This window comes from Pongo pygmaeus, chromosome 19 (genome assembly GCF_028885625.2).
Source record: "Pongo pygmaeus isolate AG05252 chromosome 19, NHGRI_mPonPyg2-v2.0_pri, whole genome shotgun sequence".
NCBI classification, from domain to species: Eukaryota; Metazoa; Chordata; class Mammalia; order Primates; family Hominidae; genus Pongo; species Pongo pygmaeus.
The window spans coordinates 4882239-4943186 of record NC_072392.2 but is presented as its reverse complement, the minus strand read 5'-3'; the positions used below and the strand labels follow the sequence as shown (position 1 = coordinate 4943186).

At 48.5% G+C, this 60948-nt stretch overlaps 2 protein-coding genes, 1 long non-coding RNA gene and 1 pseudogene across 12 annotated transcripts; 2 read left to right on the top strand and 2 right to left on the bottom strand.

Moving 5' to 3' along the window:
* The first annotated feature begins 472 nt into the window (after positions 1-472).
* Positions 473-1472, top strand: LOC134738702 (uncharacterized; annotated as a pseudogene).
* A 9362-nt stretch (positions 1473-10834) lies between these two features.
* On the bottom strand, positions 10835-26765 carry LOC129018142 (uncharacterized). 2 transcript variants are annotated; one of them, XR_008495195.2, is made up of 4 exons: positions 26583-26765; positions 14596-14823; positions 12170-12962; positions 10835-10901 (listed from the first exon to the last, which is right to left on the bottom strand). It is a non-coding gene; the product is annotated as an uncharacterized LOC129018142 (long non-coding RNA). The 2 variants fall into 2 exon arrangements; XR_008495196.2 differs by having other exon boundaries at positions 10848-10901; positions 12758-12962.
* Positions 12365-18529, top strand: ZNF232 (zinc finger protein 232). Of its 8 annotated transcripts, none has more exons than XM_054459446.2 (5): positions 12365-12488; positions 13082-13203; positions 14517-14891; positions 15233-15359; positions 17732-18529. In XM_054459446.2, exons 3-5 carry the CDS (start codon positions 14541-14543, stop codon positions 18439-18441), a joined length of 1188 nt encoding a protein of 395 aa, XP_054315421.1. In that variant the 5' UTR covers positions 12365-12488; positions 13082-13203; positions 14517-14540; the 3' UTR covers positions 18442-18529. The 8 variants fall into 8 exon arrangements, with proteins under 8 accessions (XP_054315421.1, XP_054315419.1, XP_063511860.1 ...); XM_054459444.2 differs by having other exon boundaries at positions 14417-14891; XM_063655790.1 differs by having other exon boundaries at positions 13082-13320.
* A 786-nt stretch (positions 26766-27551) lies between the features above and the next one.
* Positions 27552-46605, bottom strand: ZFP3 (ZFP3 zinc finger protein). 2 transcript variants are annotated; one of them, XM_054459436.2, is made up of 2 exons: positions 45923-46605; positions 27552-32430 (listed from the first exon to the last, which is right to left on the bottom strand). In XM_054459436.2, exon 2 carries the CDS (start codon positions 32420-32422, stop codon positions 30914-30916), a length of 1509 nt encoding a protein of 502 aa, XP_054315411.1. In that variant the 5' UTR covers positions 32423-32430; positions 45923-46605; the 3' UTR covers positions 27552-30913. The 2 variants fall into 2 exon arrangements, with proteins under 2 accessions (XP_054315411.1, XP_054315412.1); XM_054459437.2 differs by having other exon boundaries at positions 45893-46154.
* Between the last annotated feature and the right edge of the window lie 14343 nt (positions 46606-60948).

Genomic DNA, 60948 nt, shown 5'->3' with positions numbered 1-60948 from the left:
CCTGTCCTGGTTCTCAGCCACCCTGCCCCAGTGGGTGCTTCAGCCCACTCACTGACCAAGTGAGGGACTGACTCGAGGTTACAGAGTGCTATGTTAACGTGACCTGAGAATATGTGTGCACAGACTGTGCCTGCAGTGTCCTCGTACAGTTGAGTATGTCCATGTCCTGCCCATGTGTAGGCAGCCTGTCCACACATGCCTAGGAGTGTGACTCTGTGTCCTGGTAGATGGGGAAGGAGAGAGGGAGTTGTGCCCAGGGTCCCCTGATTACTTCTATGGGTGCATGTTTGTGCGTCTTGTTAGAGGTCCATGGGGGTATGGAAGATTCTGCCCTGGGTGCCCTTGATCACGTGTGTGTGTGCGCGCGCGCGTGCGTGCATTAGGGGGTGTACTGTGTTACAGCATCCTCAACCAACTCTGTATGTGTGCATATGTTTGTGTGTGTGTCTGTCCTACAGGTGTGAGCGAGTTGATGCTTCCACTGCGTGTCTGCACACGTGTGCGTGCACTTGCATTGTCCTTGCACACCTGCGTGTGTCCCGTGAGAGCGAACGGAGCCCAGCATGTGCTGGCACCTGCAGGAACGTGTGAGTGTGCGTTCTGCGGGTCCCTGTCCTGCTGGCTCCCCGCTTGTCCCCCGGGAGTGCACGCACAAGGTCCCAGGCCGGCGTACCCGCCCGGTGTGAATGCGAGTGAGTGTGGCCCCAAGCAGCTCTCTCCGCTCTGCACTACCTGGGAAGCCCGCACACTCACCCTGCGTGGTTGCTGCCGGCTGACGCGGGCTGGGCCGGCCCCCTGCCTGCCCGCTCCTGGCACTCACTCGCGCTGGCCTTCGCGGAGGCCCCGCCGCGCCACGCCGGGCCTGCTGAGCCGCCCCCGAGCCAGGGTCGCTCGGGGCCAGGCCGTGCCCGGGCGGGGAAGCGCTGCCTGTACCACCCCCCGGCGGTGCGGGGAAAAGGCGACCATTTGCATCCAGGAGCATGTGGCCATCGACGTGTGCCCCGGCCCCATCCGCCCCATCCAGCAGATCTGTGGCTACTTCCCCCACTTCCCGCGGGACCTGCCCCATGACGCCCCCGTGCGCCCAGCCACTGCCAGTGCCGGCCGCCACCGCCCCTCTGAAGGCGCCCGCGATGACGACAAGGATGGGGACCATCTCTTCGGAGCCTAAGGATCCAGCCCAGGTCCCAGCCCTGCGCAGCCGCCCGCCAAGCCGCCAGAGGACCAGCCGGACGCAGAAGGCTACGAGTGGACGATTGCAGTAAGTTTCCAACTCGCCGACTTCGCGCCCCTCCACTGGCTCCGGCTTGGCGGTCCCCGGCTTCGGGGGGCCCTCTGTCCCTCCCCCTCGCGTCATCGCGTTCTCCCTTAGCATAACCCCCACCCCGCCGCGGGGCCGCAGACCTCTCAGCGCTCCGTGCGCTCTCCGCGCCCTACCCACCGGCCTCGACCCCTCCCGCTACCGGACCAGAGAGGTGGGAAGTTTGGGGGCACCCGCTGCGGGTGTCCCATTTCCGGGGCTGGGCTCCAGGGAGCCCTTTGGGAGCTCAGGCGCAGGCAGCTGCTTTTGTTCCCGGGAAGGGCGGAGCTGTGTCCCGGGGAGACACGCGTTACAGCCGGCGGGTCGGGGCTGGGTTGGGCTGGGGAGGGGGCCCAGGGCTGGGGCCGTTTCGGCCTCCCGCGTGGCGCGCGGGCCGAGGAACTAGGAGGACCGCCGGGCCGCTTGTCCTTTGGAAAAACCTTGGCGGAAAAACCTTTTCGGGGAGCAAAAAGCTGCAACGTGTGACTAAGCATGGAGACTCCAGGACACTCTCAGCTGAAGGCCTGATCACCCTTCCCACCTGCAAACCCGACCACCACCCACCTTGCTCTCCACCCTGTGGCTGATGGTATCACCACTCACACAGTCATCGGAACCAGAAACCCAGGGCCATCAATGCCCACTCCTTCACGTGTTCACCCGACACTTACTGAGTCCTGACTGTGAGCCACGCCTACCCTGAAATCCAGGCATCCAGTCCTGCTGTTTTGAGCTATAACCTCTCTTCTGCGTGCACCACCTTCCTTCCCCTGGCACCCCCCACCCACCCTGCACCCCGCAGGACTTCTCTGGCCAGACTCCCTGCTCCAGCCCCCTGACGCAGCTCTCTGGCCCCACCCTGACCCCTCTGATCCATTTCTCCCTCTGCAGCCAGAGTGAATGTTCTAAAATATCTTGATGTTCATTCCCTTCTTCAGCTCCAAATCCCTCCATGGCTCCCCATTGCCTACGTGATCTAGTCCAGATGCTTTAACTTGGCATTCAAGGCTCCTCCCTCAGACTCCAGCCTGCATCGTCAGTTTCACCTCCTGCAAACCCCCACAGGTTCCCACATTCACACCTCCTGAACTTTCACTGGTCACACACCAACTTCTTCCTGGGTGAAGGGGGCCCCCAGCCTGCCCCAACAGGTACCTGGGTGCACACACACTGGGCGTCCTCAACCTCCAGCAAGCAGCAGTAGGTGGCGATCTCCTGCTCCAGCCGCGTCTTCATGTCCAGAAGGACCTGGTGCTCCTCGTCGCAGCAGAGCTCGCACAGCTGCTGCTCCATGCTTCTGATGAGCCCCTGCAGCTGGGCCAGCTGGGTCCTGTAACACACCTCCAAGCAGGGGTCTATAAGGCTGGGCTCACCCTGGGGTGACAGGTACAGGGTGGGGAGGGGACAGAGGCCCTACCTTGCTGAGCTGGGACAGCTCAGGTTCTGCACAGAGATGTAGAGCTCCATATCTCTATCCCACCGCTCTACAGGGCCTCTGTGTTGGTGGCCACCTTGCAGTACAGCCCCTCTCTCTGGAAGGCAGAGTGGGCCACAGGGGTTTAAGGAGACTTTCAGAAGTGGGGCACAGGAAAGGGGCTGCTCCTGAACCCTTACCTCCCAGAACCATCCCCTAGCCCCTCCCCGGCCTCTATGGGGCCCCAAAGGCACCTGCACACAAAGACCCTCTGCACCCACGTTGGACCTTGGAGGAATGCAGCCTGCTCTGCGGTCGTTTGCATTTCTTACTCCTACCGAGCTGCGGCACCTCAAAGACAGGCACTGGGTGTTATTCTTTTGCACCTGTTGCTGTCCCTAGGACACTGGAGACACTCAGCCTGTGCTTGCCAAGGGTATGCGTATGTACTCAAATACACACATCCTGTAAACAGCTGTGGTGGAAATCCAAGACCAGACTTGTAGAGACCTGGATCTATTCTGCAGGCCACAGTGAAGGGCTGTGTGAGCTTGACTCCTCTCTGAGCCTCACATTTTACGTCGAAAACATGAGGGGCTGGTCCAACTGGTTTCCAAAAGTCCTTCCAATTGGGACAGCCTGTGGATCTGCCAGTGTTCCAGCTGCACCGGCACGCAGCACATGTGCCCACACGTGTGCACACCTGCTTACATACGGCCACCCACCACGCTGAAGAACCAGCCCTCGGCATCCTTGTAGCTCTTCTCCACCAATTTCTTGTCCTGGTCACACATCTCATTCAGGATGCAGCTCAGGTTCACTCCAGGAACAGTGTCCATCTTCACACTGACATCCTCGTCCACCTGACCTCAAAGGGCGTTCATTTCCTGGGCAGACAGGACAGCAGGAGCTCACCCAAGGCCATCCTGGGGAAAGACCCTGGGGCCTGCCTTCTTTCCCTTGAAGAGACAGGTACAAATGACAGACAGACAGACAGACACAGATAGGCTAACAGCTCCTCACCCTGAAGGTGGAGGTGGATGTTGTCATTACTCAAACATACAGGGCTATGAATATCAGCAACCTCCCCCAACACACACTGTGACTCGGGACTGGACTTCACCCATCCCCAACAAGTGCTAAGCCCCGAGAGATGACAACCCCCCCAGCACAGTGGAGGATGACCACGGGTGACCTCACTCACTGCCCTGACCTTGCCCCCACCACTGCCTTGCCCCCACCACCAACCCCACAGCAGAGGCATGCAGAAAGCAACCCTACGCTGGTGTCACCGCGCCAGGCCCCCGTTAGCAAATGTTAAACTGCTGGAGGAAAGCAATTGTATAACCAGCCTCAAAGCCAGGTGGAAACACCTTCCGGGTGTCCTGCTTCTTGGGGAGTAGGCTCCCCCAGCTTAGAGCAGCACAGAACTCGGCTGAGAAGGAAGCCAAAGGAGAGGGCATGTAAGGCCTCCTGACTGCCCCAGCAGGACCTTGGATCTCTATCCTTGGGTTGAGCCTTGGAGTCCCTGGGACCTAGAACCTTCTGGAAAGGAGAGGCAGGAGAGGGGGCAGAGAGGTGGGGTGGATACGAGTCCGACAGACCTGAAGGAGGGTCCCTGTGCAGCTGTAGATAAATCCCTTAACCTCTCTGAGCTTCAGTTTCTTCACGGGTCAAAAGGAAGAAAGATTATCTTTCTCCCAGCTGTTTATCAGCTGAGATAATAGCTGTAAGTCACTTATAGTGCTGGGCAGAAGTTCCTTGTTTTAATGACTATCACTATTATAATTAATTATATAATTAGCATTGTGTGTTCTTACACTGAGTTACTCATTAGTTAGTTAACCGCAGTGAGCTGAGCCTCAAGGGACAAATGAAGTCTATTTGGGAAGAGGGGCTCCTCCAGGCCTCACCCAGGGTCCTCTGAGGGTCAGGGCTAGGCATCCATAAAAGATGGGAACTGGACTGAAAGCATGGCCCAGCCCAGAGGGGTTCTGGGCCCCAGCCTCGCTTGCTTCCAGGTGAATTTCTGCTGCATTCCCTGAGCTGACCTCACCTCTGCTGCATTCCCTGAGCTGACCTCACTTTAGTGGGGGCTGAAGGAGGACAAAAGAGTTAATCTTCAGATAATCAGATAATTCATGAAATAAAAGCCCACCTATTCAAAGCTTTTATAAGTAGCAGTCTACTTTGGAACTTTGAGAAAAGAGCCTAAATGATCAAAGTTTGCCTTCATAAGATTTTAAACAGCTAAAGAACCAAACTCCAAGAGGACCAAAACTGAGAAAAAGTCAGAGTCTGATAATCTCTTTGAGGAAGAGGGGTGATCGGAATGTGGCTTAGGAGAGGTTTCTTCATATAAATACTTGATAGTGATAGAGGCAGGACAGGAAGTTGAGAAATTCTAAGCAGGTGTGGCAGGCCCCCAGTGAAACCCCACCTTTGAGCCGAAAAGCCTGAAACCCACAGCCCAAAGTGAGAACTTCTATTCCTGTTTGCTTACTCCCTCCCGATTGGTTCTTTCTGAATAATGCCTTCTTACCAATGGAATGTTGCCTTTTCCAAAACTACCTATGGCTGCCCCACCCTCATCCTGTGCCTATAAAGACCCCAGACTCAGTCGGTAGATGAGAGAGATGGCCAGACTTTCAGGAACAAATGGCCAGACTTTGGGGAGAAGATGACCTGCCCTTTCTATCCCCTCTCTAGCTCCCCTCTCCGCTGAGAGACATTATGATCACTCTGTAAAATTCTCCACCTTCACCATCCTTCAAGTGTTCTACACAACCTCATTCTTCTTGGATGCCAGACAAGAGCTTGGGACCCACCAAGTTTGGCTACCCAAAAGGCTGTCACACCCACCCTTTGCCCTCACCAGTGGCAGGTAGCCACCTCACGCAATGGGGCTAGGGGCCAGCTGAGCTGTTAACACATAGCCATCCTCAAACAGTGGTGCTAAGAGAGCACTGTAACACTCGCTCTGGGGCTTTGAGATCACAGGCAGCCCCACCTGGGCACCACCGCAGACCCCAAATGGAGCTTGCTCCTGCAGCTGCCCAGAGCAGCCAGCTAGATCCTGCAGTTGTTTGCTCATGCCTGGTCTGGTCACAGGCCCTGCATAGAGCTTGCTCATGCCAGTGCCTGTAGTGGCCAGCCGGATCCTGCACTCGCTCACTCACCTGCACACTCCTGCAAGAGGTTGAGCACAGTGGGCCGAGTAAACAGGGCGCCCCTGTCTTGAGTCCCATGAAGGAATCAAGGAAAAAAATCCTGTATCAATAGGAAATAAGACTGTCACTACCATCCCTGAGGGAGGGAGCACATGACTATGGTAGAATAAGTGAATGCTAGCCAATAATCTGCCAATATAGTCCACTTGTCTTGATTTTTTTTTTTTTTTTTTTTTTTTGAGACGGAGTCCCACTCTGTTGCCCAGGCTAGAGTGCAGTGGCATGATCTCGGCCCACTGCGATCTCCACCTCTCAGGTTCAAGTGATTCTTCTGCCTCAGCCTCCTGAGGAGCTGGGAGGAGCTGGGATTACAGGTGCATGCCAGTACACCCGGCTAACACCATGTTAGCCAGCCTGGTCTTAAACTCCTAGTGATCTGCCTGCCTTGGCCTCCCAAAGTCCTGAGATTACAGGTGTGAGCCACCCCACCCGGCCTCACTTATCTTGATTTTTAATGACCTTAGAGTGAGGCCACCATCATCTCTTGCTTGTACTATTACCACAGCCTCCTAATATGCCTCCCTGATTCCAACCCTTCTCTACAGGGCAGTTGGAATGTTCTTCCTTCAGAACAAATCTGATAGTGCCACCACCTCTCTAAATTTCCACAGTGATTTCCCACTAACTTCAGCCTGAAGTCCAAAGTCCTTATTGTGACATATATATTCTGATGCGACCCCATTTATTCACTTGTGCTGTAAATATTTATTGAGCTTTTTTTTTTTTTTTTGAGATGGAGTCTCGCTCTGTTGCCCAGGCTGGAGTGCAGTGGTGCAATCTCAGCTCACTGCAACCTTTGCCTCCCGGGTTCAAGTGATTCTCCTGCCTCAGCCTCCTGAGTAGCTGGGATTACAGGCGTGTGCCACCCCACCCGGCTAATTTTTGTATTTTTTGTAGAGGGGGGGTTTCACCAGGTTGGTCAGGCTGGTCTCGAACTCCTGACCTCATGATCCACCCGCCTCAGCCTCCCAAAGTGCTGGGATTAGAGGCGTGAGCCACCTCGCCCAGCCTTATCGAGCTTTTAATATGTGTTAAGCAGTGGGTGCTACAAAGCAGGGTGAGCATAAATGGACAAGTCTCTGGCCTGATGGAGCTTATAATTGTAGAAGAGAAACTAATTAGAATCATTAATAAAGTTGCAACCATAGTAAGGGCCAAAAAGGAGAGGCATATGATATACAATGGGGAGTCTGACCTAGCTGGGGAAGGCTTTCTGCAAAGTACTTACCTTTCCTTCCTATTATTTACCCATGAACCCTCTGCAGTTCCCCAAGAATGTAGGCACCGCCCTCTTGCCCTGTGGCCTTTCCACGAGCTGTTCCCTCTGTGAAGACGGCTCCCTCCGTACCCAGCTCCGTTATTTTTTACTACTTGCTATGTGTTGGGTACCGTGATAAGCACTTAACATCAATTTTCTCTTGTATTTACCTTAGTGAGTGCAACTGTTAACCCTGTTTTATAAATAAGAAACTACGCTCTAGAAAGGCAAATTTGCCCAAAGACTCACAACTAGTAAGCGAAGAAACGAATTCAAATTCCGGTCGGCCCGACTCGAAAGCGGTCTTGGCGGTACAGTCTTGGGTCTCCCAATTCCTTCCTGTTCAGGCCTCACGTATCTGCCCGCCTTCCTGACAGACCCCTGGTGAGGGTCTAGTGCCTCCACGGGCCACGGCCATCGTAAGGCAGCAACTGTAACTTGTCGCCCGCCCCACTAGGCTGAGCTCTTCCCGGCCAGGCACTGGCCTTTTTCCCTTTGGTCGGCTCAGTCACTCCAGGTACATGCCCCTCAGACACCACACGCGACGGCGGCTCACATGGGCCAGAAGTGTTTCCCCTCGCCCCCAACGGCTTGTCTAGGAAAACACGAGGACTCGGTTCCACTCGATAGTGCGGCGCCCAAGCTCCGGGAAGCCGGGAGGGGTGAGGCGGGCGGCCCGGGGCGGGGCCGGGAGGGGTGAGGCGGGCGGCCCGGGGCGGGGCCGGGAGGGGTGAGGCGGGCGGCCCGGGGCGGGGCCGGGAGGGGTGAGGCGGGCGGCCCGGGGCGGGGCCGGGAGGGGTGAGGCGGGCGGCCCGGGGCGGGGCCGGGAGGGGTGAGGCGGGCGGCCCGGGAGGGGTGAGGCGGGCGGCCCGGGGCGGGGCCGGGAGGGGTGAGGCGGGCGGCCCGGGGCGGGGCCGGGAGGGGTGAGGCGGGCGGCCCGGGGCGGGGCCCGGAGTGGCGGCGAGCAGAGAGCCCGCAGGCGGGAAGTCCTCCTAATGAGCATCTGGAGCGCTGCCCGCGGCCCCTCTTGACTGCTATTTGGGGCGGGGGCAGCATGGCGCGGCCGCCAAGGTACCGCCGAGTGAGGGGAAGTGCCTTGCGCCCCCTTGCGCCGTCCAGCCCTACAGCTTTGAGGCCCTTTCGGCGCACGCACCCCGCCCCGATCCCCCAGCGCTGCACCAGCCTTGACGGCCGGGAGGCTCTCCCTAGCCTGGCGCCTCGAGGGCCGCCTCAGTGGCCAAAGGCGGCGCGGGGTGCGCTGGGGCTGTGTCCCCGGGAGGCCGGACCGCCAGTCCGCGCATGAGGCCATCTGCGAGTCACGAGTGCAGGAGAGTGAAGGAGGCCGGGGCTTGCTGAGTAAGGACCTCCTTCAGTGACTGGAAGGTTATTCATGGGGCCTTCTGACACTCTAAAAACGAAATTTCTCCGGGGTTTGATGAGTATCAGGGTGGTGGCTTCTTGAGTTTTGAGCAGGCATCACAAATAAATCCCTCTGGAATATAGAAGTGCCTCTGTTCCGTTTTGGGATTTGTGTGTGTGTGTTTTTGGAGACGGAGTCTTGCTCTGTTGCCCAAGCCGGAGTGCAGTGGCGCCATCTCGGCTCACTGTAACCGCGCCTCCCGGGTTAAAGCTATTGTCCTGCCTCAGCCTGCCGAGTAGCTGGGATTACAGGTGCCCACCACCACGCCAGGCTAATTTTGTATTTTTAGTAGACAGAGGGTTTTACCATGTTGGCCAGGCTGGTCTTGAACTCCTGACCTCAGGTGATCCACCGGCCTCGGCCTCGCAAAGTGCTGGAATTACAGGCATGACCCACCACATCCGGCCCTCTGTTCCTTGTTTTGAAATAACCCAATTAAAAGTCAGAGGTTCACTGGCCACATCTCCTTCCACCCACCCCCCGCCCCACCCCCCAAAAGATGCCTCTAGCAAATAAGATGAGACGTCCTGATGCCTTCCTGGCTCGTTCCAGAATTTTTAGCTTTGACTTTTGACATGGGGTCCTTCTATCTAAAGTCCCCGCCCCCACATCAGCCCCGTTTTCCTCTGTCTTAGCTTGGGCTGCCATAACAAAATACCATAGACTGGATGCCAGACAACAGAAATTTATTTTCTCACAGTTTTGGAGGCTGCAAGTCTGTGACCAGGGCCCAGCATGGTCAGGTTCTGATGAGAGCTCCCTGGCTGCCTTCTCACAGGGTCCTCACATGGCAGAGAGAGACAGACCCAAAGCCCTCTGGTGTCTTGTTTGTTTGTTATTTTTTGAGATGGAGTCTCACACTGCTGCCAGGCTGGAGTGCAGTGGCCTGATCTCGGCTCACTGCAACCTCCACCTCCCAGGTTCAAGTAATTCTCCTACCCCAGCCTCCCGATTAGCTGGGATTATAGGCACCCACCACCACACCCGGCTAATTTTTGTATTTTTAGTAGACAGAGGGTTTTACCATGCTGGCCAGGCTGGTCTCGAACTCCTGAGCTCAGGTGATCCACCCGCCTTGGTTTCCCAAAGTGCTGGGATTACAGGTGTGAGCCACTGCACCTGGCCAGAACTCAGTCCTTACAGAACATCAGAGAATCCATACAAGGTGAGAGGCCTTATAAATGCATTGGGTGTGGGAAAGATTTGAAGGGGAGCTCACAACTTATTCAGCATCAAAGAATTCACAATGGAAAGAAACTTTATGAATGCAATGAATGTTCAAAGACTTGTAATCAGAGCTCACACCTTATTCAACATCATAGAATTCATAGTGGAGAAAAGCCCTATAAATGTGACAAGCATGGGAAAGCCTTCAGATGGAGCTCAGACCTTGTGAGGCATCTGGAAATTCATATTGGAGATAAAGTTTTGGAATGTAGTGAGCGTGGAAGAATTTTCAGTCAGAGCTCAGGTCTAATGCAGCACCAAAGAAACCATACAGAATCATAACCCTAGGAAGGCAGTAATGATAAAAATGTCAGTATGTACATCTAGGAAGAGAGAAGGAGAGTTTGTTTTTGTCATAACTACTTGGAAAATTCTAAGCTTCCTAAGCGCAATTTTCATCTGATTCAGTGTATAGTACTTAGTCTCAGGTCATGTGCAGATATGTCCTTCCCAAATGCTTACCACAAGATAAATCAGAAATCTTGACTGGAATAAGCTTCTAGTTCCTTTGCTTTATCATCAGAGGTTCCACACCACAGGAAAATCTTGTAAATGGTGGAAGCTGCATAAAGCACCATCATCGTCACAAAATGGTGTCCTTGTGTGTCCTGTTTAGCAGCACTGAGAATCTAATAGCTTTCCCCTTGTCTTTTTTTCCTTATTATGAATTGTGCCAGGGGAACAGTAAAATAGGTATGATATCCTGAACTCTAGGGTGGATGTCTTTCTGGGACAGAATCTAATCCAAAAGTCTGCAAATCGACTTGAGGTTTCCACATTAGTATAAATGTCAATATGTAGTTTAGGGAATTTGCCTTATTCCTCCATTCCTAGCAAAATTAGATACAGAAGCAGCTAATTAAATCAGGAAAAGGAAATTGACAGTCATAGGACCCATTGTCTTCTTTCATGTAAAAGTAGAAGTTGTGATTCAATCTATTCTGTAGGATTTAAAAGTATAATGGCATATTGAAGTTTGACATACTGAAATACAGGCTCTGTCAATTTCATCTCTGTAACCTTTATTGTTTCTGAGTCTTGAGTTTTCTCATCTGTAAAATCAAGATAATGACATTAATACAATCCCTTGTGGAGCAACTGTGAAGACTAAATGAGACAATTTCATTAAGTTCCTAGCATAGTTCTAGACACGTACTAGACATTCAACAAATGATAACTAGTTTTATCCATAGCTCCTATGTGCAGTAATTATCAATGGCACTTTGAAGGAAAAAAGATAATATATCCCCCAGCCATGGGGGTGTTAATGCACATTTTCAAGGATATTATATCTTGGAGAAACAAATTTAATAATCTGAGAATCTGAGAACTGTTACTATGGTACTACACAGTTGAACAACAATTTTTCTTGGAGAGACTAGGATTAAGCTATTGTATAAAAGTATTGAGAGACTGGATCAATCAATATCCTGCAAATTTGATAGTGAGATAAATTTATTTTTAATTACTTTTTTTTTTTTTGAGACGGAGTCTCGCTCTGTCGCCCAGGCTGGAGTGCAGTGGCACGATCTCAGCTCACTGCAACCTCTGCCTCCCCGGTTCAAACGATTCTGCTGCCTCCTGAGTAGTGGGGACTATAGGCTCCTGCCACCACGCCTGGCTAACCTTTTTGTATTTTTAATAGAGACAGTTTCACCATGTTGGCCACCATGTCTCAAAAAAAATAAAAAATAATCGGCCGCGCGCCTGTAATCCCAGCACTTTGGGAGGCCGAGACGGGCAGATCACGAGGTCAGGACATCCAGACCATCCTGGCTAATATGGTGAAAAGCCGTCTCTACTACAAAAAAAAAAAAAAATTAGCCGGGCGTGGTGGCGGGTGCCTGTAGTCCCAGCTACACAGGAGGCTGAGGCAGGAGAATGGTGTGAACCCGGGAGGCGGGGCTTGCAGCGAGCCGAGATCGCGCCACTGCACTCCAGCCTGGGCAACAGAGCAAGACTCCGTCTCAAAAAAATAAATAAATAAACAAACAACAACAACAACAAAAAAACCAACCCCTATTTCCCCCATCGCAATAAAATTAACCTTAGAATTCTTTTTTCTCCTTCCCTCCCCCTACGCCCCAGGAATTGTATAGGCTAGTAGTTGGGGAATATTTTTTCGTGGAAGGGACCGTCTTCCTTAGCTGTGACCCTGTCATCAGGTCTGGGAAGAGGTAATTGGAAAATAGAACTCATGGAGAAGTGTTACCCAGGCCATGGACAAGGCCAGAATTTCCCTGACATCTGTCCGCCAGCACCGCCCTTCAGGTACAATTCCACAAGATACCCGCCAAACTTGGTGAAGTCACCCGCTTACAAGGGCTCACTCTCCACCTGCGTAAGGACTGCAATTCCCAGGGGCCTCCAGGGCACCCGGCCGCTCCAGTCTAGTCCTGCAGGCGGCGCGCTCTTTCCCGCTCCGCTCAAGTCCAGGAACAGGTTCCCGGGCTCCCAACCTCTCGGCAGCGCCCGCGCGCCTGGGCCAAAGTCCGCGAGCGGAAGCCGGCGGCGAGGAGGATTCTGGGAGATGGAGGCCGAGGCTGCTACCTGCGCAGGCGCAAATCTGCAGCTCGGGTGAGGGCTGTAAGTGGCCCGGTTTGTGGCAGCGCCGCGATGGAACCTCCTGGTCCTGTGAGGTTAGTATTGGCGGCGGCTTCCCCGAGGTCCACCTCGCGGCTTGGCTTTTGCCCGTCCCGCAGGCAGCGGCGGCTCTGCAGTGAGCAGGCGGGGCAGGCAGCTCCGCGGGTGTGTGTGGAGAGGGGTTTGGGTTGCCCACGGTGCCCGCGCTGCGCTACCTGCGTTGCGTCGCGTCGCGTCACGTGCCCTGGAGGGGGGTCTTGATGTTCCTCTTCTCTTTTCTCGAGACCCCTGGGTAGGAAGTGAAGGGTGGGAAGGGGAGTTGTACCTGGCCTGGACGACAGCCCCCTCCCTGGGCTCCCGGGCGGGCACCTGCCGGAGGCCGGGGTAGAGAAGTTTTGCTGGGGCCAGCGCCGCCGGGCATCACCCTGGGAGACATGAGCTCCGCGTTTTTCTTCGCGCCTCCTTTGTCTTAGGCCAGCGGTCCCCCTTTGTGCTCCTTTCGTGGCCTCTGATGCGTCCCACCTCCTTCCCTGTGTGAAAGGAAAATAAAATCTCAGGACCCCAAACTTACTATGCCAAAGGGAAAAGTTAAGCTTGGAAACAGAGTCACGGATTAAAACTGCTTTTCCTTTTGTTCCTAAACCGATAGCTGCAAGATAGAAAGCAACATATGCCCCCAGGTGGCCTCCCTCACCCTGGCAGTGGAAATGAACAGCCCAGCTTCACCGGACAAGACTAGAAATCGTTCCTCCACCCACCCAGAGACAAAGCGTATTTGACTTCTTCCTCTACTCTATGTCTACCTTATCTTGTGTAAAATGCAGATTTACTGAGGACGACACAAATTCATAATTGACTTCCTCTTTTCACGTGCAACATGTGGATTCAGTGAGCTCTAATCAAATCCTCACAAGAATGTGGCCACTTATCTCACTACATACCCTCCCTCTTCCCTCCTCCTTCCCCTCCTGCCAGCTTTCTCCCCATTAAATTGAAGCCCTCAAAACCCTCTTTGGTAAAAGTGCGGGCCACGGATCCTACTGTAGCTTGTGTGTCTTTTTCCTGGGTGCATCCTCAACCTTAGCAAAATAACCCCTAAATTGGTTAAGACCTATCTCAGATGCTTTTTTGGTTTACACCTGTTAGATTTCCTTGACGCAGGCCACTGTACCCGAGACTTGTTCATAGCTGCCCCTTAATAGGGCTTTGGCATTTGAATGAGATCCAGCTCCTTAGAGGGGACTTATATTTTTCTTTTGCTGTAGCTACTACTTCAGAAATTTTTGAAAGCAGGGAGGAGCCATCTCAGAGGAGGCTGCCTCCCCAACACATTCCACCTTGCACTGAAAGCTGCTCGGCTCTGGGCTCTGCATCTGGAAACTTGGGTTTTGCTTCAAACTTATTTCTTCCAATAGTCATTTCTTCCCATAGGCCCCCAGAACTTTTTTTCTTGATATATTTTTCCTGTTAATGGCATTTATTTAGTTGTATGACAGAAAACCACTTTACATCCCCGTCTCTACCACAATGCAAGTTTCTCAAAAACACTGACTTAGTGCAGCAGAATTCTGGGGAGGGGTGGAAGAAAAAGCGGGACTACAGGGCATAGGACAGGGTTTGGCTCTTTGTAGTGCTGAGTATATGTATTGTTTAATGAATGAAAAAACAAGAGGAGGCCGGGCACAGTGGCTCATGCCTGTAATCCTACCACTTTGGGAGGCCGAGGCGGGTGGGTCAGCTGAGGTCAGGAGTTCAAGACCAGCCTGGCCAATATGGCAAAACTCCGTCCCTACTAAAAATACAAAAAAATTAGCTGGGTGTCCCAGCTACTTGGGAGGCTGAGGTGGGAGAATCGCTAGAACCCTGGAGGTAGAGGGTGCAGTGAGCTGAGATCATGCCACTGCACTCCAGCCTGAGTAACAGAGAAAGACTCTGTCTTAAAAAAAAAAAAAAAAAAGAGGAATGATTTCTTCTTATGTTACAGGGGGCCCTTGCAAGATTCCAGCTGGTATGAGCCTTCTGCAGGGCTAGTGCAGACTAGAATGGCTGTATCACTAACAGCAGCTGAAACTCTGGCCCTTCAGGGTACACAGGGACAAGAGAAGGTTATGACGATGGAACCAAAGGAAGAGGAACAGTCTTGTGAGTATGAGACCAGGCTACCTGGGAACCACTCTACCAGCCAAGAGATCTTCCGCCAACGCTTCAGGCATCTCCGCTACCAGGAGACTCCTGGTCCCCGGGAGGCCTTGAGCCAACTACGAGTACTCTGCTGTGAGTGGCTGAGGCCAGAGAAACACACGAAGGAGCAGATCCTGGAGTTCCTGGTGCTGGAACAATTCTTGACCATCCTGCCTGAGGAGCTCCAATCCTGGGTGCGGGGACATCACCCTAAGAGTGGAGAGGAGGCTGTGACTATGCTGGAGGATTTAGAGAAAGGACTTGAACCAGAGCCGCAGGTGGGAAGGGGGATTTGGTCTGTTATGGGAGCCAGATCAATGACCTTCAGGCTGGACAGAGGGGCAGCAGTAGGGGGAGTTGCCAAGTTCAAACCTCTCTTGGGCCAAGTAGAGCAGTTAGTACGTGTTTCTGTGTCTGTCTTTTCTGCCCTCGAGCCCTGAATGAGAAAGAGACTCTAGCTCCTCTTCTTCCCTTGTGCTGACTCCGAGGAGGCTCTCTAAAGTCTCCTTGGAAGCTTTGGTCCAAGGAGGGTCACATCTGCAAGTGTCCAGGCAGGGGACAGAAACCACACTAGTAATTTGAAGACAATTTAAACTGAGTGGTGCCTGATCACCTCCAGGTCCCAGGCCCTGCATGTGGACCTGCACAGGAAGAGCTATGGGAGAAGAAGGAATCTCTGGGAGCAGCCCAGGAAGCACTGAGCATCCAGCTCCAGCCTAAGGAGACCCAGCCTTTCCCAAAGAGTGGTGAGGAGCAGGATTCTGTGGGGAGGGAGAGGAGAAAGAGGGACTATAAAGGGCACAGTACCTAGTACCTATAAAGGGTAAATAGTAGGTGCTTAAATGTTTGGTATCATCACAGCCTTACTATTCTTATCTCTTAGGTGAGAGACTTTGCCTGTTTCATCACTCGTAAAATTAGGAGTAAGAATAAACTACCTCATAAGATAGCTCTGAGGATTAAGCTGAACTTGGGTCATATCTGGATATAAAGCCTGGCCAGCATCTCTTAACTTTAGAGAGCCCTGAATCGGGATCAGGAAATAGTTCATTCACTTATGCCTTATCATCTCCACTGCACTTAACTCCTAGTCTATAATAACTCTGCCCTGAGCTAGACGTCAGCCTTGAGATCCTTCTTTTTTAAAAAAACTTCCTGAGGCCTCACAAAACACTTTTTAAGCCATAAAGGACTCCTATGTGAGATACAGCCTGTCATCACCTTTACCACCTCTTCCTCATGTAAACAGCCCTATTTGAAACTCTCTTATGTGTGCCCTCACCTTCTACCCTTCAGATTCACTACAGAAACTTCCTTCTTGGCCTGCATACATACCCGCAAACAACCTCTCCTCTCTCCCAGCGGCAAACGCTAGACTTAGAGCCTCAGGGGTGTGAACTCTCCTTGTTGACCTCTGTAGCATCGTGACCGTATTGTGAATATGCTGCTAACCAAGAAGAGTCTACTTGATATTTGCTTTTACACCATAACTGCCCCCCCATCACTGTCACCAAACCAAGGCATTTGAAAAATCAAATTCTTGTTAGTTACAAAATGGGAAAAAATAGAAATGGAGATTAGACTCTGTCCCAAAAGTATGTTTCTACTTCTTAGCTCTTCTTTCTTCCTTGCCTTTTTTCCAGACTTTTTCTTGTCTCCTTTACTTCTGTTTAGTAAGCCTCTATTCATTTATCAATTTTATTACTTTACTTTCAAAAAGAAGCTAGCTATTGTGTGACTTTTTTTATATATATAGCAAGCATATTTCAGATTTTTTTAACCAAAGCATTTAACCTGAAAAAATGAATTTTTAAAAAATCAAATGATCTTGGCTGGGCACGGTGGCTCACGCCTATAATCCCAGCACTTTGGGAGGCTGAGGCAGGCAGATCACTTGGGGTCAGGAGTTCGAGACCAGCCTGGCCAACATGGTGAAACCCCCGTCTCTACTAAAAATTCAAAAATTAGCCGGGTGTGGCGGTACGCGCCTGTAATCCCAGCTACTGGGGAGGCTGAGGCACGAGAATCACTTGAACCAGGGAAGCAGAGGTTGCAGTGAGCCAAGATCATGCCACTATACTCCAGCCTGGGCGACAGAGCAAGACTCTGTCAAAAAAAAAAAAAAAAGTCAAATGACCTTGAGTTATCTTCAAGCAATTGGTTTCTGTTCTCCTTAGGCTATAGGGAGCATTACAACAGATAAAACATAAAATGTGCTATGGACATTTAAAAACAAAAAGGCAACACACTCTTTTTTTTTTTCTTTTTGAGATGGAGTCTCGCTCTGTCACCCAGGCTGGAGTGCAGTGGCCTGATCTCGGCTCACTGCAAGCTCCGCTTCCCAGGTTCACGCCATTCTCCTGCCTCAGCCTGCTGAGTAGCTGGGACTACAGGCGCCCGCCACCACGCCCGGCTAATTTTCTGTATGTTTAGTAGAGACGGGGTTTCACCGTGTTGGCCAGGATGGTCTTGATCTCCTGACCTCGTGATCCGCCTGCCCTGGCCTCCCAAAGTGCTGGGGTTACAGGCTTGAGTCACCGCGCCCGGCAACACACTCTTTTTCCCTTTTTAAGGAAGAGAAAGGCAGAGAGCACCAAGCAGATAGGAGGCAGGGAGCTGGAAGTCCTCCTTTTGATAAAGGAGGCAGTTAGTTGAGGATCCTCTAAAGAGGCTATAGATTGATGCAGCTGGGAAATGGATGGGAAGAGGTGAAGGTTGCAGAGCTGGGAAGGGCACAGTTTTTTTGCCTTTAGAAACCTCCCTTTTCCTTAACCCTAATGATTCTTTCTTGTTTTTCCCTTTCTTCACAACGTCATTCCCTGATTCCTTGAAAATATGAAAAATCCTAAAAAGACCATGCATTGTAATTGCTTTCATTTTTTCAATAAAACTTCTTTAGTGTTTCATTATGGAGAAATTAGGGGAAAAAAAGCAGATAAATGGGAGAAATTAAAAAGAAGAAACCCTCTCCTCTGTATAGTCCCATCACCAAGAGATAACCGTTGGTAATATCCAAGTAAATATTCTTCGAATCTTTGTCATATATATAGTAGTTTTTAAGCATTTGTTTTCATTCCAGAAATGTACCTTTTAATCTGTCATTTCTTCATACATCCAGAACAGGTATATTTACATTTTCTGTCAGTTGTTACAGAAGATGGCCCAGAGCCCAAGGACAAAGGATCATTGCCACAACCACACATTACTGAAGTGGAATCACAGGTGTTCTCAGAAAAACTTGCTACTGACACCTCTACATTTGAAGCTACCTCTGAGGGTACCTTAGAACTGCAGCAGAGAAATCCCAAAGCGGAGAGACTGAGGTGGTCCCCTGCCCAGGGGAAAAGTTTCAGGCAGATGGTTGTCACCCATAAGGAAATTCCCACAGGGAAGAAAGACCATGAATGTAGTGAATGTGGTAAAACCTTCATTTATAACTCACATCTTGTTGTCCACCAGAGAGTTCATTCTGGAGAGAAACCCTATAAGTGTAGTGACTGTGGGAAAACTTTCAAACAGAGCTCAAACCTCGGTCAGCATCAGAGAATTCATACAGGAGAGAAACCCTTCGAATGTAATGAATGTGGGAAGGCCTTCAGATGGGGTGCTCATCTTGTTCAGCATCAGAGGATTCACTCAGGAGAGAAGCCCTATGAGTGTAATGAGTGTGGGAAGGCCTTTAGTCAAAGCTCATATCTAAGTCAGCATCGGAGAATTCACAGTGGAGAGAAACCTTTTATATGTAAAGAATGTGGGAAAGCTTATGGATGGTGCTCAGAGCTCATTAGACATCGGAGAGTTCATGCCAGAAAAGAGCCTTCCCATTGAATTGAAGGGGAGAACGTCTCCAGACAGAATTCTACATTGGTCTAATCTACTTGAGGACTGGATCCCATAAAAGTTATAAGTTCCTTAAGATTTTTCCTGTGTCTTTCTTGATTTAGGAAAAACCGTTTACTTAGTTCTGCCTGTAGATCATCCCTCCATGTCCTTTGATTAAGATACTGATATTAATTAGGGTGCTTTGGGCTGCAAGTTGTTTGGCTTCTCCTTTCTAGCATGATACACCTAGTTTGCCCACCAATAATGTCTACTTCATTCGAATTTTGTTGTTGTTTGAGACGGAGTCTTGCTCTGTCGCCAGGCTAGAGTGCAGTGGCACGATCTCAGTTCACTGCAACCTCCACCTCCCGGGTTCAAGCAATCCTCCTGCCTCAGCCACCGAAGTAGCTGGGACTACAGGCATGCGCCACCATGCCCAGCTGATTTTTTATATTTTTAGTAGAGACGGGGTTTCACCATGTTGGTCAGGCTGTTCTCGATCTCTTGACCTCGTGATCTGCCCACCTCTGCCTCCCAAAGTGCTGGGATTACAGGCCTGAGCCACCATGCCCGGCTACTTCATTAGAATTTTTGTTTTTTTTTTTTTGAGACGGAGTCTAGCTCTGTCGCCCAGGCTGGAGTGCAGTGGTGTGATCTTGGCTCACTGCAAGCTCCGCCTCCTGGGTTTACACCATTCTCCTGCCTCAGCCTCCTCAGTAGCTGGGACTACAGGCACGTGCCACCACGCGTGGCTAATTTTTTTGTATTTTTAGTAGAGACGGGTTTCACCGTGTTAGCCAGGATGGTCTTGACCTCCTGACCTCATGATCCACCTGCCTTGGCCTCCCAAAGTGCTGGCATTACAGGCGTGAGCCACCACACCCAACCTTCATTAGAATTTTTAACCTGGCACTGAGCAGCTGCTCGGGAAGTGTTAGTTATATTTGTATTTATTGTGAATGGGTCTTCGGTCTGGCTCCCTTTTTTTTTTTTTTTTTGGTAGAGATGGAGTCTCACTATGTTGCCCAGGCTGGTGCCAAACTCCTGGCCTCAAGCAGTCCTCCTGCCTTGGCCTTCCAAAGTATGGGGATTACAGTTATGAGCTGCAGTCCCTGACCAGTTCTGGCCCTTTCTCAGACCGATACTAGTCTGCTGGCTCAGACAGGGTCACATCTGCAAGTGTCCAGGCAGGGAACAAAAACCACACTAGTAATTTGAAGAAAATTTAAAGAAGTATTAACTAGTAAAAAGGGATTATCTGCTAAAGGGAGTAAAGAGATCTCTAAAGAATATAGGGGCTGGGCACAGTGGCTCACGCCTGTAATCCGAACATGTTGAGAGGCCGAGGCAGGTGAACCACTTGAGGTCAGGAGTTTGAGACCAGCCTGGCCAAAATGGTGAAACCCCATCTCTACTAAAAATACAAAAAAAAAAAAAAATTATCCGGGCATGGTGGTGCGCGCCTATAATCCCAGCTATTCAGGTGGCTGAGGTAGGAGAATTGCCTGAACCCGGGAGGTGGAGGTGGCAGTGAGCCGAGATCGTGCCGCTGCACTCCAGCCTGGGAGACAGAGTGAGGCTCCCTCTCAAACAAGAATATAGGAATAGGCCAGGCATGATGGCTCACTCCTGTAATCCCAGCACTTTGAGAGGCCAAGATGGGCAAATGGCTTGAACCTAGGAGTTGAAGACCAGCCTGAGCAACATGGTGAAACCCCATCTCTACAAAAAGATACAAAAAATTAGCCAGGTACGGTGGTGTGTGCCTATAGTCCCGGCTACTTGGGAGGCTGAGGTCGTCCAGCCTAGGCAACATAGCAAAATCCTATCTAAAAATAAAAAAAAAAAGACACATTTTTTAGTGTACCTGTTGTATAGACTGCAAGGGACAAATGCATTCGATGAGGTTGGAGAGATGAAGTTTAGCAGATATCAAGGCCTTTTAAGCCACCTAAGGGATGTGGATTTAAGAGCAGTGGGGAGCCATTACTAGGGAGTGACACTGTCAGTTACTCAGTTGTGTACTTCAGAAAGATCACTTCATCTGCAGTGTGGAAAACTGAAAACGGACTCTTATTAGGAGACTTGTGGTAACCTCCAAGTAATATGGCTACCAAAACTGAGGGAGTGGCCATGGGGATGTAGAAGAGGAGACAGATTTGAAAAGTATGAAAGGGGTAAGATCAGTAGGACTTTTGGGGGTAGATCTGACTGCCAGGCAGAAACTAGACCACCCTCCCTCTAGACTCTAGCTCAGTTTATGCTTCAAGCCAAACAGTGCAAATGGCTCTAAGTTTTCCTACCAAGAGCCTTGGGCTCTGTCCAGGAGCCCCATTCTACAGGCCTTTCTCAGGCACCTGCCTCTGCACACACCCGAGAGGACCCTGAGGCCAGAGGTGGCAGAGTGGCTGCCCTACAGACAGTGTGGCCGTAAGCCCTGGGGGCGAGGGAGGAGAGCTGCAAACCAGGGAGCACAAGGAAACGGGAAGCTTTGGGCTTAGGGTTAAGGAAGTCAGTTTCCACTTCTTCCAGGCACCCGAAAATTACTGAAGCGGTGTTTCAACTGTACTACTAACCTTCAGAAGCAGGCTTTATATTGCAATGTTAAGGATGAAGAAAAAGACTAAAATAGATGAAATAATTTGTCCAAGGACACATAATTGATAAGTGCCAGAGCCAAGATCTGAACCTAAATATGATTTCAAAGCCTGTGCACATGGTAGTCTTTACTCAGAGCTGCAAGGAAGAGAAGTGGGGCTTTTGCATTTCTAACTTGAATTGTGGGGCAGAGAAAGCCAAACTCACTGTCCCAATCAGCACTGCTTCCCAGACATGAGTGCTTGGTCCCACTGATGAGACTATCTCTACTGCCCAGGAACCAATGCAAAATTCAATTAAATTTAAAATTAAATGTAATTGAATGGGCATGGTGGCTCATGCCTGTAATCCCAGCACTTTGGGAAGCCGAGGCGGGGGGATCACCTGAGCTCAGGAGTTTGAGACCAGCCTGGCCAACATGGTGAAACCCCATCTCTATTAAAATTACAAAAAATTAGCTGGGTATGGTGGCGGGTGCCTGTAATCCCAGCTCCTCGGGAGGCTGAGGCAGGAGAATCGCTTGAACCCAGGAGGTGGAGGTTGCAGTGAGCCGAGATCATGCCACTGCACTCTAGCCTGGACAACAAGAGCGAAACTGCATCTCAAAAAAAAAAAAGATTAAATGTAATTAATTCTTGTTAATTCTGCAAATTAATGCTGTCACCTTAATTGCTTACTGGAACAATGAGAAACGAAGGTCTTTATCTAAAACATGAAAGCCTTGAAACAGTTCCATCAGCCACAGAATTGGCATACACATAAACCTTATAGCAAATGAGCACATCTGGCTGGGCGCAGTTGCTCACGCCTGTAATCCTAGCATGTTGGGGGGCTGAGGTAGGCAGATCACTTGAGCTCAGGAGTTCCAGATCAGCCTGGGAAACATGGCAAAACCTCATCTCTACAAAAAATACAAAAATTAGCCAGGCATGGTGGCACACACCTGTAATCCCAGCTACTTGGGGGGCTGACACAAAAGGATTGCTTGAACCTGGGAGGTGGAGGCTGCAGTGAGCCGAGATTGCGCCACTGCACTCTAGCCTGGGTGACAAAGTGAGACCCTGTTAAAAAAAAAAAAAAAAATAGAAGCAAATTTCTTTTTTCTGCTTCCAACCATGAAACCATGATGGAGTAACAGGGACTGAATTTACCATTCCACATTAAAAAGCCAGATAAAATATATGAAACAATAATTTTCAGAACTGGGCAACAGGCAATGTGAAAGAGCCCTGAGGGAAGGGAAACAAATGGGAGGAGTCCTAGCATTGGCCCAGCTTTCTTTTCTTTTTTTTTTTTTTTTTTTTTTTGAGACAGGGTGTCATGCTGATAGTTCACTGCGGCCTCGACCTCCTAGACTTCCAAGTAGCTGGGACTACAGGTGCACAGCACCACACCTGGCTGATATTTGTATTTTTTGTAGGGACAGGGTTTTGCCATGTTCCCCAGGCTGGTCTGGAACTCCTGGGCTCAAGTAATCCTCCTGCCTTGGCCTCTTAAAGTGCTGGGATTACAGACGTGAGCCACCGTGCCTGGCCTGGCCCAGCTTTCTATAGGGTGAGTTTCTAGGCTGCGATGCCAGAAGGAGGAACCCAAACAGCCAGCAGACTCCCTGAGTTAAGGAGACAGACTTGAGAATTCAGAGAGGCTGTGGTAGAAGAGCACCAGAGAGGAGAGAGTTGCACAGGGCTCCAGAGATCTGCAGGTAGTTCCCTCAGTTCAACTGAGGACTGATCAGCACAAATGTTCACAGAATTTCTCCCTCTGGACCAAGCCCTGGACTGGGCAATGCCTGGGACTTGAAGGTGATTCAAACCTAGTGTCTGCCCTTGGGGAGGTCCCGGTCTAGTAGGGAAGATGGACTAAGTTAACAACTGTGAATCAATCCTTGGCCTTAGGAGCCCTTGGGAGGAAACTGCTACTGCCGGGGGATTGGAGGAGTGTCAGGGAAGGCCTCAGAGGACAAGCCCTTTGCAATGGTCCTTGAAGCTAGAAGTAAAGAAGGGTGGGGGTGGGTGTTAAATGGACAGCGGTGCCCTGGGAGGAGGGATGGAGTCTGTAAAGGCAAGGAGGCATCAAAGTGCTGGGTGTATGTGAGTATACGCAGATCAGGGTGGCTAGTGCATGGTGCTGGTGCCGGTGCCGGGATGGGAGGTTCTGGGACCAGTTGTCAAGGATCTTGAATGCCACAGAAAGGATTTTTTCCCCCAGGATGCCATGGGCTCCAGGGGCAGGGTGAGAGTGGGGAGAAGGGTCCTGAGAAGTAAGGGGTATGATGAGAGCTGTAATTTCCAAAGCGTGGGGAGGATGGACAGGAGGCTGGCGAGGAGTAGGAAAGAAAGATTTTTGAGGATGATACAGGCAAAAGATCTGACTTCTTCTTCCTTTGCTTTTCACGGCTGATAGGGATGTGTTTTTTTGTTTGTTTTTTGAGATGGAGTTTCGCTCTTGTTGCTGAGGCTGGAGTGCAATGGCACAATGTCGGCTCACCGCAACCTCCACCTCCTGGGTTCAAGCGTTTCTTCTGCCTCAGCCTCCTGCATAGCTGAGATTACAGGCATGCGCCACCTCACCCGGCTAATTTTGTATTTTTAGTAGAGACGGGGGTTTCTCCATGTTGGTCAGGCTGGTCTCGAACTCCCGACCTCAGGTGATCTGCCCACCTCAGCTTCCCAAAGTGGCGTGAGCCACAGTGCCTAGCATGGATGTGTTAAGCAACCTATGGCTATCTTGTTTTTGAGTAAATGGTATGATAAATTCCCTCAACTAAAGAAAGGTTTTGGTTCACCTCTTCAACTCTGTACTTACCCACATCACAGAAAAATCAGATCATCATTTGTTGCCTTTTATTAATTCATTCATTTATTGATTTTTGAGTGGCAACCCTGGGGTGAACACTATTCTACAAGTTAGCCCTGTCCTCAAGGAGCAAAGCAAAATTACTGCCCCCACTGAAGAAGAGGCAAGATGGAAGCTTCATGTCAGAATGAAAGTGTCCTACAGTGAGTAAGTCCCCATACCCCTGGGCACTGTGCGTGCTCGGATGCTGAAGTTGATGAGAACTGGGCTGGTCTTTCCCACACTGGCATTCAAAGGTCCTCTCCAGTGTGAATTTCCTGATGAACTCCAAGGTGAGAATTCCATCTCAAGGCTTTCCCACACTCTACATAGTAGTGTTTCTCACCAGCCTGAATACGAATGCAGAGGAATCTCCCACCTCCACCTGAAGGCATGAAGCTCTCCCAGGTCCTTCCCACATTCAGGGCACTCCTGGGATTCCCCTGCCTTCAGAGTCAGTGGAATGGAACCTAGATTTATAATGCCTACTCCAACTAAATCCCTCCGCACCCCCATCCACAGTCCAGCTTGGAGAATGCGTGACATACCCAGCTGACCAAGGGCATAGAAGCATTTGCTCTTTTCTTTTTACTTTTTCTTTTTCTATTTTTTTTTTTTTTTTTGAGACAGAGTCTCGCTGTGTCACCCAGGCTGGAGTGCAGTGGCGCAATCTCGGCTCACTGCAACCTCCACCTCCCAGGTTCAAGCAATTCTTCTGCCTCAGCCTCCCGAGTAGCTGAGATTACAGGCGCGTGCCACCACACCCGGCCAATTTTTGTACTTTTAGTAGAGACAGGGTTTCCCCATGTTGACCAGGCTGGTCTCAAACTCCTGACTTCAGGCAATCCACCCGCCTCAGCCTCCCAAAGTGCTGGGATTACAGGCGTGAGCCACCTCGCCTGGCCCGCATTTGCTCCTTTCTTGATGATTCTCTGGATAATCAGCCAGAAAGCATCACAGACCTCTGCCCACTCCCAGCGCATAACTACCGTCCCTCTTAGCAAAAGGCCTCAAATGATCAACTCCCCTGTCTCTGACACTCATAACTTCCATACCTATCTTTTTCTTATTTTATTTTTTTGAGACGGAGTCTCACTACTCTGTCACCCAGGCTGGAGTGCAGTGGCGCATTCTCGGCTCACCGCAACCTCTGCCTCTCCGGTTCAAGCGATTCTTCTGCCTTGGCCTCGCGAGTAGCTGGGACTACAGGCGCCTGCCACCACGCGAGACTAATTTTTTTGTATTTTTAGTACACACAAGGTTTCACCAGGTTGGCCAGGCTGGTCTCAAACTCCTGACCTCATGATCCACCCGCCTCAGCCTCCCAAAGTGCTGGGATTACAGGCTTGAGCCACCGCGCCCAGCCCTTTTTTTTTTTTTTTTTTTTTTTGAGACGGAGTCTCGCTCTGTCGCCCAGGCTGGAGTGCAATGGCGCGATCTCGGCTCACTGCAACATCTGCCTCCCGGGTTCAAGTGATTCTCTTGCCTCAGCGTCCCAAGTAGCTGGGATTACAGGTATACGCCACCACGCCCAGCTAATTTTTATATTTTTAGTAGAGACGGGATTTCACCATGTTGGCCAGGCTGGTCTCGAACTCCTGACCTCAGGTGATCCACCTGCCTCGGCCTCCCAAAGTGCTGGGATTACAGGCATGAGCCACCGCGCCCCGCCCTCCATACCTGTCTTCTTAGCTCCTCTGACAGTCTTAGACGACAGTGACTTCTTTCTAAAGCCAACCCTGCCTTTCGTGTTTTGAGTCTACGCTTCCCGACTGCAAATAAGTTTAATTGTAATAATTAGATATTAAATAGTTATATTAGGCCTGACTTGGTGTCCAGAAGGGCCTGGGCCGCGGAAGGGTATCCGTAAATATCCATGAGATATGAAACGTCCTCACAAACTGCACATCCCAGCAGGCGGAGAGACAAAAGAACAGGCCCATTGATTTGCCCCCAACTGCCACCCCGACCCCACCCCGCACACGCACGTGGGAGCCTCCGCGGACGCCCCAGAGCCCGCGCACGAGGCCGTGAGCCCGCCCGGTGCTGGGGGGGGTCCCTCGGCCCTCAGCGTCCGACCCCACTGGTCTCCGGCAGAAAGGCCTGCCGCATGGCAGCTAATCCGGGCACGGCGCACCGCCCTCAGCCCCCGAGCCCCGCCCCCGAGCCCCGCCCCCGAGCCCCGCCCCGAGCCCCGCCCCCGAGCCCCGCCCCCGAGCCCCGCCCCCGAGCCCCGCCCCCGAGCCCCGCCCCCGAGCCCCGCCCCCGAGCCCCGCCCCCGAGCCCCGCCCCCGAGCCCCGCCCCCGAGCCCCGCCCCCGGCTGCCAAGGTCCCGCGCTAAAGAGGGGTCCTCCCGGCGTCCTAGAGAGGCCCCGGGACAGACATGCTTCCGCCTGCGCCGCCGGGGCTCCTACCTCTCCGATACCGGACTGGCTGGCCTACTAGGGCATTTGGGGACTTTTTGGAGACGACAAGTACCAACAGAGTTGGGCCCACCAGAAGACACCTGCCTGTGAAGCGAATTACAAACAAGTAAAAACAACGGGTGTTCCTGTCCGCGGTACTGCAGGAGAATGAAGTGGCCGTCGATTCCCAGGACTAGGAGACAAGGACGTGGGAAAGGCGCCTGGGGGATTGGAAAGGGGCCCGAGCTCGGGTCCCGGGGCTCCTGAAATGGGCTTTCACTGTCCGGTCGGTCACTGCCCTCAAGTCACCTTCCTCCTTCCTTTTGTGCATCGTGCTGGCTCAGCGCTTCGAGGAGAGGGACAGGTGGGCGCCACGCTGCATGGGCGCCCTGCGTTTGGGACCCTTTCCTGCTCCGCAGCGCTGACGCCGCTGGACTGTTCAGGCGCCCGCTAGTGTCGGCGCTTACCCGCCGCGCCCAGCGCAGGTGCTTCACGTCACAGGCGGCCAGCGAGTGGTTGACGACTGTGTCCACCTGCGCTGCTGAGGCGGCTCCCTTCCTCACGTGATCGCCAGAATCGTCCCCGCTCCTTCCCACTGGGCTTTTACTGAGGTCCGGCTGACCTCCATTTGCAGGGGTTCACCCAGGCAGGTCTTTCTGACATAGCTTCATTCCAAAAGCTGAGGGGTGCGGTGAAGAGGAAATTATTGGGGAAGTGACTCGGTCTTTTTTTTTTTTTTTAAGTTAAATATTTGATTTGGGGAACAGGGGTCAGAGGATGAGTTTCAGGAAGTCCATAAATTATCTGAAACTGCATGTACATTTTTCCGGGCAGAGCTTTCCTGGTTCTCAAAGAAGATTCATGACTTAACAGCATTAAGAACCTGGCATCCGCCAGGAGTCAGAACACTTGTAAAAATTTAATAGTAAACAATCAGCAGCACCCACCGCCACCCTGAAATTTCAGTAATAAGGTGATTTTTTGTTAAAGGCCATACAAATGGTCCGGAATATTTTAAGTTGCTAATCATGAAGAAAAACATGTATACCAACACACACACAATAGATAACACTTGTCCTGCTTTTTAACATGAAGGATCTCACCAAGCAAAGCAGATCAAGGACACAGAATGTACACTGTATGCAAAACCAGAAGCTAACAAGCATGTTGGGGTACTTAGGTAAGGTGAAACTTACAAGGTGGGAATGAAACTGGTAAAGTCCTTATTAAAAACCATAGTGAAACATAATGCAATTTGGAATAAACATGACAAAGGCATTATATCAATAAAATAGTAAAGAAATATTTTATTTACCTAAGGTGTTAGTATACCATTAAAATTAGGGAAGGAAGAAAATTTTGTACACGGGCATAGCTTCAAAAATTCTGAAGGGTATTTCTGGGTATTTAGGTAGGACTTTAAGATTGAGGCCTGTGCGGTTTTTAATGGGTCTAAAATTAAGACAATTCATGTCCTTTCCTTAATAGTATTTGTACAAATCATCATTACCAGTCACGACGGTGGTCAGATGCTGACTCCCAAGTAAGTCGAAGAAGGAGGCAAACAGAAGGAAAAGAGAAATCTTCCTGAGATATCTGGGTAAGACATGGAAGAGGACAGGGAACTGAGGTTAAGGATTTGCGTATATGTACCTAACAAGATACAGGTGATTTCATTCACCAGAAATCTTCTGGGGCGGGGCGGGGAATATGTATCTATATATGGTAGATTTTTCTGGAAATGAGACGTCAGCCCTCCCCCTTAAGAACATGGTCAGGTACAAGAGGTCACTAAATTGCCTCCTAATGTTCAAATGAATGAATGGTGAACTAGAGGAGGTTTTGCTGAGCAGGGATGGGTTTAAGAGGGTAATTGAGCTAGGGCCAGGGGAGGTGAGATGGATTGGATATCTAGTAGGCAAAAAGGAGTTGAGGTGACTGAGCCTTGAGAGGGGAGGACAAGAGAAAAACCTTCATTGGTTTGGCCAGTAAGGTACTTCTGAGAACAAAATGTCTAACAGGCTGCACAATGTGAACTCTTCTCCTTTGCTTACACACTGTCTTCAGTGAAGTCCATAGTGCTCAGGGGTGTTTGTGTGAATAGATTGTTTAGGAGAAGCTTGAAGGGGTGCCAAATTCTCTATCAGGGCTGACAAGAGGTAAATGTGGAAATAAAATATGCAAACACGGGAATCAGGCATGAAAGGGATAGGTGAGATCCAGGTTTCATGTGAGAAAGATATGGTCTGGGCACAATTCAATTTGTGCTCCAGCAATGAAAAAAGGAATAAGACGGCGCACTTCACTTGTAATCAACCTAAGGGAAGAAGAAAATCAAACAACTTCCCTTACTAAGGGTGTGACTGTTAGAGGCAGAGGTATCTGGAAGGATGTGGAAACTCTGCAATCATCTATTTGTACAACCCTTTTCTCAAGCCAAGGATATAAACCTGGGAAGACACCTATATTGGAGTACAGAATAAACCCATGTGGTGAATTTTTTTTGGCTGTGATCAGTTCTGTTACCGAGGACATGATTTAAATTCATTATATTCAAATCTACATAGAAATTAGTAATAGAAAATGTGCAAAGGATTTCAGATAAGGCAGTAATGAATCTGCCCACCTACAGCACAGCACAGTGGTTAAGAGCATCAATCAGGTTTGGAGTCTCGGCTGTCGCTCTCACTAGCTGTGTCATCATGGGTCAATTACTTAACACTGCCCCTTCTGCCCCTCTGTATCTTTTAAATTGGGGTAAGAATACCCACATCACTGATGGTTGCACCACTATGTAAATTAAAAATCATTCAACTGAACATTTAAAACAGGTGAATTTTATAGTATGTAAATTATACCTTCATAAAGCTTTAAAAAAATGAGTACCCACATCATAGAAATGATGTGAAAATTAAAATGTAAACTGGCACTGTGCCTGTCAGGTAGTAAACAATAAATATTAGTGACTAATATTAGTGTAACAAAGATGAGGTTAAAGAACAATAAAGATATATAAAGTTAAATTTTTAAAGAATTAAGGAATTACTGGGCTGGTTGAAACTTTTGAGATCATTTAGTTCAACTCTTTCATTTTACAGATGAGAGAATTGGAGACCAGCAGGTGAAGTGCCTTATTCAAGGTCTAGCACTAAGACCAGACCCCAGGCCTGCTGGACCCCCATTAGTGCAGTTCCCACTAACACCCACTGCCTCAGAAACATGGACACATGAAAAATGTAGGCTGTGTTTCCTTAAAGAAGAAATAAATATAGAACATAAAAAACATGCAGAGACGGTGAAAAAAGAATTTCAAGGCCGGGCATGGTAGCTCACACCTGTAATCTCAATACTTTGGGAAGCTGAGGCAAAAAGATCGCTGGAGCCCAGGTGTTCAAGACCAGCCTGGGCAACATAGCAAGACCTTATCTATTTTTTTAAAGTTATTCAAGAAAAAAGAATTTCAAGGCCAAGGGGCAAAACCAAGAAGAGGCTACGACATCCTGACTTAGCCAGGGCCTCCAGTGGGGTCTAGGTCATGAGAACTTAAGTGCTTTGGCAAGGCCAGACCCTGGTTTGTCATCAGGTGAACTGGCTCATCACTGTAGCCAGCTGCCTGGAGGAGGTGAAGCCACAGTCCTCTCTGCTACTTCCTGTCACAATATGTGTCAGCAGTGGCAGGAGATGGGGCTAAAAATGTATGCAGCAGAATTCTTAGGAGCAGTCAGTCTGGTCAGTCTGAGCACCCCTAAAGTGTGGACAGCTCCTAAAGAGCTGCTTCTGCCCATGTCGAGCAGTGTGACCTCAATTGTTTATCCCCTGGTGTTGCCTAATCAGCCCCTCTGGATTCTCAGGCCTTCACTTATAATCCTGTTGTAAATTGCCTGTCAGTGCCTCCATCATGGCAGCCTCTTCAGATGAATAAGGAAGCCTAACAGATGTGAAATGACCCTGCTTCTTCATTAATGCTGCCATCTTCTAAACTTGATAGCAGGGCTGGATGACTTTGAAGCTAATAAAAGCTTACTAAATTATTCCAATGCTAAACAGTGGACAGGAGAATGAGGTGTGTCTTCTAAGTTATGACTTTCTAATATTTCAGGGGGTAACATTCAATGAGTCAACTCTGTCATTCTTAGGAGGTGGTGGAATCCTGTTCCCACAATTTTGCTGAAGAGTAATTTAGGAAAGATGGCTGGTACAGACCCTTAATGTTTGTTATGTGATCCGCTGGGGGAGGAGAAGGGGAAGGAAGAAGGACAAAGGGGAAATTAAGGCCTGAAATAGCTTTTATGATTTAACTTAGTACACTGAACCCTCTCAATGAATAATTCATAAAAGTGCCTCATTAGTGCCTGCAGTCCTAGCTACTTGGAAGGCTGAGGCAGGAGGACTGTTTGAGCCCAGGAGTTCAAGGAAGCAGTGAGTTACGACTGTGCCACTGCATCCCATCCTGGGCAACAGAGCAAGACCCCAACACTTAAAAAAAAAAAAGTGCCTCATCTTCTTCAACCAACTGTTTAAAATCAGTGGGAGGACAGAGGAGGTTCTGTCATTCGATTTGAATACTTGGGGCACATATTATGAACAAATGAGTAAGTTGGACTTTAGCTTTTCCACTAAAAACTTTCCTATTTTGCAGATTACTCCATACAGTGAACACTTTGATGTCGGAGGAGGTGAGAGCTCCGACTAAAAGTCTTCTGACATTCTTGGCACTCATAAGGCTTCTCTCCAGTGTGAATTCTCTGATGTATGATAAGTTGGGAATGCTGGCTAAATGTTTTCTCACACTCGCTACATTCATAAGGTTTCTCTCCAACATGAATTTTCTGGTGGAGAAGCAGCTCAGAATTATCCCAAAAGGTTCTTGCACACTCATTACATTGATGGGGTTTCTCTCCAGTATGAATTCTCTGGTGGACAATAAGGTGAGAGGTCCGCCTGAAAGCCTTTCCACACTCAAAGCATTCATAGGGTTTCTCTCCAGTGTGAATTCTCTCGTGTCTAAGAAGTTCTGAGTTCCCCCTGAAGGCCTTCCCACATTCCTTACATACATAGGGCTTCTCACCAGTATGAATTCTAATATGTCTAATAATCTCTGAGTTCTGGCCAAAAGTTTTCCCACATTCATTACATTCATAGGGTTTGTCCCCTGTATGAATTCTCTGATGCCGGATAAGCTCAGAACTCTGACCAAAGCCCTTCCCACATTCATTACACAGATATGGTTTTTCTCCAGTATGAATTTTCTGGTGTCTAATAAGGCCTGAGCTATGCTTGAAGGCTTTGCCACACTCATTGCATTCATGGTATCTTTCTTCAGTATGAATTCTCTGATGCTGAATAAGCTGTGAACTAACCCTAAAGGTCTTCCCACATTCATTACATTCATACGGTTTCTCTCCAGTATGGATTCTCTGGTGTAGAATAAGGGCTGAATTTTGACTGAAGGCTTTACCACATTCTTCACATTTATAGGGTCTCTCTCCAGTATGAATTCTATGATGGTGAATAAGATGTGAACTCTGAATGAAGGCCTTTCCACATTCATTACAAGCAAAGGGTTTTTCTCCAGCATGAATTCTCAGGTGCCGTCGAAGGCTTGAATTAGTTCCAAATGTCTTTCCACATTCTTTACATTCAAAGGGTTTTTCTCCACTATGAACTCTCATATGCTGGATGAGATGTGAGTTCTGATTAAAGGCTTTCCCACATTCTTTACATGTGTGAGGCTTTTCTCCCACAGAACTTCTCTGTGTTTTGTTAGATTCTAAAATCTTTATGAAGTTTTGGCCAGAGGTAGCAAATGCACTAACTGCCTCTGTTGTATCTCCCTGATGTGTAACCAGATTTGGGCTGGGACTGCAGCCTCTCTCACTCTCATTATTCTCCCGGTCCTTCTCACTTGAGGGTGATTTCTTAAAGATCATCAACCCTGATGGAAAGTCTCTCTCCTGAGGAGACATCTGCTCTATAACCTCTTCCATGGACTCTCTCGAATGTCCCTCCAACATGTCTTCTTCACATCCTGCTCCAAACTCATGGCTTTGGTAAACCACTTCTGGAAATTCTTCTAATAATGACCCATGTGGCTCAGATTCTTCAGAAATTTCTTCCTTGGGAATCACCTCCTTGTTCTCAGTCCCCATCTCACAATCTGAAATGAGAGAGGTAAGTATGTGAAGGGACCGTATCATATTTAAATGAAGCTAACACTAGAGGAGAACAGAGCTTTGATGTAGTTCTCATAGCACTCAAAAACAGTCTTGGTCAGGGGAGGAGGGCAGCTGAGGCAGGAGGATTGCTTGAGCCTGCGGAGGTCAAGGCTGCAGTGAGCTGAAATGCGCCACTGCACTTCAGCCTGGGTGACAGGGCGCGACCCTCTCAAAACAAAACAAAAAAAAACAGAAACAGTCTTGGTATCTGGCGAAATGACAGGATGCTGCCAAAGAGAAAATAGAGATTTAGGATTATGGTGGACATGCTAAACAGTGGATGCTGACAGGAATGAGAAAAGATTTCAAGAGAGAAGTAGGAAATGGATGGTAAAGAGATGCTGATAAAAAAAAATCCATAATATTAACGGTGAGTTGGGTTAGAACCTGAAGGTGATTAAAGAAAACATCTAGGGAAAATGGTGGCCATATTAATAGATAGGTATACGATAAATATTGAAAGAAGGGACAGAAATGACATGGTGGTTCACACCTGTAATCCCAGCACTTTGGGAGGCCGAGGCGGGTGGATCACTTGAGCTCAGGAGTTCAAGACCAACCCGGGCAACATGGCGAAACCCTGTCTACTAAAAATACAAAAATTAGCTGGGCATGGTGGCATACACCTGTAGTCCCAGCTTCTTGGGGGTCTGAGGCAGGACAATTGCTTGAACCAGGGAGGCGGAGGTGGCAGTAAGTCGAGACTGCACCACTGCACTCCAGGCTGGGTGACAGAGTGAGACCCTGTCTCAAAAAAGAAAAAAAAAAGGACAAGTTAATAGAAATAACTTTTGGGTGTATAGAGGAAGTAACTGCAAAATGAGTAACAAGAGGACTATTCTTAGTCCTGTTCTCTGGTACTCACCAGCTCTGTAGAGCAGGAGAGGGGACATACAAGGCTTACCTCTTCAAAAGATTAATGTGTCTTAGCTATAACTAGCACAGAAGTACCGCCTTTGGCTCCCTGACATTTGGAGCCAATGGCTTTAAACTTCTCCAAATCGCTAGTGATTTGGTGTCAATACCATTTACTGAATAATTCTTTCCCCTACTGATTTAAAATGCCACCTATGCCATAGTCTAAATATCCATCTATATTTGGGCCAACTTCTGGATTCTATTCAGTTCCACTGATCTATGTCTTCTCTAATATCAAACAGTTCAACCTGTTAGCTTTATTAACATTTTTAATATATGCTAGAGAGAGTTATCTCAGTTTTCTTTTTCAGACCTTTCCTGTCTATTCTCATATCTTCCCAAGTAAACTTTAGTATAAATTTGTAGTTCAAACTTATGCTGATGTTGTTTTTATGTGAGATTTTCTCTTTTCATTTAGTGAGATTTTCTTATATTTTGTAACTGGCTATTACTTTTATATATAACAATGCTGTTGATCATTACATATTAATTTTGTGATCAGCTCTCATTTTCTTAATACCTTCATAGATTACTCAAAGAGTACATTTTTGGCAGGGTGTGGTGGCTCATGCCTATAATTCCAGTACTTTGGGAGGCAGAGGTGGGAAGATGGCTTGAGCTCAGGAGTTCAAGACCAGCCTGGGTAACATAGGGAGATCTTGTCTGAACTAAAATTTTTTAAAAATTGGCCAGGGGCAGTGGCATGTGTCTGTAGTCTACTACTGGGGAGGCTGAGGTAGGAGGGTCACTTGAGCCCAGGGGGTCAAGGCTGCAATGAGCAGTGATTGTGCCACTGCACTCCAGTCTGGGCAATAGAACAACACACCTTGTTTCTTGGGCGGGGGTGGGTAGGGGGAGAGTAACTTTTTAAAACTTTTACAAAGATTTTTAGTTGTGGCAAAAATGTTTAGTTGCCTACCCCAATATCTATTATTCCCCATTGCCTTATAACAGAATAATAAATGTATGTAGTGTGGCAATTAGCCTAGCTAAAAAAATACATTCCCTAGCTTTTTAATTTTTGCAGTTGGGATTGGCCACATGATCATATTCTAGCCAATGAGGCAGTGAGATGCAAATGAAACCACATGGGACTACTAGGAAATCTCCTAAAGGATGAGGGGATACATTTCTTCCATCTTGTCTTCCATGCTGTTCCCAGAGCACGATGTGATAGCTGGACTCCATCCTGGACCATGAGTATACTGGCATAGCCTAGGACTGGGGATCATAGCTGGAAGGAACCTGGGACCCTGATGACTCCATGGCACTGCTATACCATTCCTGGAATGCCAGCCTCTGGACTTCATTTATCTAAGAGAGAAATAAGTTTTTGCCTTGCTGAAGATATTGGGGGTTTTTTGTTACTATACGAGGCCAAACCTATTCCTAATAAAACTGTCGTGGGGATTTGGCTGTCCCCACCACAGACAAGGGGTCTAAATGCCAGGAGAATAAGCCTGACCTTTGTTCAGATGGTAAGCAATCTGGAACTAATATTAAAGTGGCCTTTGCTTAGGGCAGTCTATTTGTGCACTACAGCAAATCTGAGGAATACAATCCTCCCGTCAGTGAAAGTGTTCATTGTGGAAGGTGATTCTCAAGGGGGCATGGGCATGTATGGAACTTCATCCTTTAGACAATGCAGAACTATGAGATGGTTTTTTAAACCAAGGAGTGACATGGTCCCTGGTCAGACTAGCATTCCACGCAGATGCACACTCGTGGTCGTTTAGTGGCTGAAGTAGAAAGCAGTAGGCCTGGACGGGCACAGTGGCTCATGCCTGTAATCTCAGCACTTTGGGATGCCGAGGCAGGCGGATCACGAGGTCAGAAGATCGAGACTCTCTTGGCTAACACGGTGAAACCCCGTCTCTACTAAAAATACAAAAAATTAGCCAGGCATAGTGGCAGGCACCTATAGTCCCAGCACTTTGGGAGGCCAAGGCGGGAGGAACACAAGATCAGGAGACTGAGACCATCCTGGCTCACACGGTGAAACCCCATCTCTGCTAAAAAAAAAAAAAAAAGAAAGCAGTAGGCCTGCACATAGGAAGATCAGCTGGGAGGCTGATGCAGTCATCAAGGCAAAAGGTGATGTGATCTCACTAGAGCACTAGTAGTAGTGGGGAGGAAGAGATAGGCTGGGGAAATACGAAGAGGTCAAATTCTGCAAGACTTGGTGTGTGACTGGAGATAGGTGTAAGGAGGGAGGACTCAAAGATGGTGCCCGGATCTCACTCAATTTGAGGGATGGTAATTAGATGGACGGTGGTGCCACAATATTCTGAATACTGGGAGAGGAGCTAGTATAGCAATAAAAGATGATCAATGAGCTCTGTTTTGGACAAAATGAGTTTCAAGATATCCACAGAGAGGTATCAAAGAATCAGTCAAAATATATTGGTCTAAAGCTTAAAGTAGTCAGGACTAGAGATACAGACTTGAGAGTACTCAGCCTGAGTGTAGCGTGAGAACCATCAGAAGCTGCGAACAGAAGCCTAGGAGTCAAAGAAACAGTCACGAGTGCTTCAGTTATCTTCCATTTTCCCTCTAGATCTTCTTTCCACCTTTCTCCCTGTCCCTCTTTGCCCCAGAAGCCTAACCTGTATGGAACACATCAACAGGCCCTCTGGCTTCCAGCTGTGGTCCACCAATGAGGAGCCCCAGCAGGGGTCTGGAAGCAGGGAGGAAAGGGCAGGGCAGGAGAAAGGGGTCAGGGTTCCTTCCTGTGAGGTCGCCTTGGGCTGGTGTTGTCCCTCAACTGAGGTCCCTACTCCTCTCAAGTCTGTCCTACTCAGTAGTCTCACTGTCTGGGTTCCAGTAACCTCTACTTCCTCCTGTCTCTTCAGGTCCAGGGCTAGTGACTATTATTGCCAGCCCCGGGTTCTTCAATGACCTGCCCACACCTAGATCATTTATAATTAACCTCGCTGCAAATAAACCCTCCTCAAGTTATCCTAATTTGAGTGAGCTGTTTCCTGTTCAGATTCTGTTCATAAAGGGGTGAGTAGAGGAAGAGAATGAGCCAAGAAGATAAAGAATGGTAGTGAAACCGAAAAACCAGAATACTGTGTCACAGAAGTCACTTAGGCATTGGCAGAGGGAATTTAAAAATATCAAGTGAAGGCTAGGCACGGTGGCTCACGCCTTTAATGCCAGCACTTTGGGAGGAGTAGGCGGGAGGATCACTTGAGCCCAGGAGTTTGAGACCAGCCTGGGAAACATAGCAAGACCCCATCTCTACAAATTAAAAATTTAGCCAGGCATAGTGGCATGTGCCTGTAGTCCCAGCTACTCGGGAAGCTGAGGTGGGAGGATCACTTAAGCCTGTGAGGTAGAGCCTGTGAGTAACCTATGACTGAGCCACTGTACTCCAGCCTGGGCAACAGAGTGAGACTCTGTCTCAAAAAAAAAAAAAAAAAAAATCAAATGCAGTTGAGATTCACTAGGATAAGAATTAGAAAATGTCTACTGAGGCCGGGCGCGGTGGCTCACGCCTGTAATCCCAGGACTTTGGGAGGCCAAGGCAGGGAGATCATGAGGTCAGGGGATCGAGACCATCTTGGCTAACACGGTGAAACTCTACTAAAAATACAAAAAAAGGAGCCAGGCGTGGTGGCGGGCGCCTGTAGGCCCAGATACTCGGGAGGCTGAGGCAGGAGAATGGCCTGAACCTGGGAGGCGGAGCTTGCAGTGGGCCGAGATCGCGCCTCTGCACTCCAGCCTGGGTGACAGAGAGAGACTCTGTCTCAAAAAAAAAAAAAAAGAAAGAAAGAAAGAAAGAAAATGTGTACTGAGACAATAGATAGTTACACATGAACTGTGAGCACAGATTCAGGGGAACGACAGAAGCAAAAGCCAGCTGGTAGTGGACTGAATAATGAATTTGCTGCTGCTTTCAAAAAAAAAAAAGTGGATGAAAGGAGAAGACCAAAATGGACAGTGCTATAGAGCAAGGCTTTCCTCTGATGGAAGAGATAGGAACATGTTTATATTAGAAGGAATAGGTCCTGCAGAGAGACAGGGGTTAAGAGTGAAGAAAGGATGAGATTACTAAAGAAACAAAGACCCTGAGCAGCAGAGGAAGCTGGAGTCATGTGGTAAGGGAAGGGGAAAGGTGGAGATTTGGGGGCGACTTTGGACTCCCCTTCTCTCTGCCCAGCCTCCCGTTATCCACAGGATGTTGGTTACTAACATCATCTGGCTCGGGCACCTCTAGTCACTTATCAGGGCAGCCTGGTAATGCTCCCCTCCCCAGACACCTGGAAGGAACCTGATCTCCTACTGGAATCCTGAAGTCTTAGAAGCTCTTTGTGCTACACCTGAAAATGAGGTGGAACTTTCTTCGATTTTCCCCATCTCAGCATCTTCTCTCATTTTCCCGTGAAGAGAGGGCACCTAAAAACTGTACTTCTCCTTTTTGTTGAAATCTTTGAAAATTATAGGTAATGTGTATCTATACAATTGTAAGCATCCATTGTCGAGAATTTAGCTGTCTTCTTCCTCCACGGTACCATCTGAGTTGGGAAGTACCGTCTTAAACACATTTCTCTCTCATCCCTACCCAAGAGCAAGTTCCACAAGCTGCCATTTCAGTCTCCATCTGCTTCCAACCCCCTCTCTGGCCTTTCCTTTTCATCCTCATGCCTCCTATAGTTGCTTCTTTTCCATCATCTAGTTCTTTACAAAATCAGCATTCATAGAGCTGACATGTGTACCACAATAAATGGAAAATCACTTTTTCTTAGCAAAACAAGATACAACAGAAGTTAGGTATGTATTTATCCCCAGTCAAGTAACCAGGACCTAGTTTAAAACTCAAATTCAGGGCCGGGTGTGGTGGCTCACGCCTATAATCCCAGCACTTTGGGAGGCCGAGGCGGGCAGATCACGAGGTTAGGAGATGGAGACCATCCTGGCTAACACAGTGAAACTCCATCTCTACTAAAAATACAAAAAATTAGCTGGGCGTGGTGGCGGGCGCTTGTAGTCCCAGCTACTCAGGAGGCTGAGGCAGGCGAATAGCGTGAACCCAGGAGGCAGAGCTTGCAGTGAACCAAGATTGCGCCACTGCACTCCAGCCTGGGCGACAGAGCAAGTCTCTGTCTCAAAAAAAACAAAAACAAAACAAAAAAAAACCCCTCAAATTCAGAAAGTCTCCCCTGGCCAGGCGCGGTGGCTCACACCTGTAATCCCCGCACTTTGGGAGGCTGAGGCAGGCAGAACCACCTGAGGTTAGGAGTTCAAGACCAGCCTGGCCAACATGGTGAAACCCTGTCTCTACTAAAAATACACACAAAAAATTAGCCAGGCGTGGTGGTGTGCACCTGTAGTCCCAGCTACTGGGGAGGCTGAAGCAGGAGAGTCGCTTGAGCCCAGGAGGCACAGGTTGTAGTGAGCCAAGATCGCTCCACTGCACTCCAGCCTGTGCAACAGAGTAAGACTCCATCTCAAAAAAACACAGAAAGCCTTCCCCAACTAAATCTTACCCACTCTGATCACTCTTTTACTTTGCATTCTGCCAGCAACACAGTATCAATGTCATTTGTTAAATACTGCTCTATGGGTATCTTCTCAAATACAAATCAAAGCCAATCTCCATTTGGTTGATTCTTCCAGAGGCACAGCCATACATCAGGCCTCAGACTCATATGGAAACACCACTTCTCATAGCCTAAATTCAAATTCCCAAATACAATTTTCTATCTTTCCGTTTCTCACTTCCTCACTTTCCTAAATCTGAAATTAAATGTTTCTGAAGAGAGATAAGATGGACGTGCTACTGGAAGAGTAGAGGTTGACCACTGGTCCTCAGTTTGGGGATGACAGGCAGACCTCTATTGGGTCTCCACAGCTCAGAATAGGACCCTCAACTTGGCAGACCTGAGTTTGTCTTTTCAATGCACCCAAGGAAAGCAAGCTCAAAAAGCCTCATTCACAAAGTACTGATGTATAAACCAGATATCTATTAATTAACAACAAGAAATAAAATTTATAAAGGACCATATTACCTAGATGAAAATCTACATGAGCCAGGCACGGTAGCTCATGCCTCTAATCCCAGCACTTTGGGAGGCCGAGGTGGGCAGATCACCTGAGGTCAGGAGTTTAAGACCAGCCTGGCCAACATGGTGAAACCTCATCTCTACAAAAATACAAAAATTGGCTAGGCATGATGGTGGGTGCCTATAATCCCAGCTACTCGGGAGGCTGAGGCGGGAGAATTGCTTGAACCTGGGAGGTGGAGGTTGCAGTGAGCTGAGATCGCACCATTGCACTCCAGCCTGGGCGACAGAGCCGGACTCCATCTCGGAAAAAAAAAAAAAAAAAAAAAAGGAAATGAAAAGAAAAGAAAATCTACATGGAAAGCCACATAAAACCCTGAAAATTGCTTAGTAGCCCTGAAATCATGGCAGGAAGATCTTGTTAGATGACTGTCTCTTAAACAATGGTTCTTGGCCTGGAACTAGGCTAGCTGCATAAGAATCCACTGAGAAATCTGTTAAAAATACTAATTTCCAGGTCCCATCTCAGATCTCTCAGAATCAGAATCTCTAGTGGGGCCAAGAGATCTATATTTTAAACAAGTACCCTAGTTGATTCTGATGCCCAGCCAGGTTTGAAAACCACTGTTACAAAGTCTTTTTTTTTTTTTTGAGATGGAGTTTCGCTCTTGTTCCCCAGCTGGAATGCCGTGGTGCAATCCTGGCTCACTGCAACCTCCACCTCCCGGGTTCAATTCTCCTGCCTCAGCCTCCCAAGTAGCTGGGATTACAGGCATGCACCACCATGCCTGGCTAATTTTGTATTTTTAGTAGAGATGGGATTTCTCTATGTTGGTCAGGCTGGTCTCGAACTCCTGACCTCAGGTGATCCACCCACCTCGGCCTCCCAAAGTGCTGGGATTACAAGCATGAGCCACTGCGTCTGGCCTATGAAGTCTTAATGACTGGAGTTATCTTACTCTTAATGTGGTGTATCTGCCTACAGGCAGGTGATCTGCCTACAGGCAGATCAACACAGGTGTCAAGCAGCAGAATTATGGGTACATTGCCAGTTCCTGCTCTGACTTTTTTCCTCTTCTCAATCTAGATTGCCCCTCCCCTCCCCTAAACCTGAGAGCAGACAGGGCAGATATAATACAACTGACTGCATACCTTTTCTGAGTTAAAAACCACCTTTCTGTTATGCTTAACAAACTGACTCTAGTTACTGTAACTGGACCTGATTTTGCCCACACTGTATAATCTACGTTTACAGCAATCTCTTGTGATAGCAATATCCCAACTTTTTGAACTTATCTGCCAAAAAGCCACACAGTGATTTGTAGTAAAACATTACGGCATAATCTGTCAGCTGACTGACAACCTGATTACATCTTTTAAAAATTTTGTCGGGGTTGGGCACGCCTATAATCCCAGCACTTTGAGAGGCTAAGGTGGGCACGTCACTTAAGCCCAGGAGTTTGAGACCAGCCGGGCCAACAGGGCGAAACCTGTCTCTAGAAAAATTACAAAAAAATTTGCCAGGCACGGTGGTGAATGCCTATAGTCCCAAGCTACCTGAGCGGCTGAGGTGGGAGGATCACCTGAGGCTAGGAGGTGAAGGCTGCAGTGAGCTGTGATCACACCACTGCACTCCAGCCTGGGTGACAGCATAAGAGACTCTGTCTCAAAAAACGAAGTAAAATTTTTTGGGGAGCAAAGATTGGGACTTGTATTACAAAAGGTCCAAGAAACTCACTTCTTCAACAAATTGTCTCTGTATGGCACGCTAGAGGATGTTCCACCGCAGAGTGACGCACCATGGTAACCTTAAGGAGATGCGTGAGTGGTGTCTTTATTTATTTTATTTTACTTATTATTTTTTTGAGACGGAGTCTCACTCTGTCACCCAGGCTGGAGTGCAGTGGCGTGATCTTGGCTCACTGCAACCTCTGCCTCCTGGGTTCAAGCGATTCTCCTGCCTCAGCCTCCCCAGTAGCTGAGATTACACGCGCCCACCACCAGGCCCGGCTAATTTTTTATATTTTTAGTAGAGACGGGGTTCCACCCTGTTAGCCAGGATGGTCTCAATCTCCTGACCTCGTGATCCGCCCACCTTGGCCTCCCAAAGTGCTGGGATTACAGGCATGAGCCACCGCGCCCAGCCTATTTTTTGTATTTTTAGTAGAGGCGGGGTTTCACCATGTTGGCCAGGCTGGTCTCAAACTCCTGACCTCAAATGATCCACCCACCTCGGCCTCCCAAAGTGCTAGGATTACAGGCATGAGCCACTGTGCCTGGCCGGTGTCTTTCTTTTATAAAAGAAGAAAAGGGCCAAGTGCGGTGGCTCACGCCTGTAATCCCAACACTTTGGGAGGCTGAGGCAGGTGGATCACAAGGTCAGGAGATCGAGACCATCCTGGCTAACATGGTGAAACCCCGCCTCTACTAAAAAGACAAAAAATTAGCTGGGCATGGTGGCGGGCGCCTGTAGTCCCAGCTACTCGGGAGGCTGAGGCAGGAGAATGGCGTGAACCCGGGAGGCGGAGCTTGCAGTGAGCAGAGATCACACCACTGCACTCCAGCCTGGGCAACAGAGCGAGACTCTGTCTCAAAAAAAATAATAATAAAATAAAATAAAATGAAGAAAAGAACGATTGTGAAAAAATGTGAGAAAAGAGAAACCTACAGGCCACAGGCCCATTCTTAAGCAGATCAGTCATAGGCAAGGATACAAAATAAAGTCAAGGATCTAGAAGTTGATTTCCATTCAACAATCTATGTGCCCAAAGATGTTACAGAAAGTGTCTGTGTACCCCTCCACATATTTCCATCTGAAGACCACCGCACTATAGCATCCCAGACAGAAAGTGGGTAAGCAAGAGGCCAGGAAGTACGGGAGGAGTAAGAAAAGAAACAGACATCCCGACTAACACGGTGAAACCCCACCTCTACTAAAAATACAAAAAATTAGCCAGGTGTGGTGGAAGGCACCTGTAGTCCCAGCTACTCGGGAGGCTGAGGCAGGAGAATGGCGTGAACCCCGGGGCAGGCGGAGCTTGCAGTGAGCCAAAATTGCACCACTGCACTCCAGTGCAGAGCGAGACTCCGTCTCAAAAAAGAAAAAAGAAAAAAAAAAAAGAACAGAAACAGAAAAAACATTCGGATTTCAATGCAGCATGCACACGGGTGGGATAAATATGGAAGGGGGAAGATGAGCAAGGCAGCACTGGCATTTTGACGTGGAGGGTAATGACGAGCTCTCACTATGTGCTAAGCAATTTACAGACATTAACCCTTACCACCACCTCATGAAACAAGCACGCTGGAGAGCATCAGAGTGAAGAGGGGCCAATCACCATGCTCTCCGGACTTCTTTCAGTGGCAGTTTTGGCAGCCTGAGAATCCAGGGAGATGTGTGGTGGAAGACTGAGGAGGTGAGGCCTAGGGAGGTTAGTCAGGACAGAGCTGAGATGACTGAGTGAGATACGGATGGAAATGAAGGGGGGCTGGGAGGAGTGGGGTGCTAACAGATGGAGGTTACAAAGAGGGTGAAGGATGTGATGAGCACCTTCTTTGTGCTCCAAGGGAAGGTAACCAAGGGAAGGTATCTGGAAACTGGGATGAGGTTTTATTTTGAAATGTCGAAATTTTAATACCTCAAAAATAATATCCTTTGAAACTCATTAAAATTTATGATGAGAAATGGAAATGTTTTGGATGTCAACTTGCAAATGTATAAAGAGATACAAACCTTCCAAAATTATTTTACACGGTATGTGAGCAAAAATATTTGCAATGGCTTTGCTTTCCTTGCCAGAGATCTAACCTCATCCAAGAGCTCCAGCAGTACACTCCAACTGAGTTAGCCCAGTCAAATAAATGCCCTAATTCTTGCAAGGCACTGGTTCAGAAACAGCAAGGATTTGGGAATTCCTGGTTCAGAAATGGACATCCACCTTCATCTGGGTCAATATTTTGAAGAAGTTTGCTGGGAGCTTCTGGGAATTGTTTCCTGCCATCCTGAGAGAACCATAGGAAAATACTTCCATATATTATTGCCTGTACCTGCTGCTGCCATCTCACTACCAGCCTGTGGATGAGGACAGCTAAAGCTAAGAAAAACAAGGGAGATGCCGCCACGGCCACTGGATTAAATCAGTCCTGAAACCACTATACCCTTTTTGTTTTTTTTTCTTTTGAGATGGAGCCTCGCTCTGTCTCCCAGGCTGGAGTGCGATGGTGCAATCTTGGCTCACTGCAACCTCCGCCTCCCAGGCTCAGGCGATTCTCCCACCTCAGCCTCTCAAGTAGCTGGTATTACAGGCATCCAACACTACGCCTGGCTAATTTTGTATTTTTAGTAGAGACGGGGTTTCACCATGTTGGCCAGGCTGGGCTCGAGCTCCTCAGGTGATCCACCCGCCTCGGCCTCCCAAAGTTCTGGGATTACAGGCGTGAGTCACCACACCCGGCCTATACCTCTTGACTTCCAATTATGAGAGCCTATATACTTGCATATTTTAAAGCCAGCTTGAGTTGGATTCTGTTACTTACAGACAAAAGCATCTTAGCTAATGCAGATGATTTTCCTTAACCTCTGAAAGGCCAGATCCTACCAAATATTCCATATTTAGTACAAAGAGCACCTCCTTCTCAAACTCTTCACTAACATCTGCAGGAATGAGGTTCTCTCTTGGTCCTCTGAGCCAGCATTTCATTGGCCCTTTTCTCTTTCATTGTACTATAGTTATCTTGTCACTTCCTGTTTATTGCACCCCCAAAGCCTACAGAATACAAACTTCTTCCCATGGCTCATAATGTCCCCCTAAGGAAGCCCATTTCCCTTTCTCATCTCCTGTCCCACACCCTCCATTAACGGTTGGAAGATGCAGTCATGTTCAGTGTCCTGCAGTTCAAACATTTTCTATTCTTTAAAGCTTCTTTGCCTTTGAGAACAAGTTATTCCCACTTCCTGGAAATCTATTGCCTACTTTGTGCACTTCACAAGCATCTCTAAGCCTCAGCTCAGGCATGGACAGACCCCCTCCAATTTTTTTTTTTTTTTTTTTTTTTGAGACAGAGTCTCACTCTGTCACCTAGGCTGGAGTGCAGTGATGCGATCTCGGCTCACTGCAACCTCCGCCTCCCAGGTTCAAGCGATTCTCCTGCCTCAGCCTCCTGCGTAGCTGGGCTTACAGGTGTGTGCCACCACACTCGGCTGCTTTTTGTATTTTTAGTAGAGACAGGGTTTCACCATGTTGGTCTCAAACTCCTGACCTCAGGTGATCCGCCCACCTTCGCCTCCCAAAGTGCTGGGATTACAGGCATGAGCCATCACGCCTGGCCGACCCTCTCCATTTTCTTCCCTGACCCCCAGGCTCTAAGGCAGACACCTACTCCTTCACCTTGTAGCAGCTACCCCACTGCATTATTAATTTTTCATACCTATTTTCTTCTTTAGACCATAAGCAAGGATGCTGTTCCATTCATCCTGGTATTCTGAGTACCTAGCATATTTCAGATACCTGGTAAATGTTAAGTGAATTTGTGTAACTGCCTTATATATATAATGAATCTGCAATACCTCCCTTTTTTCTGAGACAGGGTCTTGGCTCTATTGCCCAGACTCACTGCAGCTTCAACTTCCCAGGCTCAAGAAAATCCTCCCACCTCAGCCTCCCAAGTAGCTGGGACTACAAGCATGTGCCACCACACCCAACTACCCAACTAATTTCTTCGTTTTTTGTACAGATGATGTCTCACTATGTTGCCCAGGCTGGTCTTGAACTCCTGTGCTCAAGTGATCCTCCCACCTAGGCCTCCCAAAATGTTGGGATTACAGGCATAAGCCACTGCACCCAGCCTCTGTAATACTCTTGATGGCTAACTGGATATTTCATTCATCATTATATCTAAAGAGCCTAGGATAGTGTCTGACACATAGCTGGTGTCGATAACTGTAAAAATAAGTTCCTTCTCCCAAGCTGGGTGATATTTAATTTATGGCACTGTTATCCTCCTTTCCTCTCTTCTCCCTCTGGTACCCATAATAGGGCTCTATCTTTGCAGCTCAAACCTGTCTCCTTTTCACAACCACCCCTCGTAAGTCAATATCTTGTCTGGCAGCACAGGGCACAATCTGCCACTAGGGCCTTAAGTTTGTGACACTGCCCGCCATTTCGTCCTAGCGGTTTACTTGGGGGTGGAATGTCTGAGGAAACCACAGCTCCCACGGGTCCCCACCTTGGGACAGAAGGGAGTGTCCCTGCTTCTCCCGCCCCCACGGCTGACAGGCACCAAACCAGAGCTGGGACGGTCCCTGGCGGTGTCCAGGCCCCACCCTCTCTATGTGCAGGTGGAAATGAAGGCCTGGGGGCGGGGGGAATGGAGGGAGGCATAAACGTCAAGGTCACACAGCGAACCCCGGTCAGAACGGGCCTAAATGTAGGGTTTCCGCTCGGCTCTCTAGGGAGCTGGGAGCCCAGCCCTCGCCTACCCCCACAGCCGCGACAGAATGAGGTCTCACCGCAGGCCGCTACCGCCCCGCGCTCGCTCACTCCGCTCAGGCTTCGCGCTGCTGGGCCGCTCGCACAGAGCCCGCAGCTGTTGTCCCGGTGTCACTGGCGACGGGCATCGGCCACTTCCGGTACCCAGGCGGCACTCCAGCCAATCGGCGCGCGTCGCACTCCGCTGGAGGAACAGGTGGTCAACGCACCGACGCCCCCTTGCCTTTTCCGGCTTTGCTTTTCGCCGGTTCTCGCCCTAGCCCAAGTATCACGTCGCCGCCGCCTGCCAAGGCGGCTCCCTGGAACAGCAAAGTGCACCCGTCGATGCCCACTTCAGCCCCAGGATCATTGACGAACTGAGTCCTCCGGGGTTCCTAGAACGGCTCCGGGGATCCTAGAACGGCTCCGGGGATCCTAGAACGGCTCCGGGGATGAACTTCCGCTCCGCGATCTGCCGTTCTGCGCCTTGGTGTCGCTCTCCAACCATTGCTCTGGGCTGAATAATTCAGGAATCCGCTTCGCATTCCCGCGGGGACTGTTTGCGCGAGCCTTTTAACTCTCCTAACCCGCATCGCTCTTATCCCGTCATTCCCTTCCACAGACTGGGTCTGATAAACACGGGGCTGTGGATCCTGGGAACAGGCCGCTCCTCGGCGGGAGCGAAGGGAGACATGCTTTGAGTTCCGGGAGGGCTTGCAGGAGTGACGTTTGGGCTGAAATCTCAAGATTGAGTGGGAATTACCTAGGTTAAGAGTAAAGGCCTAGGTTAAGCTGCTGAGGCCACGGAAACAGCATTGTGCAGCTAGCCTTCCTGCGTTCCCTGAGCAAGCTTGACCCATTCTCTCCTCAGAATCTTTACTTGTTACTTCCTCTGTAATTTTGCACAGCCAGCTTGTTTTGTTGTGTTTTTTTTGTCTTTGTTCTTTCCCTCCTTCCTTCCTTCCTCCCTCCCTCTCGCCCTCTCTCTTTCTTTCTCTCCTTCCCTTCCCTCCCCTCCCCTCCCCTCCGCTCCCCTTCCCTTCCCTTGATGGCGTTTCGCTCTTGTCGCCCAGGCTGGAGTACAATGGCACGATCTCCTCTCACTGCAACCTCCACCTCCCAGGTTCAAGCGATTCTCCAGCCTCAGCCTCCAGAGTAGCTGGGATTACAGGCGCCAGCCACCACGCCCGGCTAATTTTTGTATTTTTAGTAAAGACGGGGTTTCACCATGTTGGTCAGGCTGGTCTCGAACTCCTGACCTCAGGTGATCTGCCCACCTTGCCCTCCCAAAGTGCTGGGATTACAGGCGTGAGCTATCGTGCCCGGTCAGCCAGCTTGTTTTTAGGTGTCAGTTCCAAGATTACTACATTGAAGACTTTCATTGTATGTAATGTTGCCTCGGAGTACACTATCCTTCCCAAATATCAGTTACAAAGAAGGACTAAGATTAGCCCTGTTTGGGTCTGGTGCTCAACCCTGGACCAATCAAGGGGGAAAGGACCGTGTGATTAACCAAGCCTGGTCACCTGCCTTCCCGCAAGGATGAGGGTGGGCTTCTGTGTTTGCCTCACCATGATCCTATGAAATAGGGAAAGGAGTGACCACCTTTAGAAAGGAATATTGTGTTTGTATCCCATACACAATCTACCAGAAAGAAAACTTTCTCTTGAATTCATCATTGCCATTAGGCCCTAGACTCTAGGGTCCATCACTTTACCCACTCTCGTACTAAAATCCTTAACTCCCTTGCTCTACTGTCTGCAACTGCATGGGAAGTTTGTTAACTCTGATTCAATCAGAATATCTATTTTCCGGCCGGGCGCGGTGACTCACGCCTGTAATCCCAGTACTTTGGGAGGCCGAGGCAGGTGGATCACTTGATGTCAGGAGTTCGAAACCAGCCTGGTCAAAATGGTGAAACCCCCATCTCTATTAAAAGTACAAAAATTAGGGCCAGGCGCTGTGGCTTACGCCTGTAATCCCAGCACTTTGGGAGGCCAAGGCGGGCGGATCACAAGGTCAGGAGTTCGAGACCAGCCTGGCCAGTATGGTGAAACCCCGTCTCTACTAAAAATACAAAAATTAGCTGGGCATGGTGGTGCGTGCCTGTAGTTCCAGCTACTTGGGAGGCTGAGGCAGAAGAATCACTTGAACCTGGGAGGTGGAGGTTACAGTGAGCTGAGATCGCACCACTGCACTCCAGCCTGGGCAACAGAGGAAGACTCCGTATCAAAAAACAAAAACAAAAAACAAACAAAAAAACTACAAAAATTATCTGGGCATGGTGGCTCGCACCTGTAATCCCAGCTGCTCGGGAGGCTGAGGCAGGAGAATCGCTTGAACCTGGGAGGCGGAGGTGGTGGTGAGCCAAGATGGTGCCACTGCTCTCCAGCCTGGGCCACAGAGTGAGACTCCATGTCAGAAAAAAACAATCTGTTTTCCTTGCCCATGCTGCTAATGGTGAGTGGGAAAAATATATTATGTTGAAGAGTCCTAAGGTAATTTTATGGTGTCTGCTTTCCACAGGCCCAGAAATCACTTTCTGTTTCCCTACTCAGCTTGTCTACCATTTTCCACGGTTGCCATTGCAAACTTCCTCACTCTGCTCAAAACTTTCTCCAAGCCATGATTCAAGAAAAGTCCATTTCCATCAAAATCATTGCAAGCTACGTTTATCCCAAGGAAAGATGCCCAGACTACAAAAATATCCTGCCGCAGAACCAAGGGTGGAAGATATTTGGTTTTACTGACCTTTATCTAGTACACCTGCATTAATGGGTGTCTGCCTCAAGAGCCTAAATCGTGATTCTCAACCTTGACTACACATTGAAATCACCTGGGGTCTAAAATTATGGCTGTCTGGTGCCTCCCATATAGACTCTGTTGAAATTGATCTGAAAAAAGATCTGGACATGGATTGTTTTGCTTTTAACTTTCCAGGTAATTCTGACCTACAGCCATGGTTGAAAACCAATAGCATAGGCCAATGGTTCTCAAAGTGTGGTCTCTAAACCAGCAGCATTAGCATCACCTGGGGACTTGTTAGAAATGAAAATTCTCAGGCCCCACCCACAGATCTTCTAAATCAGAAACTCTGGAGTTGGAGCTCAGAAATGTGTTGTGGCTTTTTTGTTTTGTTTTGTTTCATTTGGTTGTTGTTTTTTGAGATGGAATCCACTCTGTCGCCCAGGATGGCGCAGTGGCGCCATCTCAGCTCACCACAACCTCCGCCTCCTGGGTTCAAGTGATTCTCCTGCCTCAGCCTCCCGAGTAGCTGGGATTATAAGTGTACACCACCACACCTGGCTAATTTTTGTACTTTTAGTAGAGACGGGGTTTTACCATATTGGCCAGGCTGGTCTTGATCTCCTGTCCTCAGGTGATCCACCTGCCTCGGCCTCCCAAAGTGCTGGGATTACAGGTGTGAGCCACCGCACCTGGCCCAGAAATGTGTGTTTTAACAACACTTCGTGGCTCTGATGCACAATGAAGTTTGAGAAGCATTGGCCCCAGCTTTGGCAGTGCTTAATCTGACCTGCGCTTGTGTATGTGTTAGGAAGGAAAAGGATAAGTTGTCTCTTCTCGGCCACTCCCTGGCTCACCATTTGCTTTATTTTATTTTATTTTATTTTATTTTGTTTTTTGAGATGGAGTTTTGCTCTTGTCGCCCAGGCTGGAGTGCAATGGCGTGATCTTGGCTCACCGCAACCTCCGCCTCCGAGGTTCAAGCGATTCTCCTGCCTCAGCCTCCTGAGTAGCTGGGATTACAGCCATGTGCCACCACGCCCAGCTAATTTTTGTGTTTTTAGTAGAGACACAGTTTCTCCATGTTAATCAGGCTTGTCTCGAACTCCCAAGCTCAGGTGATCCGCCCACCTCGGCCTCCCAAAGTGCTGGGATTACAGCCGTGAGCTACCACACCCGGCCCACCGTCTGCTTTATTACACTAGCCAGCCTAGGTGCCACCTGGAGTAATAGGAATCTACTGAGGGAAGGAGACAAGGACATATGGTCTGTAAATACTGTTCCCACTTTCAGCCTGTATGAGGATGTATATGACTGGGCAGGGGCTGATGTTTCACAGTCTACTAACAGGCTCAGGACTTCCACAGAATTGGCTTTATAGGTGAGTATGAGCAGTTCTGTTCCTCTTAAAAAAAAAAAAGGTAGATAGGAACATTGACCACCCTCCTGAATTCACACAGAGACAAACACATGGAAAACCAAAACACACTGCTCTATTTCACCCTTGTCCCTTCTCTTCTATCTGTAGAATATGTGAGAAGGAGGGCTACAGGCACCGGCTGCACTCCTTTCTTACATTTTTATTTATTTTATTTTATATTTTATTTTATTTTATTTTATTTATTTTATTTATTTTATTTATTTTATTTTATTTTATTGAGACAGAGTTTCACTCTTGTCGCCCAGGCTGGAGTACAATGGTGCAATCTTGGCTCACTGCAACCTCCGCCTCCCGGGTTCAAGCGATTCTCCTGCCTCAGCCTCCCAAGTAGTTGGGATTACAGACGTGCACCACCACTCCCGGCTAATTTTTGTATTTTTAGTAGAGACAAGGTTTCGCCATATTAGACAAGCTGGTCTCGAACTCTTCACCTCAAGTGATCCACCTACCTCAGCCTCCCAAAGTGTTGGGATTACAGGCATGAGCCACTGCGCCCGGGCTCCACTTCTTATCACTGCCAGCTCCTTCCTTACTCCTGCCTTTCTTCTTTTAACTAGGCCAACCTCACAGAACATCCTACATACCCAAAGTCTCACTCAGTGTGACACAGATGAATCTTGCCTCATGTGATTTAACTGTTTCCTACAGACAGACAGCTGTCCTTGAGGTCCAGGACCATGTCACATGTCTTTGAGAGTTCTGCAGGAGGCACTGGTGGTGCTGGGCCTCTGTTCAGTGGAAACCTGATGGACAAAAATATTCATATCTCACCTCTGCACGGTAACGTGACTGGCTGAAGCTGAATCAAGGTTCAGTCACATCCTTGGTGTTCCCCCTTACACCTCCAGCTGTGAAGATGTAAGGAAGAAGAGCAAAGGAGCAACTTCCTACTCTAGAGTTAACAATTATACAGATGGTCCCCAACTTACAATGCTCCAACTTGCAAGTTTTTGACTTTACAACAGTGCGGGAACAATACGCATTCAGTAGAAACTATACTTCTTTATTTTTTTATTTTTATTTTTTTTTGAGACAGTTTTGTTCTGTTTCCCAGGCTGGAGTGCAGTGGCACAATCTCAGCTCACTGCAACCTCCACCTCCCGGGTTCAAGCAATTCTCCTGCCTCAGCCTCCTGAGTAACTGGAATTACAGGCACATGCCACCACGCCCGGGAAGAGATCAAAATTCAGAATTTGAAGTATAGGCCGGGCGTGGTGGCTCACGCCCATAATCCCAGCACTTTGGGAGGCCGAAGTGGGCAGATCACCTGAGGTCAGGAGTTTGAGACCAGCCTGGCCAACATGACGAAACCCTGTTTCTTTTTTTCTTTTTTTTTTTTTTTTTGAGATGGAGTCTTGCTCTGTCACCCAGGCTGGAGTGCAGTAGCATGATCTCGGCTCACTGCAGCCTCTGCCTCCTGGATTCCAGTGATTCTCCTGCCTCAGCCTCCTGGGTAGCTGGGATTACAGGTGCACACCACCATGCCAGGCTAATTTTTACATTTTTATAAAATATAAAAGATGGGGTTTCACCATGTTGGCCAGGCTGACCTCGAACTCTTGACCTTGTGATCCGTCCACCTCGGGCTCCCAAAGTGCTGGGATTACAGGCGTGAGCCACCGCGCCCTGCCGATTTTTGTATTTTTCGTAGAGACAGGGTTTCGTCATGCTGGCCAGACTGGTCTCAAACTCCTGACCTCAGGTGATCCGCCCACCTCGGCCTCCCAAAGTGCTGGGATTACGGGCGTGAGCCACTGCACCCGGCCTATACTTCAAATTCTGAATTTTGATCTCTTTCCGGGCTAGCAATATGCAGTATGATACTCTTGCAATGCCATGCAATCAGGAGGGTGAACAACCAACACTGTACAGTGTCTTGTGTTGCCAGATGATTCTACCCAACTATAGGCTAGCGAGTGTTCTGAGCATGTTTAAGGTAGGCTGGGCGAAGCTATGATGTTAGGTAGGTTAGGTGTATTCAATGCGTTTTTTTTCTTTTTCTTTTTCTTTTCTTTTCTTTCTTTCTTTTTTTGAGATGGAGTCTTGCTCTGTAGCCCAGGCTGGAAGGCAGTGGCCCCATCTTGGCAAACCGCAACCTCCACCTCCCAGGTTCAAGCCATTCTCCTGCCTCAGCCTCCCCAGTAGCTGGGATTACAGGCACTCGCCACCTGTAATATTTGTATTTTTAGTAGAGATGAGGTTTTGCCTTGTTGGCCAGGGTGGTCTCAAACTCCTGACCTCAGGTGATCCACCTGCCTGGGCCCCCCAAAGTGCTAGGATTATAGACATGAGCCACTGCACCCGGCCTGAATGCATTTTCAACTTACAAAATTTTCACCTTACGATGGGTTGATCAGGATGTAACCCCATTATAAGTTGAGGAACATCTGTGTCAAGGAGGCCAGAGCAACCAATTCTGAACCTGACCCAGCAAGGCCACATTTTTACTGTGCTTGGATGACAGATCCTTCTTGGGCAAGTTCTTTAAGCCCAAGAGGTGCGTTGGGGTCCTGTAAGGTCCATGTCTGTCTTAGGTGAAACCACCGTCCGTTTCACAGTGGGAGAAATGCAGCAACACCCAGAATCCTCAGCCTCCCAAAAACCACCATCAGAGGGAAGACAGAGAAGAAAAGGCTGGCTTAGAGGAGGGGTCAGTGCTGGGCTTTGAGAAGGTGAGCGGAAAGTTGAGGTTGGGGGCGTGGTGCGGCACTGAAACTAGACAACATTAGAGGGTATAGGGAACAAGTAATCAGAGGACAAAGGAGAAGAAAGCTGCATCCCAGCGTATGAGGCTCATCACCAGAAATCTGGAGTCTTAACAAGGTCAGCAAAGTAATCGGTACGATTGCCACCACAGCCAAGACATCACTGAGCCACGTGTAATAATGTTCTTGTCCACTTCTCAGATCCCCAAATGTGCCTCAGAGCCCCACACAGCACAGTATTCCAGGCAGCTGCTACTAATTTGTCTGAATTTGCACATGAGTGATGTTATTTGCCATCCCAGGGTCAAGGCAGTCCTATGTGAATATTTCTGAGGCTCTTTTCTGAGAAAATAACTTGGGAAGAAAATCAAGTCCCAGGGTCTCCCACATCATAGGGACACATAAGCTCCCAATGTGACCAGAAAAGCGTAAGATTGCCGGAACAACTCCTATTTCTTCACATTTATTTTACTTTTTTTTTTCTTTTTGAGACGGAGTCTCCCTCTTGTCGCCCAGGCTGGAGTGCATTGGTGCCATCTCAGCTCACTGCAACCTCCACCTCCCGGGTTGAAGCAATTCTCCTGCCTCAGCCTCCCGAGTAGCTTTACAGTTTCAGGTCTTACATTTAAGTCTTTATTCCACTTTGAGTTGATTTTTGGGTATGGTGCGAGATAAGGCTCTAATTTCATTCTTCGGCATGTGGCTAGCCAGTTTTCCTAACACCATTTATTAAAGAGACTGTCAAAAATAAAAATAAAGAGACTGTTCTTTTCTCACTGTGTGTTCTTGGCACCTTTGTTACCAATCAATTGACCACAATTGTTAGATCGATTGGATCTAACTCTGCTTTCATGGTGTTATTTTCCCAGCTCAAGATGTGGCTCATCAAAAACATCTTCAGGCCGGTGGTTCACGCCTGTAATCCCAATACTTTGGGAGGCCAAGGCGGGCAGATCACCTGAGGTCAGGAGTTCGAGACCAGCCTGGCCAACATGGTGAAACCCCGTCTCTATAAAAATACAAAAATTAGCCAGGTGTGGTGGCGGATGCCTATAATCTCAGCTACTTGGGAGGCTGAGGTACGAGAATCGTTTGAACCCGGGAGGTGGAGGTTGCAGTGAGCCAAAACTGCACCACTATAGTCTAGCCAGCCTGGGTGACAAAATGAGACTCCGTCTCAAAAAAAATTAAAAATAACAAAAAATCTTCAGGGAACTACTACTCAGTCCTCCAACAAGATTCCTTCTCAGTGATGCACCTCTGTCCTTGGGCTGACACCATCTGCCACACCCCAGTTACTCACTCTTCATACTGTTGTTTTCCATTAGGCCACACACCTGCCCACAATGCTATCCTTGTTCCCACTGCAACTGCAAACCATAACTATGATGATACCTCAGGACCTCTCTCAAATAAAGGGTCCCTTTGTTTCTGGGGCTTAATTCTGTTGCCAACAGCCACAGATTCTCTCTCAGGGTAAATATTGGGATCATGGCCTTCCTCTCTCATTCAAACTCACTCTACCCTCTGCAGTAGTGAGTCATTCAAACCATGGTTTTTGATTTCACTATTTTAATGCCATATAAGAAATCTTGATGTATAGATCTCACACAGGTGAGCAAAATATAGGCTCTGAGTTTGGTTTAAAACAACAATAACAAAAAAATTCAAACTTTATATGTACCCAACATAGTTTACAAAATCCTCTCATATGTATTAACTATGGTCAGAGTTCCTTGAAGCTTAGACTCTCTATGGCAACTGTAGATAAGGTATTTATAGGCAAGGGAGGCCAGAAGGAGTTGAGTGACATGTTAAAATTTACTCAGATCAAGGCTGGGCGCGGTGGCTCACACCTGTAATCCCAGCACTTTGGGAGGCCAAGGCAGGTGGATCACCAGAGGTCAGAAGTTCAAGACCAGCCTGACCAACATGGAGAAACCCCGTCTCTACTAAAAATACAAAATTAGCTGGGTGTGGTGGCACATGCTTGTAATCCTGGCTACTCAGAAGGCTGGGGCAGGAGAATCACTTTAACCCAGGAGGCAGAGGTTGCAGTGAGCTGAGATTGTGCCATTGCACTCTATCCTGGGCAACAAGAGCAAAACTCCGTCTCAAAAAAAAAAAACAAAAAAAGTTTACTCAGATCGGACGGGGAGGCCAGGTGTGGTGGCTCATGCCTGTAATCCTATCACTTTGGGAGGCCAAGTCAGGTGGATTGCTTGAGCTCAGGAGTTCGAGACCAGCCTGGTCAACATGGTGAAACCCCGTCTCTACTAAAAAAAACAAAAAAATTAGCTGAGTGTGGTGGGACACGCCTGTAGTCCCAGCTAGTCGGGAGGCCGAGGCACAAGAATCACTTGAGCCCGGGAGGCAGAGGTTGCAGTGAGCTGAGATTGTGCCACTGCACTCCAGCCTGGGTGATAGAATGAGACCCTGTCTCAAAAAAAAAAAAAAAAAAAAAAAAGAAGAAGAAGAAGAAGGGAAGAGGTCAGGATTTGCACCTATACCTGCCGATTTCTCATCAGGCTCTTCTCACTACAACCTGATAGCCTTCCTAAAGTCCCACTTAACACACAATCTGCCTCTGCTCCTTTATGGGACCCTGAAGATTCCTAGGCCTGTTTTGCTACTGTTTTTGTTTTGGAGGTTTTTTTTTTTTTTTTTTTTTTTTTGAAGCGGAGTTTCACTCTTGTTGCCCAGGCTAGAGTGCAATGGCATGATCTCAGCTCACTGTAACCTCTGCCTCCCAGGTTCAAGGGATTCTCCTGCCTCAGCCTTTCAAGTACCTAGGATCACAGGTGCCTGCCACCATGCCCGGCTAGTTATTTGTATTTTTTTTTTAGGAGAGACAAGGTTTGCCATGTTGACCAGGCTGGTCTTGAACCCTTGACCTCAGGTGATCCACCCGCCTCAGCCTCCCATAGTGCTGGGATTACAGGTGTAAGCCACCAAGCCCAGCTTTGCTACTGTTTTGACCATTATTCAGCTAATGGTCAAGATGTGTCCCATTAAATTTTTTAAAATTAATTTAATTTATCATTATTTTTTTAAAAGACAGGCCTCAGCATGATGCCCAGGCTGGTCTCAAACTCCTGGCCTCAAGTCATCTTCCTGCCTCAGCCCTCCAAAGTAACAGGATTACTATGAGCCACCACACCCAGCCAAAAAAATTTTTCATCAACCATTCAGTCTTCCAACAAGATCCCTTCTTTATGATGAAACCTTTCTCATAGTCAGCTAAAACAGGAAACTTCAGATCTAACATTCAGCAAATCCATATTTGCCTTACATGTGCATAAAGCATCCCCCTTCTACCAAAATAAAACCCTGTACAATGATGGCGTTTGGGTTACTTAGCTGGCTTCAATACTTGAATTACTTTAAGACCTCATTCGAAACGGGCACACGCACAAAGCCGTCTTGAGTCCTCTCTTCTCACTCCAACCACTCCTCCACTGCCCTTCCTGACTCTTAGCATTTGAGTTAAGTTGACTTGTTGTAGCTTGCGTTGTCTTGTAAGAATATTTTGGTTTTCCTTTTTTTTTTTTTTTTTTTTTTTTGAGACAGAGTCTTGCTCTGTTGCCTAAGCTGGAGTGCAGCAGCATGATTTCGGCTCACTGCAACCTCTGCCTCCTGGGTTCAACAATTCTGCCTCAGCCTCCCGAGGAGCTGGGATTACAGGCACCTGCCACCACGTCCAGCTAATTTTTGTATTTTTAGTAGAGACGGGGTTTCACTATGTTAACCAGGCTGGTCTCGAACTCCTGACCTCAAGTGATCCGCCCACCTCAGCTTCCCAAAGTGCTGAGATTACAGGTGTAAGCCACCATACCCAGCCATTGTAAGAGTATTTTCCATCTCCTCACTCAGTTCTCCACCCTCAGGCATTGCACCTGTAGCACAGCACTGACCAGAGATGGTCTGTACAGGTTGACTGACAAATGCTTACATGGGGCCGGGGCAACAAGAGCTAAACTCCATCTCAAAAAAAAAATCCTTATATGGAAAGTCTTCCGAGATTACCTCATATTTTAACAATGACCTTCAAGAAACAGTACCTTAACACAGAAGTCTAATGGCAGGAATTTTAGGCACAGAGTAAAAGTGGTAAAAAGAGCAAAGTAGCCAGCTGGCTTTTCAGAGCCCCTCACATCATATTAGATCAACAGGTTTTCTTGGTTGGTTTTGTGTTTTGTTTTATTCTGTTTTTAGACTGAGTCTTGCTCTATCGCCCAGGCTGGAGTGCAGTGGCGTGATCTTAGCTCACTGCAACCTCTGCCTCCCGGGTTCAAGCGATTTTCCTGCCTCCACCTCCCAAGTAGCTGGGATTACAGGCGCCCACCACCACACCTAACTAATTTTTGTATTTTTAGTAGAGACAGGGTTTCACCATGTTGGCCAGGCTGGTCTCAAACTTCTGACCTCAGGTGATCCACCCGCCTCAGCCTCCCAAAGTGCTGGGATTACAGGTGTGAGCCACTGCACCCGGCTTTTTTTTTTTTTTTTTTTTTGAGACAGAATCTCTCTGTTGCCCAGGCTAGAGTACAGTGGTGTGATCTCAGCTCGCTGCAGCCTCCACCTCCTGGGTTCAAGAAATTCTCCTGCCTTAGCCACCCAAGTAGCTGGGATTACAGGCATGCAACACCATGCCCAGCTAATTTTTGTATTTTTAGTAGAGACCAGATTTCACCATGTTGGCCAGGCTGGCCTCTAACTCCTGACCTTAAGTGATTTGCCCACCTCAACCTCCCAAAGTTCTGGGATTACAGGCGTGAGCCAGCCCCCACCCCCGGCCTCAATAATTATTTGAATTCAACTTTTGTATAGGATTGGATGAGAAACACTGACTGACACTACAGTCCACAATTTCTTTTTTCTTTTTTTTTTTTTGGAGATGGAGTCTTGCTCTTTTCCAGGCTAGAGTACAGCGGCGCAATCTCAGCTCACTGCAACCTCCACCTCCCGGCTTCAAGCAATTCTCCTGCCTCAGTCTCCCAAGTAGCTAGGACTACAGACTCATGCTGCCACGTCCAGCTAACTTTTTGTATTTTAGTAGAGGCGGGGTTTCACCATGTGCCCGGGCTGGTCTTGAACTCCTGAGCTCAGTCAATCCACCTGCCTCGGCCTCCCAAAGTGCTGGGATTACAGACGTGAGCCACCACGCCTGGCCTCAATAGTTATTTGAATTCAAATTTTTATAGGATTAGATGAGAAACAATGGCTGACACTAGAGTCCACAATTTCTATATAACATCTGAAGGTCAGGGATCCAAAATGCAGAAACTAGATGACTGACTTATGAGATTGGTTGATCTTGACTGGGGATATTAGAAAACTTAAAATAAGGGAGACTCTCAAATGGAATTGAGGTGAAGTATGTGTGCAACCAGTGTAAGGAGTGGATGTTTGCAGATATTTCTTTTCTTTTTTTTTTGAAACAGAGTCTCACACTGTTGCCCAGGCTACAGTACAGTGCTGCGATGTGGGCTCACTGCAGCCTCCAACTCCCAGGCTCAAGTGATCCTCCTGCTTCAGCCTCCTGAGTAGCTGGAGCTACAGGTGTGTGCCACTATGCTCCACTAATTTTTTGCATTTTTTGTAGAGGTGGGGGTCTCCCTGTGTTGCCCAAGTTGACCTCAAACTCCTGGGCTCAAGCAATCCTCCTGCCTCTCCCTCCCAAAATTCCAAGATTACAGTCATGAGTCACCATGACAAGCCTGCAGATATTTCAAATCCATCTGGGTTTCTGCTTCTCTCATCTTTCTTGTCTCATTAGACATACTTTTTAAACTCTATTTGGCATTTCCTTATTTTTCCATAGGGCCATGCCTGAATCAGCAATTTTGTAAAGTTGTACTCAACTGATGCTCAAAATTAGACTCTTCTCCACTTGTGATTGAGCATGTAATTAGACCTATCAGTGCTGGACCCAAGGAAGGAGAGATTGTTCTTGGCAGTGTCTTTGGTGCCAAAATGTTGGAAGAATCTGGGACCATTTCCAGCACTAATGGGCAATTGTTGAAAGTCACCAGAGCCCACAAGGGTAAAAGCAGCATTACTAGCAGAGATGGACAAACATGTCCAAACTGGGTAAGCAGGAGACATCTCCCATCATCTTAATAATCACTGCTTAATATGGGATGTGGGTTATAAGAATGACAGGAGACAGGGGCTGAACCCAGAGGGGCTGGGCTGTGTAGAGAGGGATATAAATGATTGTATTAGGACTTTTGAAAATCAAGGGAATTCCCTTCTCTTGACAAGGACTAAGTGTTAAATTATGCAATGCAGTGGACATTTCAGCCTTCTCAGAGAACGAAAAACGATTCTGCCCCTTTAGTCTCTACTCAAAACAATTGCACCCAACATTCACATATTATTTTGTTTCAGACCAGCCTTCAGCTTGTGTGACTGGCCATCTGCCCTAAAATCATCTAACACATGAATTCTTTTTTATTTTATTTTTATTATGTATTTATTTTTTCTTTTGAGATGGAGTTTCACTCTTGTTGCCCAGGCTGGGGTGCAGTGGCATGATCTCAGCTCACTGCAACCTCCGCCTCCCAGGTTCAACAGATTCCCCTGCCTCAGCCTCCCGAGTAGCTGGGATTACAGGCATGCACCACCAGGCCTGGCTAATTTTTGTATTTTTAGTAGAGACAAGGTTTCTCCATGTTGGTCAGGCTGGTCTTGAACTCCCGACCTCAGGTGATCCGCCCACCTCAGCCTTCCAAAGTGCTGGGATTACAGGCGTGAGCCACCACCGCCAGCTGAATTCTTTTTTATATCCTAAGATCTAGAACTTCTACCTTGTTGGGAAGAAGACCCAAAGGGTTTTGCTCAAAGCCAAGCATTCTGCTTCAAAGGAGAAAGCGTCCTGACTTCTCCAGATAAGGTCAGCAAAAATCATACCAAAAAAATCAGTCAAAACTCCCTCACCTTATTTGAGGAAGATTGAATAAGCAAATCCTTTTCTGCTCTTTGGTAGCAACTTTATTTTTTATTTATTTATTGAGACGGAGTCTGGCTCTGTAGCCCAGGCTGGAGTGCAGTGGCACGATCTCGGCTTACTGCAAGCTCCACCTCCCGGGTTCACGCCATTCTCCTGCCTCAGCCTCCCGAGTAGCTGGGACCACAGGCGTCCGCCACCACACCCCGCTAATTTTTTGTATTTTTAGTAGAGACGGGGTTTTGCCGTGTTAGCTAGGACGGTCTCGATCTCCTGACCTCTTGATCTGCCCGCCTTGGCCTCCCAGAGTGCTGGGATTACAGGTGTCAGCCATAGCAACTGGCCTGGTAGCAACTTTAAACATCAACATAACAGTCTTGGGCGGGGGTGAGAGGTGGTGTGGGAATTCCAAGGCTGCTTTCTAGACCAACTATTTCAGAATTTCTAGAGGCAAAACCAGGTGATTCCAGTGTGCTGCAAAGCTGAGAACCCCTGGTTAGACTATTGAGGAACCCACCTAGAGCTGGGACCAAACCCGCTTTTCTGGAGTTCATGTGCTCCAGACAACAGACAAGGCACAGAAACTCAGAACTCTGAGTAAACGTGGAGTTCTGCTAGGAAGGAGGAATGTGAGGCCAGCATACCGTTTAAGGGTTAAGAACCAGTTCTACTGCTTACGACAGGGCCTGCCATCACAGACGGGTGGAAACAGCATTGGAGAAAGCATCACAAGACCTGGATTCTGGTCCTGCCTCTGCCCTATGCTATTTCTGGGACCTTCATCAAGTTGCTTAACCACTTGGTTCTCTTATTTGAAAATGGGGGCTGGACGCAGTGGTTCACGCCTGTAATGCCAGCACTTTGGGAGGCCGAGGTGGGTGGATCACCTGAAGTCACGAGTTCAAGACCAGCCTGACCAATATGGTGAAACCCCGTCTCTACTAAAAATACAAAAATTAGCTGGGCGTGGTGGTGCGTGCCTGTAATCCCAGCTATTCCGGAGGCTGAGACAGGAGAATCGCTTGGACCCGGGAGATGGAGGTTGCAGTGAATTGAGATTGCGCTATTGCACTCGAGCTTGGGTGACAGAGCAAGACTCCGTTTCAAAAAAGAAAAAAGGAAAAAGGAAATGGGAACAGGGTCTGCCACATCTTCCCATGACATGCCTGATGTGAAGACCACCAAGTGCAGAGCTGTCAGTTTTGTTTTGTTTTGAGGTGGAGT

Coding starts and splice junctions, on each gene's coding strand:
- ZFP3 (XM_054459436.2), bottom strand. CDS start 32,422: ATGGGGACTGAGAACAAGGAGGTGATTCCCAAGGAAGAAATTTCTGAA.
- ZNF232 (XM_054459439.2), top strand. CDS start 12,466: ATGGAACCTCCTGGTCCTGTGAG. Junction 12,489..14,416: donor GAACCTCCTGGTCCTGTGAG/GTTAGTATTGGC, acceptor CTTATGTTACAG/GGGGCCCTTGCAAGATTCCA. Junction 15,360..17,731: donor CCAGCCTTTCCCAAAGAGTG/GTGAGGAGCAGG, acceptor TCATACATCCAG/AACAGGTATATTTACATTTT.